Below are 72,089 nucleotides of genomic sequence, written 5' to 3'. Positions count from 1 at the left end.
CGGAGGCCTCTGCACTGGAAAGGGTTGGTGAAAACGTCCTACTAGATACTTGCCTGGGAATTGATTTGTTCTCCTCTGCTCTTAGTGGATCCTGGGGAAACCAGTGATTAACCTCACAGATGCCTCAACTTCCACATCTGAGAAAAAAGCAAGCAACAGCCAATGTTACCACCCTGCAAACTCTTAAGTTATGCTTGCAAGAGGGGCCACAAGGGTGAATGTCTCCCAAAAGCTGATGAAATGATGACACTTTGGCTGGAGAAGGCAGAGGGTAGCAGGCAAACTGGAAAGTTTCTGGGATGTTAAACCAGTTCCCATAAGCACTTTCGAGAAGCACCTGGCCCTGGACTAGGTTGGAGGCTGTGGAAAGACCCACAGGCACGCAGGTGGGAGGAGGAATCAAGCAGCGGAGGGAGGCAGTGGGGAAGAGGCGCGAGTCCAGCTTCAATTTTGGACAAAAGCCGTTGCACGCTGCAGGCCTGTGGCTGCCCATGCAGCTGCCACACCCTCCTAATTCCCTGGTCCCTCTCGTCCCGTCACATCCCTCCGGGACTCAGTCCAGTTGGAGCGGGTGCAGGACCAGAGTCCCGAGTCAAAGGTGATTTGGCCCTCAGGCAAGCCTTCACCGCCCTGCTCCTCCCCCCAGGGCTAGGCACCGCCCCGTGCCCAGAGCATCTTGGGAGTTGTAGTCCTGCTGTCCTGCAAGCTCCCAGCCGGGAATGGTTGAGACGAAAGCACCCAGCATACACAGCTAGGGGACCCAACTCCCACCTGTCCCTCCACCCCTGGCCCACGCCCCTTTGCTTCTACACCCCACCTTCTACCCCGCCCCTTCTCTATATGATGCCATCTCTCCATGCCTTGCCCATCCCCCAGAGTATGTGCAGTGTGGTTGGGCTGCATCCTTTGAGGCCAGTACTCAGGTAGGGGTGGGGCTCACCAGCCTGGCTATTGCTGAGAATGCTTGCAGCCCTGGTGGAAGCTCCCTGGCCAGTATTTGAAATGTAAATTCAATACCTAAAATGGAAATACCGGGTGCATGGGATCCTGGAATTTGCCTTTTCAAGGCCATCTCTCCTACCATCCCCTCCATCCATCCAGCCTGCCATGATCCTCCCTCTGGACCCCGTGATCAGGGTTGCTGCAGAGATCCTCCCCTTGGAACCCACCCACCTTAAGGGCCCATACCCATCATAAAAACTCAAAGCCATGCCACTTGCCAAATTGAGGCAAAAATGGAACGACCCAGGGGGGCCACTCAAGGGTGAGGGCATTACTAGATAATTGGGAGTATAAAAACCCATCTGATGATATCATGAGTGAACGTGTTCCACTTTAAAACAAAACACTGCTGTTATTCTGAGATATTGAGTTAGGATCTTTTTGCAAATATGCCGGATTTAAAATGTTTATTGATGTATAACATGCGTATAGAAATATACGCAGAAGTCATCCATGTAAACCTCAAAGAATTATTACAAAGTGAACACACTTGTGTGACCAAGAACTAACACCAGCTTTACTCAGTCCCCAACAATCCCTTTCTCCCTCCTTCCTCCCCAAAGGTAACTGACATCTTACCAGCGAACACTATATATCGAGTTTGTCTTCTTATACAAGTGTTTTATTGCAGAACAATTTAAACAATATACAAAATAAACAAAACAGCATAGTAGGCTCGTCACCCAGCTTCAACAATTACTAGTCATCTGCCATTTTTTTTTCTTCCACACTCCATCCCATTCACACCTCACTTTATTATTCTTTTAGTCTCTTGTGTGTGTGGGGGGGTAAGAAGTACGCACACTGAAAGGCACAAATCTCAACCTTACATTTTTGGCAAATAAACATGCCCATATAACTTTCACCCCTTTAAGAATAGGATATTTCCATCACCCCCAGAAAACCTCTTCCTGTCCTTCCTAGGCAATTTCTTCCTTCCCCCGAGGCAACCACTGTTCTGGTTTTTTCAGCATAGGTTCATCTTGGCTGAAATCATCCCACGTGTATTGTTTTCTGTCCAGCTTGCTTCCCTCGGCACGAGGTTGATGAGTCTCTCACAGCATGTGTGTGTCAGCGTTTGCTCCTCGCACAGCTGAGGGCGTTCTGCTCTGTGGATGCCCCGCAGTGGGCTCATCTTCCTCCTGGGGACGTGCAGGTCATCTCCTGTGATCATTCTTGTACAGACCCTTTTTGTATGCTGTTTAATTCCTTTATTAACATTTAAGTGACACAACTTTGCATTTTTTAGTGGTTGGTCCAGATTAGAATATGCATCTTTAACATATCACAGCCTACCTAGACTTAATAGTTCACCAGTTTAATCAATGTAAAATATGGAAGACTTGCTACAGAACAGTTCCATTTACCTCTGTCTGTCCTTTGTGCTATTGTTGTCATAAATTTTACATCTTCCCATGTTATAAATCCCACAATAGTGTTATAATTTTTGCTTTCGATAGTCATAAGTCTTTTAAAGTAATTAACATAAAAAAGTTATGTATTTTGAGGCAGATTATTTGAGGCTCTGCAAATGTATTTTTTTTTAAGTTTCACCCACAGTTTTTGCATTCATCAGTCAGCCTTACCCACAATAATTATTACTGTGGTGTTTTAGTGGCGATTTTCTATTTCATGTTATCCAGCCACATTTATTATTTGGAATTCTATGAGGAAGATTCCCTCCCTCACTCCCTCTCCCTTCCTTCTTCCTTTCTTTCTCTTATTCTTTTTTATTCCTCTTTCTTTCTTCCCTTCTTATTTAATCTATTTTATGTCAGTATAGACTCATGGATATTTATTTTATTCTCTGTGTAATAGTTGAATGCTACCATTATTTATTATGTTGCACAAAGTTTTACAGCTTGAGCCATTGAGAAGTCTTTCAGATTGATTCCTTTTGACACATCTCATCATTTGCTGTGTTTTATTTAAAGCACTTTCTTACTTTCTGGCACTACAAGATGGTCCAGGCTCATATTGCATTTTCCATCTCCAGCCCTAGAATTAGCCATTTCTCCAAGAAAACCTGGTTCTTTTTATTGGAGAATGATATTTAGACACCAAAATCTGGGAGCTAAGTGTGCTCATTGATACTAAAGTGTCACTGCTTCTGGACCCTCTCAGCAGAGCCTGGAAATGTATGTATGAATATAAACTCAGGTATACACATCTATCTATTGATCTATCAATCTATCCATCTATCTGGATAGATGTATTAGAAGTGACATGGATTCATACTGATACTTCCAACTCCTATCCAGCACCACAGAGTTTATTCTAGCATTCTCCTTTTGTTTATTTTTAACTTCTTTCACCAACAGTGAGAAACTTAACTCCAGTTAGCTACAATATATTTCCTAATGTGTCAACTAGTTTCAGAATTGCTAATCCATACCCTTATGAAAAACAAACTTACCACCTAGAGTACAGTGTTTCTGTACAGTACTTTAGTTTTACAGTATCCCATCAAAACACTGTCTTCCAATGTAACTTAGGTCAGGACCTTTCATCCCCACCCATTATGTGTGGCTACGTCACATGCTTGTAACACAGTGAGATTCATTTGTCACTGCATTTCATCTGAGTTCCCCAGCATCCTGATTGATTTTTAAAATTTGCAGAGTAAAATTCACTCTTTGTAGTGTACAGTTCTGTGGGTTTTGACAACTTTATGGTCATGTTTCCACCTCCACAGTAGCATACAGAGCTGTTTTTTTCACCCCCCCAAATTCTCTCATACTGTCCGTTTGTAGTCAACCCCTTCCCCCATTCCACCCCTTGGCAACCATTGATCATTTTTCATCTCTGTAATGCTGACTTTTCTAGAAAGTCATACAAATGAAATCATATACTGTACAGCCTTTTGAATCGAGCTTCCTTCACTTAAAGAAATGCAGCCAAGATTCATCCATGTTGTTGTGTGAATCAAGAGTTTATCCTTTTTATTGCCAAGTAGTATTCTAATGTCCCAATTCACCACAATTTCTTTCTCCATTCACCTGATGAAGGACATTTAGTTTATTTCCAGCTTGTGGCAATTATGAATAACATGGTTATGAAGATTCACCCAAAGATTTTGTTTAAACATTAGTTTTCAATTTGCTTGAGTAAATCCCTAGGAGTGGGGTATCTGATTCATATAAGTGTATGATTAACTTTATAAAAACCTGCTAAACCTTTATCCGAATGCAACTATCATGTTGCATTCCCAGTTCTAGTTGCTCCTTGTCCTCACCAGGACTTGATATTTGCAATTTTATTTTTTATTTCAGCCACCTAATAGTTGTGCGGATTATTATTGTGGCTTCTGCCTCCTTTTTGAAAGTGAGATCTGCTAAATATAGAATCCTGTGTTGACTTTTGTGTTTTCTTTCTGCACTTGAAAGATGTCATTTTGTTGTTGATTTGTCTCTTTTGTTTTTGATAATATATCATCCATCATTGACATTATTTCTCCCTGTATGTAATGTCTTCCCCTGTATATATGTATTTCCCTGACTGCTTTCAAGATTTTGTTTTTACCTTTGGATTTTAGCAGCTTGACTATCATGTGCTCAGGTATGGTTTTATTTTGTATTTTATTTTCTGGGTTTGCTGACTTCCTTGGATCTAAAATTTTAGATTTTCCACCAAATTTTGGAAGTTTTATGCTATTACATATTGATTTGCCTTTCTGCCTCATTTAATTTTTCTGTCTCTCCCCTCTCTGCTGGGGACTCAATCATCTCACAGGTAAGGCTTTCTTCATTTTTCTTCAAAATTTTTACATTCTTTTGTTCAGACTGGATAATTTCTATTGCTCTATCTTCATGTTTCTTCTACTGTTTTTTTTTATTTTTAGTTTTATTTGTTTATTTATTTTTCGCCCCAAAGCCCCAGTAGATAGTTCTATGTCATAGCTGCACATCCTTCTAGTTGCTGTATGTGGGACGCAGCCTCAGCATGGCCAGTGAAGCAGTGCATCGGTGCGCACCCGGGATCCGAACCCAGGGCCGCCAGCAGTGGAGCATGCACACTTAACCTCTAAGCATCAGGGCCGGCCCTCTTCTACTGTTTCTAATGTACATGTAAACTCAAAAGTATTTTTTTAATTTAATCTTCCTATTTGGTTCTTTTTTGTAATTTCCATTTCTCTGCTGAGTTTCCAGATATGTTCATTCATTATGAGAATATTTTTCATACCAACTTGATCATCTTTATAATAACCGCTGTCTTATCCTTGTCAGCTAATTGCAACACCTTGGGGAGAGTTTCTACTCCCTGCTTTTGGTCATATATGGATTACATTTTACCATCTCTTCAAATCTCATGATTTTTTAAACTGTGTACTGGAGGGCCGGACCCATGGCTTAGCGGTTAAGTGCGCATGTTCTGCTACTGGCGGCCTGGGTTCGGATCCCGGGCTCGCACTGACACACTGCTTCTCTGGTCATGCTGAGGCCACGCCCCACATACAGCAACTAGAAGGACGTGCAGCTATAACACACAACTATGTACTGGGGCTTTGGGGGAAAAATAAATTAAAAAAATTAAACTGTGTACTGGAAACCATGAATGATAGTTATAGAGACTCTGGATTCTATTGTATTCCTTTGAAGAATGTTGTTATTTTTCTAGCAGGGAGTTAACTTGGCTGGACTGAAACTCCAATCTTCTCTCCTTTACAGTGAGCATAGCTGAAATCCTCATTCAGTTCTTTCATCTACCAATTGCTGTTTTTAAACTAAGCCCTCTGGGGTCTACCCTGCATGTGTATTGTTCAAAGATCTGCCAATTTGGTGTGTGTGGGGGGGAGACTTACATACATATTTTGAGATTTTCCTCTGTGTGTCTCCCTCCCTTCCAGAATTTCTCCCTTAACTTTCCAACTACTCTGTCAGCACCAAAATACATCCTCTAACATTACAAGTAAGACTGTAGTTTTTCCCCTGTCTGGGTCATGTACAGATTTTGGAATGCTTTGAGGCAAAAGACTCAAGCTTGCAAATATCTCCTCGTGCAATTCCCACCACTTAAGGGAAGACTCCCTCTCAGTTCTGCTTGCTTTCGGAAGAGATTTATACATACACACATATACACATTTATTATATGTCTATTACATATAAATACATGATTCTATATAAATACATATAATATTTTATGCAGATTTTATCATTGTTATCTGTGAGAGTGTTAGTTCAAGAAACCACTCCACGATTACTGGAAGCCAGACCTCGGTTTTGTTTCTTTTTTAGATTTTATATAAATGGAATTAAAAAATCTATAGCCTTTTGAATATAATTTCTTTTATGCAGCATTTTGGTTGTGATATTCATCTATGCTATTGCATGTAGCTAGTGTTTGTTCATTTGTTGAAAATAATTAATTTTTTTAAATGGTCGTACAATATGCATAACCTAAAATTGACCATTTTAACCATTTTTAATTGTACAGTTCAGTGACATGCAGTACATTCACATTATTGTGTAGCCATAACCTCCAACCATCCACAGAACTATTTTCACCTTTCACTGAAACTCTGTGCTCATTAAGCAACAACTCCATGTTATCCCTCCCTCTTGTCCTTGGGAAACAACATTCTCCTTTTTATTCCTATGAATTTGAGTACTCTAAGTACCTTATATGAGTGGAATCATACAGTATTTTTCCTTTTGTGGATGGCTTTATTTCACTTAGCATAAAGTCCTCAAGGTTCATCCTTGTCATAGCATGTGTCAGAATTTCTTCCTTTTTAAGGGTGAATGGTATTCCATTGTGTGTATACACCACATTTCTTTGTCATTTCATCTGTTGATGCACACCTGGTTTGCTTCCAGCTTCTGGCTATTTTGAATAATGCTGTTAAGAACACGGGTGTACATTTATGTCTTTATATCTCTGCATTCAATCATTTCGGTTGTATGTTCATAAATGGTGTTCTGAGATTCATTTTTTCACACGTGGGAGGGTTCCCCACACCTCCAACAAGCAATTCTTGGAATGCCAGCTAGTCGTCATATAATTCAACTCAATTTGATGTTGTCAACTCAGAGATACATCAGATTCCACAGGTTGATGGCTTAGTCCTATAAGTCTGCACACCCACCCAACCTCACCTCAACTTCAGATGCCAGTTGCAAGCCCAGGCTGTTACCTGTACTTCTGACTGACTGGCTATAAACCAAAGGTTCCCACAACCTCCTCATTGGGTTTGATTAATTTGCTAGAGTGGCTCACACAACTCAGAGAAACATTTACTAGATCACCAGTTTATTATAAGAGGATATGACTCAAGAACAGCCTGATGGAAGTGGTGCATAGGGAAAGGTATGTGAGAAGGGGCACAGAGCTTTCATGCCATATCCAAGTACACCACTCTCCAAGCACTCCTTGTCATTGCCAACCTGGAAGCTCTCTGAACCTCCTTCTATTGGGATTTTAACGGAGGTTCTGTCACGTAGACATGATTAATTATTAACTCAGTTTCCAGCCCCCCTCCCCTCTCTGCAAGATAAGGGGTTGGGCTAAAAATTCGCAGCTTCTAATCAGGGCTTGGTTTTCCTGATGACCAGCCCCCATCCAGGAGCCATCCAGAAGCCCACCCAGAGTTGCCTCAATAGAACAAAATCTTCTCCTAATGTTCTTATCAATTAGGAAATTGCAAGGAGGTCGGCCCCATGGCTCAGCAGTTAAGTGCACACGCTCCGCTACTGGCAGCCCAGGTTCGGATGCCGGGCGCACATCGACGCACCACTTCTCCGGCCATGCTAAGCCACATCAGACATACAGCAACTAGAAGGCTATGCAAGTATGACATACAACTATCTACTGTGGCTTTGGGGAGAAAAAAGGAGGAGGATTGGCAATAGATGTTAGCTCAGAGCCGGTCTTCCTCAGCAAAAAGAGGAGGATTATCACGGATGTTAGCTCAGGGCTGATCTTTCTAAAAAAAAGGAAATTACAAGGGTTTTAGGGTCTCTGTGTCAGGGATGGTGTCAAAGACAAATATAAGAATAAGAGTTGCTCCTAGTGTTCTTATCATTTAGGAAATTACAATGTTTTAGGAGCTCTGTGCCAGGAACTGGAGGCAGAGACTGATAAATATATTTTCTATTATTTCAGAACCCCTAAGTGGAATTGCTAGATCATATGGTGAATTTTATTTTTAATTTTTGAAGGAACTGCCATATTGTTTTTCAGTTTTATGTTCTCACCTTCATTGCACAAGCAGTCTAATTTCTCAACATCCTTGCCAACACTTGTTATTTTCTGATTTTGTGATAGTAACTATGCTAATGGGTGTGAACATGTATCTCATTGTGGTTTTATTTTGCATTTTCCTGATACTCAGTGATGTTGAACATCTTTTCGTGTGTTTACTGGCCATTTTATATCTTGTTTGGAGAAATGTCTATTCAAGTCCTTTGTGCATTTTTAAAATGTTTTTTTTTATTGTTGAGTTGTAGGAGTTCTTTATATATGCTAGATATTAATCCTTTATCAGATATGTGATTTGCAAATATTTTCAACCATTCTGTGCATTGCCTTTTTACTCTGTTGCTAGTATCTTGTGATACAGAAAATGTCTCATTTTGATGAAGTCCAATTTGTTATTTTTTTTGTTGCTTATGTCTTTGGTGTCATAGTAAAGAAATCATTGTTGACAATGGCATTTGGACCCAATGACATGCAGCTTTTACCCTGTGTTTTCTTCTAAGTATTTTATAGCTTCAACTCTAACATTTATATCTTGGATCCATTTTGAGTTAATTTTTGAATATGGTGTAAGGTAAGAGTCCAACATCATTCTATTGCATGTGCGTATCCAGTTTTCCAGCACCATTTGTTGAAAAACTTACCCTTTTTCCAATGAATGATCTTTGCACCCTTGTCAAAAATCATTTGACCATATATGCAAAGGTTTATTTTAGGGCTCTCTATAATGTTTCATTAGTATATTGTGTGTATTTATGCCAGTACCGCACTGTTTTGATTACTTTGTAGTAAGTCTTGAAATCAGGAAGTGTGTGTTCTCTAACTTTGTTCCTCTTTTTCTAGATTGTTATGGCTATTCAGGTTCCCTTGAGAGTCCATATGAATTTTAGGATAGATTTTTCTATATTTGCAAAAAATTCATTGGAATTTTTACCTCCATGAGTAAGTTGAGTCTTAAGTATTTTACTCTTTTTGATGCTATTGTAAATAAAAATGTAAAGTTTTAAAATTTCTTTTTCAGATAACTTGTTATTAATGTATAGAAGAACAACTAATTTTTGCAGGTTAATTTTTTGTCCCACTACTCTGCATAATTTATTAGTTCTAAAATTTTTTTGTGGAATTTTTAGAGGTTTCAACATATAAGATATTATGTGTAAACAAATATAATATTACTTCTTCCTTTCCAATTTGAATGCTATTTCTTTCTTTTTCTTATCTAATTGCTTTGGCTAGAACTTCTAATACCGTGTTGAATAGAAGTGGTGAAAGTATGCCTTCTTGCCTTTCTCCTGGTCTTTGATAAAAAGATTTCACTCTTTCACCCTTGAATACGATGTTCTCTGTGGATTTCTGTATATGGCTTTTATTATGTTGAAGTAGCTTCCTTTTACTCTGAGGGTTTTTTAGTGTTTTTAACATGAAAGCATGTTTAGTTTTGTCAAACGCCTTTTCTGCATCCATTGGGATGATCACTTTTTTTCCTTCATTCTGTTAATGTGGTTAATTACATTGATTCATTTTCATATATTGAAACATCCTTGTATTCCAGGAATAAATCCCACTTAAAAATGATGTATAATCCTTTTAATATGCTGTTGAATTTGCTTTGTTACTATTTTATTGAGGACTTCTGTATCAATATTCATGAAAGGTATTGACCTGTAGTCTTCCTTTCTCTTAGTGTCTTTGGCTTTGATATCAGGGTAGTACTAACCCCATAGGATGACTTTAGATGTATTCTCTCTTCTTCAACTTTTTGAAAGAGTGTGAAAAGAGTTGGTGTTAGTTAATTAAAAAAAGTCTTTGGGCCTAGGAATAAATTCAGCATAAAATAAATACAAATAAATATTTTTTTAAAATGTGAGAAAGTCTTTTCCTAAAAAAATTAAAAATTAAGCAAGTACATCATTTATCACTGTATTTCTAAAAATTGTTTGTAACCTAATAGTAAGCATGAACAAATTGTTAGAATTAAAATGACTCAAGTGTTAATTTTCTTCATTGCAAATTTTCTGACATAAGTATTTGATGCCATCATGTATGACATCTTTTATGAAAAAATGGTCATTTTTTGTAGTATTTGAGAACATTATGAATTTTGTCAGTGGCCTCTGACAATACTGTGATATGCAAAGTTATCTTTTCAACATGTATGTCTTATCATCATCTTTAACAAATTAACAAACTCTGTCAGGTGCTAATTAATCAACTACTTTTCATATGATTCAGGTTCTCTGCCATCAACTTCTCTAACCATCAGTAAATTCTACAACTTCTGCAAGATTAACAATTTTACCATATTGTATTCATCTCGTGTGGTTTAAAACATCCAAAAATCATTGATAAACTCACCCTGCCCAAACAAAAGCATGGTGAATTATGAAAGATGGTCTCTGTTAAGTGGGGAGGGATTTCAGGTTAAACTTAATTTTATAATTGGTCAATTTATTACAGTGTACTCTTCTGTTATGTATTTCACTACTTTTTTTTAAAAAAAGTGATAGTTGAGGGCACTTAGATAAATAAAAAGTTGAGAAAATAAGGAACTGATACACACTATAAGCTTCAAATATTTTCAAGCATAAGATGCAGTAAGAACTAAAACTAAGAAATGGCAGAGCCAATAGAGATAAGGTGATAAAATTTCAAAACTGAATCTATAATAACATCTCAATGGCTACTGTTTTGGTGCCAAGAAGATGGTGAAATCAAAGCATTCTTAAAGATGATAATAAACAGACTGCAAAGAAAAAAGACTGAAATTTTTTTTGTGTGTGTGTATCAGGAAGATCAGCCCTGAGCTAACATCCGTGCTAATCCTCCTCTTTTTGCTGAGGAAGACTGGCTCTGAGCTAAGATCTATTGTCAATCTTCCTCCTTTTTTTCCTCAAAGCCTCAATAGATAGTTGTATGTTATATTTGTACACCCTTCTAGTTGCTGTATGTGGGATGCGGCCTCAGCATGGCCGGAGAAGCGGTGCATCCGTGTGCGCCCGGGATCCGAACCCGGGCCGCCAGTAGCAGACCGCACGCACTTAACCACTAAGCCACGGGGCTGGCCCAAGACTGAAATCTTTAAAGAGAGAATTTTTACAGCCATATTACAGATAGGTAACAGGGAAGAGAGTTGGAGTGAGAGACTATCTGTTTCTTAAATTACTTACACTGTAGAGAACAAAAAACCAATTTGCTGAAATCTTTATTCCCCTCTATGACCCTATCTTTACCTGCAAAATCTGAGCACTGAATCAATGTCACATTCTTCCTTTTCCATCTCTGTGTAACAGAGCAATTAAGCTCATCTGAAACCTCAACTGCCCAGTCTGTGAAATAAGGCCAGCCATCCATTCTCACAGAGGAGCCAACTGGGGGTAGGATTTTTGGTTCTGAATTCAGCTAAACATCTTCAAAGAATTGTATCTGGTCTTCTTTATCCAGGGCTATCAATGAAGGGCTCATTGGCTTTAGAGAAGACCAATTCACAGTCAACTCAGACATTTTCTGTTGAGCTCTCTAAAGAAGGCTGTGGGGCTTTTCACTAAGAGTTGATTTCTATACGGGTTATAATTTTATTTTATTCAGAGATGTATAAAGAAATTTACATGGTAAATATTACTTATTATCAAGAAAAAAGTGGTCTATTCTCTGATCATTTAAGCAAAATCCTCCTCTCAGGTCCCAGCCATGAACAAAGCCCAGATTCAATCTCCAAGAGTCTGCCAGGCACTCTGTGGTCCATGGGAAGCCCTCAAGTTGGCAGCCTGTTCCCTTGTGTCTTGTGCTGGTACTTAATCTTCCATCTCTTCAGAGTACAACTAGACAGAAGCTCAAAGGACTTGACATTGGAGAAATGTACTTTTCATTATCTTTAGACTTCTACACTTTTTCAAAAGACTCTCAGAATTTCCAGTAATTGTGCAGCAATTTACCCAACACTAAGGTTCTCACTATTAAAAATTAAAATAAATAAATTTTGAAAAGGAAAAAAGTGATCTTTGCAGCTTTGTACAGAATCTATACAATGGGTACATCCTTATAAAGTGAGGAAAGATAACAAATTTAACTATTTTGGTTAGTTAACACTGTAAGTAATATACTTTATATATTAGCATTTTTGAGATTATTTGTATTTAAAGATACTGCTTCAAACCCCTAAATCATTGTATGTAGTGGAGTCTACCATCTGCTTCGGCTGAACAATTATATACAGTAAGTCAGCCAAAATTCTTCCATTCCTGTATAATCTTATATGTGGGTGGCAATGGTTAGTTCTTACAGATTATTTGAACACGTGCATATCACAAAATACAAGTGACCATTAAAAATTAAAGTGTTCGCCTGATAGAAGATTATCTGATTCCCAGAAAAAGAAAACATTACTGTGACATTAAGGCTAAAACTGTCAAAAAGGAAGCCAAGATACAGTCAAGTAAAGCTTTTGCTGAAAAGTTAATTGGCTCATCTTTGAAACTTTATCAGGTTTACTATGTAAGCAAGATATTTTCAGAGCCTAGAATATAGAAAGTGCTTATTGGTACGTTAACAATGTGATCATTTATTTTGTAAATGTTAATATTACAGATGGAATTCACTTTCTACTATATTCAGATTTTCAAGTTCTGCTAAATCTTAAGGCCACATTACTGGCAAGTTGGGAAACCTCTAGACATCTGAAAAATATTAATCCTACACAGAAGCATATGAATTCTCTATTCATCAGGTTCTAAATTCTAAAACATTCTAAGCTTTTGGAAGAAACCAATGGCATTCCAAATTGACAATAAGGCTGCATGTGCGATACATGATCCTATAGGAAGAGAATTCCAGATTTTAAATAGAGGAGATTGTGCACAAAAATAAAGTACATTTTGAAGTCTCAAAGGGGATTTCAAGAAATAAGGGACTCTCAGAACATGTGGTAATTGGTAAATAACTTACCAAGGGCTCTCTAAAGGAGAACATATTGTGGACAAAAGAGCTTCACATGCAGAGAGCTAAAATGGCATCTCTGGAGTCCTCCTGATGAAACAGACACTGAATTACTTTTTCCTAAAATTTAAAATGTGTCATATCCTCCAAACAAATTCCACCTCCTTGCCCTGTGGCTTACCTGGGCATGGTGACGTGTTGGAATCATTTTTCTATTCATTGGCTCCTAAACTTCATGGGCACCAGAGCACCTGGAGACCTTGTTGAAACCCAGATTGCCAGGCCCAACCCCAGAATTTCCAGTTCAGCAGGTCTGCAGCAGCACCTGACAATTTGCATTTCTTCCCAGATCCCAGGTGATGCTGATGCTGCTGGTCCAGGGACCCCACTTTGAAAACCACAGCCTAACTTACATCCTATATATGGTTACCAAATCCATTATTTCATCCCTTGGCTGCTACTTTTCCTTTATCACATCAGCACATTAGCTCCGAATCTCCTCACCAAACACTGGGAATACTTAGAGAGTTTAACAGCTGGTTCTTCTTTCTGGCTCAGTTCTCCCTCTTCCTCTCAAAACTACAGTCTCTTGCCAGGTAATTTTTCCTTAAACATCAGTTCATCATAGATCTTCTTTGCTCAAAAACTCATGGCTCTTAGGCTGAACACAAGACTTTTTAAATTCTCTACTTAGCTCATAAGGTCTGTAATAGCCCATAGAATGTGGACACCCTGTTCCTTACCCTGCCTGTTATAAAGGAGTATGTGAAGATTACATAAGATACAGTCAGTTCTCATTATGCACAGTATGACATTCTATAAAGTCACTGTGAACACTGAATCAGTGAATATGACCCACTGCTCCTACAGGAAATGCAGGGTTAGGTTCCTGCAAACCTTAGTCATATTTTCTTCAACTGATCAATACATAACCTTTTTCTCTGTGTGTTTCTCTTTAAAGTCACCTTATTTAATATATATTGTTGATATATTAACATTGAACTTAGACTAACAGCACTGTACCTCGTGTCTGAAGGAAGCCTATCGAACACAAATACTTTCTCTGTAAAGACACGTCACAGCCTTTTGCCCTGAGGATCACCAGGCAGCATTGCAGCACTACACATGGGGGACATATTAAACAGCCGAGTCACCAACACAAGGCACAAAAAGATAACAAATGAGGCACTAAATAGACTGCAAGAAGGACACTTGTTTACAGCATGGGCTGAAACAACAGGGCAGAGCGTCACCTTGTTCCCCTCAGCTGGGAACGTGCACTTCGAGTGAATCAAATTTTTCACCACTTTGTGCTTATCTGCAAATGGACATGAAAGCTCTGTAAGTGTTGATTTGGGGGCTCCCAGTACATTTTAGCTAGTAGGCAAGTGTGCAGACACGGAATCCACAAATAATGAGGATCAACTGTATTATGAAAACATCTTTTCAAAACCAAAGTATTGTTAAGATATAAGAGCAATAATGATAACACAACAGCTAACATGTTAATGCCTACTATGTGCCAGGAGCTCTTCTAAATACTTTACATAAGTTAATGCATTTAAATCTCACTAAAACTCTATGAGACAGGAGTTCTCAGTAACCCCATTTTATAGATGAGGAAACTAAGGCACAGAGACTAAATACTTTGCACAGCTTCTCCAGTTAAATGCGGGATAACTGGGATTGGTGCCAAGGCAAACAGGTCCAAAGCCCACAGCCTCAACCACTATGGTAGGAACGTGAGTGAATTTTCTACCACTCCCCAAAATGCCCCTTCTGCTCCAGCCAGTGTGGTCTCCCACATACTTATTCACTCATCAAACATTTTCTGAGTGCCCCCAAGGTGTCAGGTACTGTGTTCAGACACTGGAGGGACAAATAGAATGTCGATGCAAATAATCCATAAAAAATCTATAAAACCAACTTGGGCTGAGTTTACTATCAGCCAATCTTTGACGACCATATAGCCCAGGAGAGTCCTTTCACAAAGAAATGGAGCATTCCAAAGAAGTGGGGTGTACAGCGTGGTTATATACCATCAAAGAGCATGTACCACATGTGATTGCAATGTCTCTTTTACAATAGCCGCAACCTTGACCTGTCAGCACCTCCATTGATGGACACAGTGGGTATCAGGTTTGCTGTCTCCATGGGCGTGGCTGTTGTCTGGAGTTGGGTGGTCACAGGATGAGTGCAGCAATCAAATTCTAGCCTAGGGAGAAATGATTATATTTAAGGAAATGCCAATGTGGGGGAAGTTGCATTTATACCTTAAGGGCATTGTTTTTGTCTTTGGGACATGTTAATTGCTTAGGGCGGATATACAATGGATGAACAGAGGCTACAGGCCCCTTTTGGGGAAAAAAAAAAAAACCAATGTCAGGCCCAATCAGTTTTACACCAAATGGCTTCCTCATATGCTCCAATGTATCCTATTGCTGGCCATTTATTTATCAAGAAGAAGGATAGTCTCAGCTTTAAGGAGCTCACTGTCTATGAGACATGAATAAAACAACAGTTATGGAAAAGTAGATAAGTACAGGGTCCCAGAGTGGGGACATCAAAATGGATCTCTAGATGGAGACCTCTCAGGAAAAGTCTCCAAGAGAAAGGAACGTTTGACATGAGTTTAGATTAAGAAATAGAAATTAAGTTGATTAAAAAACTGGGTAGGAGGACAGAAGAAGCACATATAAAAAGACAGATATAGAAGATGCTAAATCTTTCAGAAAATGGGTGGTATTTTTAAGGCTGGAACAAAGCAAACATGTAGGACAGAGTGGGTGATGAGGGTAAAGATGAGGACAGCAAGGGAAAGCCTGCGTGTCCAGCTCAGGAGTCTGAATGTTCTCTAGGCTACTCTGAACAGTCATTGAAGGAGTCGAAGCAGATATCAGATTTAAGCAAATTTGGATTCTAGAATGTAACACTGGAGGCATGGTGGAGGAAAGATTAGAAGAAATTAAGACTGGAAGTAAAGGGACCTGTTGGGAGACTAGGCAGCGATCCAGATAAGATAGGCCTTGGCTCAGGCGTGGGGTTTGCAGGTGGAGGAGGCAGGAGGTGGGAAGCAGTGCTGGGCTCCTGCAGGAGGAAACTGAGCTGCCTCTAGTCACGGGAAGACTGTGTCTGTCATGGCCTCCCCACCTCCATGCACAAATGCCATGTTTCTTTCCACTTCTGCACCTTTCCTCTCTTCCCCTATCTGAAATCCTCACTCTTTCTTCCCTCCACCTGCCCAAAAGTGGTCCCTTTGAGGACTTGATCTAGTCCATCTCTCCTAAGAAGCTGTCTTTAGTTACAATTTCTCAATAACATTGTCATTTTTTTTTAGGTTCTATAATTCAACATACACTAAATACCTTGGCAGAATCAAATTACATCTTGCAAACCATGTCATGTATGTGGAGGAGCTTGGAACCTTATAATTCTTTGTATTTCCTTCAATACCTACCACAAATACCTTGCACATATAGGTCAATGGATGTCCAGTAAAATTGAGTAAAGTAGAAGCACCCTTTATAAGCTAAGAACTTTTATGAGCTCAGTTATTCCTTTAGATCAGCTGTTTAAATCATTTGTTTTTCTCCACAGGTCAACAGTGTTGCCCAGCACAAAAGAATTTTACACCTTCTCAAACTCAATAGAGCAAAGATGGAATTTCATTCCCCCTGCAAGCCTTACTGCCTCAGAGAAAAGGAAAAACAACATGTGACATCTAATTCTTTCTTCACATTCTCATCTCAAATTGCAACTGATTTCCAAATGTTAACTGGTTTTCATTGTTAAAACTGACAGAAAAAATTTCCCTTCTGGCTTTGTTTCTTTCTTTTTTTGTGTGAGGAAGATCAGCCCTGAGGTAACTTTTGATGCCAATCCTCCTCTTTTTGCTGAGGAAGATTAGCCCTGGGCTAACAACTGTGCCCATCTTTCTCTACTTTATATGGGATGCCGCCACAACATGGCTTAACAAGCGGTGTGTCTTTGCGCACCCGGGATCTGAACCTGTGACTCTGAGGCCACCGCACCGGAGTGCGTTCACTTAACCACTGCACCACGGGGCTGGCCCCTCTCTTTATTTCTAAAGCTGAAATGTCTAAATCTTTCACTGGGCTTGTTGGAGTTTCCATAAAATGAAAACGTACATTCCAGAAAAATCCTTAACTTTCCAGAATAATCCTTAATATATTATGGTAAACACTTTTGCAAAATGTCACTGATTTTCAATGTCAGTGCCTCCGCAAGGGTATCTTTGCATTATCTCCCCTCCCAGCCACGTGTCACTTTGCTCCTCCCCAGGCTCATGGGGTCAAAGTGTTTACTGAGCACTAGGAATGATCAGAGTCTGAGGGAGACCTCAAGGATGACTAAGCCATATTTTCTGACCCAAACCATCTCTTTCCATCTCTCCTTTAACCTCTATTTTTCTCACTCTGGTTTCTACTTTAGTTGTTTACTTGTCTTGTGAATTGTTGTTTTGTGGTTTATAATTACCATGTAAATTCATGTTACTTTTTGCCTTAGAGTTTAGAAAGAACTTACATTAAACAATGTTTTTTCCCAGCTCTTTGATGTGTCTAATAACTTCCAACACAATTCAAGGGGTTTCTTGTTTTTACGTCTCCATCATTATTCCTTCAGAATTATGTTCACCCCACACTTTTGATCTGACCAATGCTGCTTTACCCTTTGAATTTTCTATGCCAAGACTCACATGAGGAATCCCTCGAACACCATCAGCTAGGTGATCCCACATTCCTCACATCTGTTTTCTTGATTTGTTCCTAAATAAGCATGTTTCTGAAACTAATAATAAATTGTACCAAGCGGTCGTTGCATAAAAAGCACTATCACAGATACCTTAAAGAGAAGAAATGGAAAAGAATATTCAATTCCTCAGATAAGTTTACAATCAAATGAGGCATTGAGGGGACCTGGGGGCACTGATCAGAGCAAAATCCTAAGAGAACAGTTTTCAGTCCATTTCAAATGAGGTTAAAACTGGAATGAGATAGTATTTTAACAGTTATCTGAAATCATAAACATTTTTCTGACCTTTGAGAATTTATTTGCGTATAAACTGTACAACATGTGGGGTAAGAGAGTGTTGATATTGTTCAATTTCTTTTTATTTTTCAGCACTTTGTAATAGATGTGGCTATTCACAATTAATAAATATCATATTGTGGTGAGACCCAACTTTCAACTGCCTGATATTATCAATTCTTACACAAAGCTCGAGTTTTAAAGATCAAATTTCATTTTAGTTACCTTTCATCTAGTCGATTTATATCAGAAAGTTGTTGAGTTTTAGGAAAATACTTCAGAACACAAATTTTATATGTAATTTCAAAAGCAAAAAATGAGTTAAAAACTGGATGGTAACCAGTTTTGCTACCATATATTAACCTTTAACATGGGAGCAAACTATTTTAGAGAATATAATTGATATTTGCCTATTTGTATATGGTAGAATGTTAAATTATTTACAGTCTTAATAATAATTTGAAATACCAGAGAATAAAAATCAGAAGTTTAAGTTTTATGAAATGGTTTTTTATTTATTTTTTTAATGATTTTATTTATTTATTTTTCCCCGAAAGCCCCAGTAGATAGTTGTCTGTCTTAGGTGCATATCCTTCTAGTTGCTGTACGTGGGACGTGGCCTCAGCATGGCCAGAGAAGCGGTGAGTCGGTGCGATCCCGGGATCCGAACCCGGGCCGCCATCAGCAGAGCGAGCGCACTTTACCGCTAAGCCATGGGGCCGGCCTGAAATGGTTTTTTAGACATAGCAGATTTCAGAGCATATTACTTGAAAATAAAACAATCAGTTAGTGAGGTTTAAGCAATGTGGTTTTCTTTTAAACTTGCTCATTCCATGGGAGAATCAATAAAAGCCCTCTAGGAGTGGCTGACACTCTTGCCTTCTGCCTGAGCACCAGCTGTATTTTCTTTAAGCATCAGACTCTCGGGCAACACCATAGCCCTCAACTCCGTTTAGTTGAGAAAAGGCTTTATGAGTCCTGTGTTTTTTCTAGGGGTATGGAGCTCCCAGACTTATTGACTACAGTGAGAGAGTAAGAGTCAGAACACATTCAATAAACTCCAGTGTGCTCAGGTGAGGGGACAGGTGTCTGAACTCACATCTGAAGAAGAATTTAGAGGATGCTTTCTGACTCTGCTTCGTGCCTCTGACTAAGCAGTCCTGGACATCCCCGTTACAGCCACGGAATAACACAGGCAGCCTTGATGGAGCAGAATTCCTCCTATGTCCATCATTTGTGCAGAGCAAACTGGCTTAAGACCTCTCGTTTCCTGCTGCAGTGGTAATTTACAGAGATACAGAACTGTCATCTAGTGAATAAGAAGAAAACAGCAAGATGTTTGACATGAAAAGTGACATTCTGGGTTTTTTCAAAAAGAACAGTGAAGCACTAAACTTGGTAAAGTTGACACAAAGTTGACACGATGTCGCACACGAAAGTTATAGTAAATCTGAAAAATGTGTAGGTTAACTAATCAGTTGCTCTCTATGCCTCTAAAACATGTCTTGACATCTGACTCATAAATAGTACAGCTTAAATATAATAGAATATCTTTGGAAATAACTTCTCATCTCATCTAATCCAATGCTGTTGGCAGGAGCCGGTATTAAATAGCCAGATGGTGAGTACCCATGTTGAAGCACCATTTTTATCACAATGGAGAGAATATGAGGCATAAGCCCAACGGACTGATGTTCAGATGTTCCCTCTTACCCTTGATCAATTTTGTAAACATGGTTTTCTTTATCAAATATGAGTTATAACAGTTACTTTAAAGGATTACAGTAAGAATTGCATAAGGTAATACAGTAAAGGAACCGGTACACAGTAGATTGATAGTTAATTCTCCTTCCCTGTCTCTCTTCTAAGAAACATACAGAAATAATCTAAGAAGAGAATCCGTGTATAAAGTAAACTTATGACAAAAAGTCAATGGCTCCTGAAGTAAGGGACATCATTGTTGAGTCCTTAACCTCAACTGCCCCCAAATACTGTTAACTCTCAATTAATTTTACTTGTTTTCTGTCTTCCAAACACTTCACTGGCTACAAGGAAAGGAGAAGGTGTGAAATTGAAATTGATTTCACCCTTGAATGGTCTAGCTGTAATATCAGGTGTTTTAAATCACCTAGTTTTTCAGGTTTCCTGCTTATTCCTGTATATTTTACCATGGTTCCCAGTCAGAGAAAATTAGAAAATCATTATAATTTTACACACATGAATATATATCTCGACTATTACAGCTGGACTCTTAATATATAGAGCAATGTTGTACATGTTTTGTCCTTGTGGATATTACAGAATACTTTTGTCCAGGTTTTCTTTGGCATTATCATTTATAATGAAGAACTCAGTAATATATGCCCTGGAGATAAGGATTTAGAAAAATCTAACGTACTATCCTAGTCATGCCTCAAAAAGAAATAAAATAAGTTAAAAGCCATAAAAATAATGAGAGGATATTTTGAAGGCACTATTTTTCTTAATTATTTCCAACTTTATTTCCCTTTACCTCTTTTTAATCTTTCTCCGTCTTATTTGCTATTGGCTAATCATCTCACAGTAATTAAACCACCCTCAGCTGAGTCCCCCATGCCTCTTCAAGTGCCCCAGCCTGATGTAAGTCTCAGCTCTGACAAAAAGAAGCTGGAAAACCTGTTTTGTGGCACTATTCTTAAGAATATCTTTACTCTTACAATAATAGCTATATGTTTGAAAGGCACCAGTAGATTGCAAAATGAAGTACCCGACCAATGTTGTATCCTCATTTTCCCTCCAGGGGGAGCACAACTTTCATGTGTAATGCAGGGCTGCTGCTTTATTGTTTTTTCCTTTCAAAACATTTTATTGCTTGTAAAACATAATAGGGTTAATAGTGATATATGAGTAACAATATAAACTTACAGACAGCAAAAAGATTCTATTTTAGTGTCATTTTATATAGTGTAACAAACAGTAATACTTTCATAATGTAATATCTTGATTGATCATAAATTTTTTCCTGGCTCATTTTTATGCTAATTCATTTATTAGATTATCAAATATATACTTTTATGATCTTTATTTTCAATCAATATAATTGAAGGGACATCAGTTGTTCTTGGTAAGTGAAAGGTCACAAAAAATTTTTGATAATTTATAAGTTTGAGAAGGATCTTTCTACTTTTTTAAAAGAGAAGTCATTTAATATTTGGGAAAGTTCTCAAAAATCTTCAAATTCTTTAATTTTACAGAAAAGAATACTATGTTCCAGAGAGCCTAAGTACATTGTCACACACTAACCAGAAACAGACCTGGGCCTAGAACTCAGGTCTGAGTCACTTGACTTCTACTGGACCACACTCAAGGGACCACACCCTCTTCTTACTGGTAATTTCTAATACTAAGGTATTTTCAAAAGCACAGTTGGGAGAAAGTGTAAATAAATAAAACAGATGATTTTATATAAAAAAGTAGCAATTGCTACCCACAATTTCTATTCCATATGAGTGTTTCCTTTCTTGCAGGTTTCTTTTTTTTTTTAATAGTAAATCCATTTTGGTAACAAGAAAAAAGATGAAATTTGGCTTCTTTAGTAACAAAAAAAAAGCTTCTGTTGAAATTAAAAAGACACTAACTAATGTTTCATCTACAGCAATTTAAGAATATTATTTGATTTTGGAAAAGCTCTGAGAGATTTTTTTAAAACTCATATCCATGTGACTATTAGTCCAGCCAGGCACATCTCCACATGACATCTCCTAGAGTGTCCAGTTTTCTGCTGGATCCAGCTGTTGTCAGGCCCAATGCTCTGTCTGGGTAGAGAATGATGCAGCTTCTGAAAAGCATGTGCTCAGTTCCACTTCAAGGCTGATTTTCTCTGCAAAGTCTAAGTGGAAGAAAACATCCCCTTCCACCTGACTGGATTCCCCTGCAGGCTTAGAGAAACAAGGTGGCCTAGTCAGATGGGCAGACAGGAAGATAAATGAGAGTGTGTCACAATTTTATGATACATAAGAGAGAAAAGGATTTGACATCCTACCAAGATTTTCTTACCTGTTGAACAGCATCTGAACATATTTTTCAGAGTTTCCAAAATAGCAGATTGAGATTCTAGGTTGGAAAGGAAGAAGATAGTCAATATATTAAAAAATAAATTTTCTCATTTCCTCAATCAGAAAACAAAACTAAATAAAATACATCTTTAACCATAAGTACCAAAAACATCCAGTTTATCTTCCAGTTATAATTCTTTGTTATGAGAATATGAATACTTTTCAATATATTTAATATGTACAGTGACTAACACTCATGCCATTAATTATTTTTGAAATTAGACTAGCCCTATGCCCTTATTGACAGACATCAATCATAATTACTTTTCTCAATTCTTAGTTTCTATTTTGTGTCAGAAAATACCTGCTGAGACATTCACTTTTTATATTATTCACTTAGCATAAGTCTGTAAAATGATGGACGACAACTCAGCCATCTTGAAGGATGGGGTCTCAAATGCTATATCTCACTATTGACAAATCACCTTCTGGTTTGAATGAGAGACAATGAGCACTGTCACAAGAGACACTCGGAAAAAAGGGATCTTGGTCCTTTTGTCTGTCCTTTGGGAGTCCGTGAGACTGCAAACTCTTCATACTGGAAAACCTAAGTGAGGACCAAGTCCAGGAATCTTTTTAAAGCTAGGGGACACTTTCTTCTACGTGAAGCTTGCATCGAAGTTTATAAACATAAGAAAAAAAACAAAGAGCCTTCAGGGCCAGCTGGGTGGGGCAAGCGGTTAAGTGAGCGCGCTCTGCTGCAGTGGCCCAGGGTTCGCCGGTTCGGATCCTGGGCGCGCACCGACGCACCGCTTGTCAGGCCATGGTGTGGTGACATCCCATATAAAGTGGAGGAAGATGTGCATGGATGTTAGCCCAGGGCCAGTCTTTCTCAGCAAAAAGAGGAGGAGTGATAGATGTTAGCTCAGGACCGATCTTCCTCACAAAAACAAACAAACAAACAAAAACAAAGAGCCTTCAGGAATATCCAGTGCTCCATGGATTGGAGTCTGAAAACCACTCATCTTTTCCGTCCTCCGCATTTTACAGATGAAACATAACACAAACAGTTGGTGACAACCTGAAGACTAGAGTTATTCTCCTGACTGTCACATTACTCCCACCCCCCACTGCTGTGCAGACCAGACGGCTGACAAGATACAGCAGTCACTCCTGGGGATAATTTAGACATTCCCAATTTAGCAGCATTTTAGTTGATGTACTTGACAAGACTATAGAAAACCAAAAGATATTTACTACTTAAATTGTATAATGCATAGTTAAATGACATTGAAAGTTTTCATTTCACTTACAACACAGTTTTGATGGGCCCAGGGGCCTTCTTTCATCTGCTCACTATCCCCGGCATCTCAAACCTTCTCTGCCTTTCCCCTCTTGCTCACTGTGCTCCAGCCACACTGGCTTCTTGCTGCCCAACAACATCCCAGTCACAGTTCCTCCACAGCATCTCTGCAGCCCTGGGATATCTGCATGTCCTCCTGCTCTGTCCCTTCCCTCTGGGCCTTGCTCCAGCCTCCTTGTGCTCTCTAATTAAAGTAGCAACCCACTCACTCTCTAGCTCTCCCCATTGCCTATCACTTACATTCTTCTTGACACAGATCATCACACGATAGACTATGTAATTCACTTGTCTGCCTACTTAATCATTATCTCACTTAGCCAACAAAAACAAGTTCTGTGAAGACAGAGATTTTGTAGAAAATTTTTTCCTTAGTGTAACCCAAGCCTGGCATACAGTAGGTGTTTAAATATTTGTTGAGTAATTGTAAGAGGGAATGAAAGGAGTGATCAGAAGAATGAGCACACCATGGAAGTAGGTACCACCATGAAGAGTGGGCATCCTGGGAAGGGAAAGAGTGAGGAAAGATTTTATATCAGACAACACGGGTGCCACTGTGCCTTTACTACTTCCTGCACATCAGCTTGTTGACTTAAATAATCCATAATGAATTTATAAATCAAAATTGGAGTGAGTTTCTTATGAGCCAACTTTTGAGGACCATGGCCTGTGGCCTTCCTTCCCTAAGGAAGGAAGGGCACCAAAGAAGTGGGGTGTACAGAGCAGTTATATACCGTCAAAGAGCATGTATCACATGTGATTGCAATGTCCCTTTTACAATAGCCACGAGATCAGCCCTGCCAGATTGCTCTGCCAGAACAGCTATTGATGGACACAGCAGGGGAGCAGATCTGCTGTCTTGATGGGCATGGCTGGTGTCACGTCTGTTGTCTGGAGCTGGGTGGTCACAGGATGATTGCAGCAATCAAATCCTAGCCTAGGGAGAAATGCTTATCCTTAAGGAAATGCCAATGAGGGGGAAGTTACATTCTTATCTTAATGGCATTTACTCTTCTCTTTGGGACATGACAAAGCAGATACACAGTGCAGGCGACAGACCCCTTTGGAAAAACAAATTCAGGCTGAATTAGCTTTACCCTAAATGGCTTCCTCATGTGTTCCATTATATCCTATTGCTTGCCATTTATTTATCAAGCTCAGTGTGTCTTTCAAACAGAAATTATCGAGAATAGCATGAAGCAGTCACTTACCAACTGATGTCACTGTGGCAACAGAATATGAACAAGTCGCCTTCAAAGATAACCATTCTCCCAAATACTGTATTTCAGTGACTTAATCAAAAAGCGATTCTTCTCTCTTATACTGACAAATCTCCACTCTGAACTTAGCATTAGAGGTAGTCAATTTTGAATAAAGACCTTTAACATCAAAGCCAGCCAATAGTTCTTGTTAAAGCAAATCCAAACTCGGGAACACTTTTGTTTTCAGTCACCTCCAATCCTCTCAAACTCAAGATAAGGTCTTGGTTTTGTGCAGATGGAGAAAAGCTTCTCTTCCTCTTTTTCTATTCAGGTAGTGCAGGGAAGAGCCCAAGGTGTCTCCTGGTGGAACACTAACAGTTCTTCACATTAGAAATGCATGCAATGTTTCCTAGCTTCTTTTCTATAGGCCGAGGTCTGATGAGCTGCCCCAAGGAGAAAACATCTGGGCTCCAGCAGTAAATAAGCCTCTGTGCAGTTTACCACAACAATGAACTACAAAGATGTATCAGGAAATATTTTGAACACCTACACCTAAGCTCTCAGTTTCCCTCTGTCTAATTCCATGTCTACCTGAACTGAATTCACTCTTCACCCCCATCCCATTTGTGATAGTTTTTATTTCCTTGAATCAGCATGTTATAACATCTAATAGAAATTTATCAAAATACTCTCTTCAAAATAGCTAGCTGAGGGCCGGCCCCGTGGCTTAGCCGTTAAGTGCGCACGCTCCACTGCTGTTGGCCCGGGTTCGGATCCCGGGCGCGCACCGACGCACTGTTTCACTGGCCATGCTGGGGCCGCATCCCATGTGCAGCAATTGGAAGGATGTGCAGCTGTGACATACAACTATCTCCTGGGGCTTTGGGGGAGAAAAATAAAAAATAGATAAAATCTTTAAAAAACATAGCTAGCTGAAGTATAGGAGTTGTAGAGTGTCAAGATTTTAAGATGAAAGTGATGTACAGAGTAATTGTATTACAAAATAAAAAGCAAATGAATGAGAACAATAAGAGACAGAAAAAAAATGATAGGGAGAAGGAATATAATAGAGAGTAAAAGTAAGGAAAAGAGCAAAAAGAAGAAAGAAGGTGTAGGAAAGAGAGAGAGTCAGGAGAAGCATGAGAAATGGCAGAAAGGGGCACGAGCAGAGGGCAGACACCAGGTTCAGATCGAATGACAAGTCCATTGGTTTCTGAGCAGGGCTCAGGTCTAGAGTCACTGAGCTGCATCTGAGAACTCCACTCAGTTCTAACATCCTGAGAAAGACCACGCCTCATCCAAACTCGGACGACACTGGTTACCAGCGTTCTCCTCTCCCAGGACCTGCTGGAGCTTTGAGAACTGCCTCTCTCAGCTCTGAGACTGACAGAGTCCCCATTAAATATTCATCAACTGGGACGGTTGTTTTGAAACAGTAACCCAGAGAGAGCTCTATCAGGGGTACATTTAAACCTGTCAACTCCTTCACTCATCCTTCCAAAGAGTTAAGGAACTAAACTGTTTAAAAAAAAAAAAACCTACTGTTAAGCAAAGTAGCAGAAAACTTTCCTGGTAAACTTTAAATGTTCCATCTTTTTTGAAGTTACCTCACAAAATTCTGAGCATAGTCTAAAATTCTGGGCTCCCTACAGTTCCAAACAAGTTTCAGAAATGATCTCTTTTTCATCACAAAGCAAGCCTATGCCTTATGAAGCAAAATAAACTTGGATGAGTTTTAACTTGTAGAGAGAGGGCAGCAAGAAAAAGAGTCGGATGTGCCTCTCTGTTATGAAGGATAATAAATAAAATCACACCAAAATATACAAAATATGCCTCTAAAACTGAATGAAGCAGACTCTAAAGAGGTTTACATTTTAAGTAAAAATGCATTTATATAAAATTATACATCAGTTTGACTAAAATATAATCAATTTTATAGAAGAAGAATTCATTAAGTTTCATTTAAATAGTATGACATGATTAGCTGCATAATAAATGGTAGATATTTTAATTCGGGTATACCATGTTCTTCCACCAATGAGGGTGGGCTTAAGCCTGTAGTTTTCCTAAAAGGCACCAACCGTATGTTCCGCTTATTTGATTATTTAATAGTATGGATCTGCTCCTCATTGCCAATGAAGGGTGTCTACACACATGCTGTAGCTTGCATATGTAAGGGAAAATGCAGGATGAGTTTATAAAAAGAAAAATTGAAAATGAGCACTGTCTTTAGGAGACGTGGTCAATCTGTTCAAGAACATTTTCTCCCTTGGTCAAGTGAGAAGCTGAAAGAGAGAATGCTATCAGCCTCTTCCTTGGCCCCTTATAGAATTATGCATTACCTCAATTAAACTTGTGCTAAAGTGTTTGTAATAAACTTGGAAATGATTTGATGATACTGTATTTGCATTACATCACACAGACTCTCTTTCATTAGGCATGATTCAAAACACTTATTTTGACATTAGAGGCCAGACAGGTTTTGCTTCTCTGACAGACTGTAGCTTTTAATCTCATGGACATGAAATGATAGAGAATTGTTCCCATTTCCCTTTCTACTTTAAACCAGAGTGATAAATTTCCAACTACCTTTCAAAACTGCAGGTCCTTCTGAAACACATTTTAGTGTGTTGGTTTACCTTAGCTTCATTTCTTTGTTCTATCCTAAACTCCTTTCAGTTTGATCTATGTTCCTTTGTATTCCTTTTGTATACCTAGATATTTAAAATTTGGTCTAACCTATATTGGAGAAATGTTGAGTTACAAATCTTTCAGCCAGCATGTAAACTCAATTTTTAGGATTTCTACACAAAAAGTTTCTGCCATGTTTCTACCAGCTCTCCTTCCATATATTTTCCTCCAGGATTTCCTGAGATAAAGTTGCCTTTCTAAAAACCAGTCCTCTGTTCACTCTCTTAGCCTGTCACATATTCATAGAAAAATAAAGGACTGGATTTTCCAAAGATGCAACATGAATGATCAAGTGCTGTTTCACACCTAGATATCCTGCTCCTGTTCTCCATGAATTTTAAATCTAAAGTTAATTATCTCTTTCATTTTGTCTCAATCTATTGAGTAACCTTGGCACTGAGCCCCTAAATTGGTCCGCAGTCTGCTTCAGCAGACACAAAACTCTCTCTCAAATGCTTGCATTCATGTGTTGAGTAGGTATTGTATTTATTTAGATCTTATTCAACAAGAGATCTTCATTGATTCACTCAAATACTTAAGTATGTATTATGCGCCCAAAGGTCTTGAGATGTTGGGGGTCTGCAAGGAAGACAGATATGTATAAACAGATAAATTATGCTACAGAAATAATTTGATTGAAAGAGATATGAATAAAATGCCACGGGACTCCAGGAAAAAGAACCACCATAGGTTGACCTACAACTAAGATATATAGCAATGTACTGGGGCTTTGAGAAAAAACAAAACAAAACACCATGGGGGGTGGATAGGGTTTATACCATATAAGTAAAGGAAAATGAAGAGAGAGAAGATAAAGAGAAAACAAGATAAATGGAAAAGTTTTCTTCTTATTAATGTTTCTGGCCAACAATTTTGGAGCACACTGCTTGTTGATGTCCTTTCTAACCAGTCTTATCCTTCAGCCGGCTTCCATAGACTTCTCCGTCCAGACAATGCCAAGTATGTAGGGAGCCAGGAGGTGAGCAAAAGATTCACAAGAATCTGCAGCCCATCTGCAGCTCACTGGTGGGGAGGGCCACCGAGGCGTCACCTTGGCCTTTCTTTCCAAGTTCACATAAAGGAGGGTCAGTTCCTTCCTCAATATATGAAGGTGGAGATAAACCTCTTTCACAGAATGGATTATGGATAAATTAATGTGAGAGCCATGAAAAAGGCAGAGGAGATAGTACCATTAATCTGAAGTAACTGGACATGTGAATTAGTAACCAATATAAAGAAGAGCTGAAGACAAGAAAAAGGGCTAAAAACCAGTTCTCAATTTTCTAAGATGGAAATGCAAGTCTCCCTTCTTCAAAAAGTAAAAAGTCATTGAACCCTTTCCTTTAAAATAAAATTGAAAGAGGCCACATGTTGCAAATAATGGTTTTAACCATGATGTCAGTACACAATAATGTGTAGCAATCAGCTGTTAAGTGCACTGCAAATTGTTCATTCCTTAACAATTATGTTATCAAAGTTTGCAATTGATATATATATTTTAGTAAATTGTAGACTGTGTGAAAATTTGTCACCATATTATTGACAATGTTACTCTTACAAATGAAAGCATGACTAGGAGCGAGAGGGTGGTGTGACCCCGGATTGCTAGAGTTACAGCAAGAAAAGTCAAGAAAGTGCCATCAGGTCATTTGGACAAAAGAATGCTATATGGCTCTTGGGTTTATAACAGATTAATTGGAGAAAAACAAGTTACTACAGTAAATTATTGTCTACTTACCTCAGTCACCCTCTCCAAGAACACATATTTTAAAATGAAACAAGTTATTATATTTAAAATTACCGGTTCTGGCATTTTAAAAACTACATCAAATAATGATGTAAAAACTGGGTTACGAACATCCTGGTATCAATTCCAACTACCATCTTTTACCAAAATAAAACTCTAATTATCACTAATTCATTTGCAATCTAGTCCTCCTCCAATATACAAAATCAACAACTTCAAATGTTTCATAACTTTTTTTAACTTTCCCTGAAATTTTAGAAGATAATATAAATATATCTCTTGGAAAAGTTGAGAAAGATAGAGACACAAGGAAAGGTAAAGATGAAAATATTACCCTAATAAATGATGTAAAACACAAGATATGAACAACTGTTAAAAGAATTCTCTATGAAATTGATAATTCTACTATCTGTACACCTGCTTATTACCTATCTGTAATTTGATACATAAACAAATAGAATAGTGTATTTAATTGGATCAATTCTTTCAATTGTGTCCTTTTCCTTTTAAAACTACATCTGCTTTTATGTGCTGGCTTTATTTTCAGGTGGTATCACATTAGAATACCCTCATCTCTGAAGATTTTTGCAATAAGGAACTCTACCTTGGCCCTTGATCAACTGTACTCTGTGTTATGATAAAATCAGAGCCCTACAGGGAACAATGTTTCCTAAATCCTATGTCCCATGCATTGTGCATGTCAGGGAGTATATGCCACCAAGTAAACACTAAACAGTGTTTCAATAGCATGGGATCTTAAAAGGAGTACATGCAGGGTTGGGTGTGGGACCCCAATCAGTGCCTCAGTGCAAAGAAGAAAGAGGTAAATGCATCCCTCCAGAGACTGGGATAAAAATAGGAGGCTGTGAGTCCGAGGGCCCCTCTGCAGGCCATTAAGCAGGAACCTGGAATAAAACTGTTGACACCATGGATCATGGTTGGTTTTACAGGGTACTCACGAGGAAGTGAAGGACATGAAATAATGATAATTATAATAACAGCAGCAAGCACTTCTACTGAGCCAGGCACTACACTCTGAATGTTAATTCTGTGCTTGAAGATACATTAACACACATAATCCTCAAAATATCCTGACATAGTAGATGTTGGTCTTTTCACAATTATATAGATGAAGAGACTGGGTACAGTGGCTAGAAAACTCATCCAGGTTACACAGCTCATAAATGACAGAGCCTAGGCTCAATGCTGTTATGTTATGCTCTTTTACTACAACCCCAAGTTAAGTCTCTAACGACTATCTCCATTGGCAACTGCCAAGACCTTAGTAGTCCCTCCATGCAGGTAGACATGGGTATGGCAGGGACCTGGCTGAGGGAGGCTAAAACACCCAAGGTGTGGCATAGCAGTTGCCAAGTGGTTTCCTCCTCTGACGGGGACGAGAACACACCCAAAAAAATAGGCATCAGGCACCAAGGCTCTTTCCTTCGGAACTGGTCCACCACGAAATGGGCCTGGAGCAGGAGGATGAGTGAATAGGCCAGCCTCTTTTGAAAAAAGCAGGCGATCTGCGCCAGCCTTCCTGTCGCCCTGGGCATGGCACATATGCCCTCAGGCAGAGGGCCTCATGCCTGCCCTCCATGGTGAATTTCTCGCCGGACCATGGCCTGGGCACTAGGAAGGCCAGGCCTTCCCGACTCCAGAGAGGAGGCAAGGACCTGTCGCAGGAAGGACTAGCCCAGTATGGCTGTGGCTCCCAAGCCCTGGGGTGCCATATGCCAGTCACGGCTCTTCAGACTCCACAGAGCCTTTCCTACACCTGGCCTGGCTGCAGTCGCAAAGTGAAGGCATGGAGTGAGGCCACGGCTTTGTCTTTTCAGGAAGAAATGAGACCCGCGATGAAGCAGCTGGCCCAGGGAGAGCTTTGAGCTTGAAGCCCAGTATGCCTGTGGCCATCAGGACAAGAACAATGTTTCCAAGGAAGGGAAGCGGCCTTCAAGCTGAGTGGGAGTGGGGGAGGGGAGGCAGACAACAGCTGAAGCCAAGTCCAGAAGGGCGGTGATGGAACAGCTGCAGCTGGGTGGCGCCACCCTGTCAGACCCTGGCGGGAGGGTGGGGCCTTCACTGAGGACCCCGAGGCAAGCCCTAGGCCCCAGCGGTCGCGCATGCGCCCTTGGCCTGTGCGGGGGTGTGGGGGGTTGAACCCAAGCCCACAGGGCTCCCGGAGAGGTCAGAGAAAGAAGGGCCCATGGGAGAAGTAAGTGAGGTGGACAGGACACAGCACCTTACTCTCCTAAGGTCCCCGAGGGAGAGAGATAGAGAGAGACAGAGAGGGAGAGAGAGAGAGATCCCTGACCTCTGAGTCACTGCCTCCACTGAGTCGTGCCAACTCACACGCCATCCCACTTCCACCAGCCACCCCCACGCCCACCCTGGGGCCAGCCACACCACAGAGAGGCCGGTTCCTGGTCACCTCTGTGACGGCCCTTCCGGACCTGACCCCAGTGCAGGGGAAACGGTTCAGACATGCCTTTACATGTCCGTCTGCATGACAATGGCCTTCTTCCCCTCTCTCATCCCCCAGGCCCACCCAAGACATACACCTTTGTCATTAGCTCAGGAGAGGATGCAAGATGAGAATCTCTGCCCTGTGTGGAGAAACTCAGTTTCCCGGGTTTCTCCCATGGACACATGTTCTTCAGCTGGGTCTGATTTTCTCTAGCCAACCTGTTTTGTTAAGGATTTGGCCAGCCATCAGAACCTGAAGGGAAAGGGCGGAGAGGGATTCTCTCTCTGCACCAGACAACCACGAGCTGGGTCGGTCCCTCAGACCTGGCCAGGAGCAGCCCATGCCTGAGCGCCCTCTCCCAGGGCATCCAAGGGCAGGCTCGGCGACAGCCCCACGCCACTCGCCACTGCCACGACCATCGTCCTCCCTCGGGAGGCCTGGGCAGGACAGGGACCCGGGGGTGGGAGGCCTCCAGATCTCAGGTCTGGCACACTGCCGGAAAGGCTGCTTCCTCCTCTGACGAGGGCCCAGTACACGTCCCAGGAGACTTGGCAGTCATCCCCAGGGCTGTGTCATCCGGAACTCGTCCCCTTGGAAGGGGCCTGGCCCAGGTGCCAGGTTCGGCTGGTTGGCCAGCCTCCTTTGGAGAAAGCAGGCAAGCCGAGCCAGGCTTGCAGTGGCCCTGCGCGTGACACCTGCAACCTCAGGCAGAGGGCCTCACACGTGCCCTCCATGGCAGATTTCTCCCTGGAGCCATGGCCTGGGCAGTATGAAGGCCAGGCCTTCCCAACTCCAGGGAGGAGGCTGGGACCTGTGGCCAGAAGGGCTTGCCCAGTTTGGCCCTGGCTCCCTAGCCCTGTGGTGCCATCTGCCTATCTCGGCCCTTCTGACTCCACAGAGTCTTTCCTACACCTGACCTGGCTGCAGACGCAAAGTGCAGGCATGGGGTGAGGCCATGGCTTTGTCTTTCCAGGAAGAAATGAGCCCCTGGACGAAGCAGCTGGCCCAGGCAGAGCCTTGAGCTTGAAGCCCAGTATGCCTGTGGCCATCAGCGCCAGAGCAATGCTTCCAAGGGAAGTGGCCTTCAAGCTGAGTGGGAGTGGGGGAGGAGAGGGAGACAACAGCCGAAGCCAAGTCCAGAAGGGCGGCAATGGAACAGTTTCAGCTGGGTGGTGCCAGCTGATCAGAGCTTGGCGGGAAGCCGGGTCCTTCACTGAGGACTCCCGAGGCCAGCCCTAGGCCCCTGCAGTCGCGCATGCACCCTTGGCTTGTGTGGGGGTATGGGGGGTTGAACCCAAGCCCGCAGGGCTCCCGGAGCGGTCAGAGAAAGAAAGGCCAATGGGAGAGGTAGGCGAGGTGGGCAGGGCACAGCACCTTACTCTCCTCAGGTCCCCGAGGGGGAGAGAGAGAGACAGTGAGAGAGAGACAGAGAGAGAGAGAGGGAGAGAGAGAGAAACTCCTGACTTCTGAGTCGCTGCCTCCATCGCTGGCTGGTGCCAACTCACACGCCATCCCACTTCCACCCACTACCCCCACGCCTGCCCTGGGGCCAGACACACCACAGAGATGCCAGTTCCTAGTCACCTCCGTGCCGGCCCTTCTGGACCTGACCCCAGTGCAGGGGAAATGGTTCAAACAAACCTTTACATGTCTCTTGTCATGACAATCATCTTCCTCCCCTCTCCCTTCCCATAGGCCCACCCATGACATCCACCTTTGTCATTAGCTCAGGAGAGTATGCAAGATGAGAATCTCTGCCAGTGTGTGGAGAGACTCAGTTTCCCGTGTTTCTCCCATGGACACACGTTCTTCAACTGTGTCTGATTTTCTCCAGACAACCTGTCTTGTTAAGGATTTGGCCAGCCCTAAGATCCTGCAGGGAAAGGGCGGAGGTGGATTCTCTCTCTGCCCCCGACTGCCCCAAGCTGGGTCGGTCCCTCAGACCTGGCCAGGGGCAGCCCATCTCCAGGCGCCCTCTCCTTTGTCATCCCGGGACAGACTAGACGGCAGCCCCACCCCACTCGCCACTGCCACGACCATTGTCCTCCCTCGGGAGGCCTGGGCAGGACAGGGACCCAGGTCTGGGAGGCCGCCTGATGTCACCTCTGGCACACCAGTTGCCTGGCTGCTTCCTCCTCTGACGTGGCCCAGCACAACCCCCAGGAGACTTGACGGCCGTCCCCAGGGCTATGTCCTCAGGAACTTGTCCCCTTGGAAGTGGCCTGGCCCAGGTAGCATGTTCGGCTGGTTGTCCAGCCTCCTTTGGAGAAAGCCAGCGACCTGAGCCAGCCATCCTCTCGCCCTCTGCCTGACACCTTTGCACTCAGACATAAGGCCTCACACGTGCCCTTCATCATGCTTTTCTCCCCAGAGCCATTTCCTGGGGTACTCTTAGTCTTACGTTACTGTTATGTTTGGTTTCCATTTACTGTCAGTTTTAGGGTTAGGTTTCGTTTTCGGGTTAGTGTTAGGTTTATACTTAGGTATATGTTTCTGGTTAGGGTTAGGTTTATGGTTTTGGTTAGGGATAGGGTTATGATTCGCTTTAATAGTATGTTTGAGTTTAGGTTATTGTTAGGGTTGAGGTTAGAGTTATGGTTGGTTGCCAGGTTTGGGTTAGATTTCAGGTTAGGGTTAGGGTTCAGTTAGCATAGCGTTATCATCTTGTTAGTGTAAGGGTTAGGGTTTCTGTTACTTTTGGTGTTAGGGTTATGGTTAGCCTTAGGGTTATGGTTCTGGTTAGGGTTAGGGTTTGGGTTTGGTACAGGTTTGTTTTACGTGTAGGGTTAGTGTTAGAGTTTAGGGTTACGCTTAGGGTTAGAGTCAGTGGTCAGGTTCAGTTTAGCGTTGGGGTTAGTGTTAGGGTTTGAGTTAGATTTAGGGTTAGGGTTAGATGTAGTGTTAGTCTTAGTTTTCAGGTTAATGTCAGGGTCAGGGCTTGGTTTTGATATTGGTTTAGACTTAGGGTTGTGGTTGGGTTAGTCTTCGGGTTAGTGTTAGGGTTCGGGTTCGGGTTAGGGTTAGGGTTAGGGTTAGGATTCAGGTTAGCGTTCGCGTTAGTGTTAGGCTTTGGGTTAGGGTTAGTATTCGGATTAGGGTTATTATTAGGTTTCGGGTTCAAAAAAGGCTTAGCTTTAGCGTTAAGTTTCTTGTTAGGGTTAGGGTTAGGGCTAGGGTTAGGGTTAGGCTTTGGGTTGGGTTCGGGTTAGGGTTAGGGTTAGGTTTAAGTTTTGGTTTCCGATTAGGGTTATGGTTAGTGTTAGCGTTCGATTTAGGTCTAGGGTTAGGGTTAGGGTTAGGGTTAACGTTGGGTTTGGATTAGGGTTAGGGTTAGCATTAGGGTTAGAATTATGTTTAGAGTTCAGGTTAAGGTTAGGGTTAGCAGTAGGGTTCGGGTTAGGGTAATGTTTAGTTTTAGTATTAGGGCTAGTGTTCGAGTTAGGGTTAGGCTTAGGGTTCAGGTTCGTGTTCTGGTTAGGCTTAGGGTTAGAGTCGGGCTAAGATTAGGTTTAGGGTTAGGGTTACAGTTCGGGCTAGGATTGCTGATAGGGTTAGGGTTAATTTTCATGTTAAGTTTAGGTTTAGGTTTAAGTTCAGGGTTGTTTTCGGGTTAGGGTTATGGCTAGGGTCCGAGTTCATTTTCCAGTTAGGGTTAGGGTTATGTTTTGCTTTGTTAGGACGGTTAGGATTAGGGTTACTGTTAGGGTTATGTTAAGGTTTAGGGTGAGTTTAGTGTTTGGATTAGGGTTATGGTTAGTGTTTGGTGTCGGTATCAGGTTAGGTTTATTGTTAGGGTTCGGGTTAGCGTTTGAGTTAGGGTTAGGGTTTGGATTCGGGTTCGGGTTAGGGTTAGTGTTCACCTTAGGGTTAGGGTTAGTTTTAGGGGTAGGGTTGGGTTCTGGGTCGGTTTAGGGCTAGATTTCTGTTTAGGTTAGGGTTCCGATTCGTGTTCATGTTAGGTTTAGGATTAGGGTTATTGTGAGGTTTAGGCTTAGCTTTATTTTGAGGTTTGCCTTTGGATTAGGGTAAGGTTTAGGTTTCGGGTCGGGATAAGTTTAGGTTTAGGTTTAGTGTCGGATTAAGCTTCGGGTTAGGGTTAAATTTGGGGCCTGGTTTAGGGTTTGGGTTAGGGTTCGGCTTATGCTTAGGGCTAGGTTTAAGGTTAGGGTTGGGTTGGATTAGGTTTACTGTTAGGGTTCATGTTAGGGTTAGAGTTATGTTTAGTCTTAGATTTATTGTTCAGATTAGGGTTAGGGTTAGGTTTCAGGTGCGGGTTTGGGTTAGGATTAGTGGTAGGGTTCGGGTTAGGGTTAGGACTAGGGTTAGGGTTAGGGCCTGGGCTGGGTTATGTTTAGGGCTAGGGCTAGGATTAGTGTTATGGTTATTCTTAGAGTTAGATGATGTGGTTTGTGTTTCCGTTAAGGTTAGGTTTAGCAGTCGGGGTAGGATTAGGAATAGGGATAGTGTTTGTGTTAGGACTGGTTTAGGGCTACAGCAAGGGCTAGGGATAAGGTTAGGGTTGGATTACATGTAGGGTTAGGGTGAGAGTTAGGAGTAGGTGTAGTGACAGGGTTAGTGTTATTACAAGAGTTATCGTTAGGGCTGGGCTTAGGACTAAGTTTAGTTATTACATTTAGGGTTAGGTTTCTTATTAGGTTTAACACTAGATTTATTTTTACGGTTTGGGACGGTGTGGGTTTTGATGTTAGAGCTAAGTGTATGAGAAGGGTTAGGTCTGACGTTAGTGTCGTGTGTGCCTTAGGGTGGGACAATGGAAAGTGTAGGAATAGGCATAGGGTTTTGGTTTGGGTTAAGACTAGGGTTAGAGTAAGGGTTATGCTAGCGTTAGGGTTACTGTTAGGGTTAGGGCTAGGACTAGGTTTTAAGTTAGGGTTAGAGTTGGCTTAGGGTTACAGTTACAGTGAGTGTTAGGGGTAGGCATATGATTAGGGTTAGGGCTAGGGGGAGTTTTAGGGCTTGGGGTAGGTTTAGGGTTAGAGCCAAAGTTGGGTTAGGGTTCATGATACAAACCCCAACCCTAGCCCTAAAACTAATGTTAACATTAATCCGAACGTTAAGCCTAATTCTCATCATAGCCCTAAACTTAACCCTAACCCTAACCATAGCCCTAGACATAACCGTATACCTAACCCTAACCCTAAATCTAAACCTACAATTACCCCTACACTAAACCTAGGCCTACCACTAACCCTATACCTGACACTTAGCGCAACACAACACGAACCCAAACACTAACAATAACAATAACAATAATTCAAGAATTAGCACTAAGCCTAAGCCTAGCCCTATCCCTAACGCCAACCCTAGTCCTAGACTTAACCTTAACCCTGGCACTAGCTCTATCCCTAAACCTAACCCTAACTGTAACCCTAACCCTAACCCTTGCCCTAGATCTAGCCCTAACCCAAACTACAGCTGAACCTAATCCTAGCCCTAGCCCTAAAACCCAGACCTTACACTAGCCATAACCTTAACTCTATGTCTAAACCTAGCTCTTGCCCAAATCTTAACCCTAACCCTAACACTATGCTAACTCTAGTACACTAACTCTAAATACTAAGGCTAACACTATACTTAACTCTAATCCTAACAATAACCCTAACACTAATACAACCTTAGCCCTAACCCGAACCCTAACCGTAACCCTTACCCTAAACCTAAATCTACTTCTAACCATAACCCTAACACTAACCTTGACCCAAGTCTTCAACTAACCCTATCCCTAAACCCAGCCCCAACCCTAACCCTAATCATTGTCCTCACCTGACCCCTAACACTATCCCTAGCCTTAACACTAACTCTAATGTTATCCATAATCCTAACACAAGCCCCAGCCCTAGGCCTAACTCTAACTGTAACCCTAACCCTAAAACTGGGCCTAAAACTTAGCCCAACCCCGAACACTAACACTAACGCAGCCCTATGCTTAGTCCTGAATCTGAGACTAAACCTAACAGTAAAACTGAACCTAGCCCTAGTCTAAGCCCTAGACCAAGCCCTAGTCATAAACTTAACCCTAGACCTAACTCTAGCCCTGGCCCTAACGGTAACGCTAATGCAATTCCCACAGCTAACCGTATCACTGCCCCTAACCTTAACTGTAACCCTACCTCTATCCCTAAAACACTCTTTATCCAGACCCTAAGACTTAAGGTAACATGAACCCTAACACTAACCCAACCCTAAACCCAAACCTAACCGTAACCCTAACACTAACCTTAAGCCTAACAATAACCCAATCCCTAGTGATAACACTAACACTAATCTTAAGAATAATCATAACCCTAAACCTACCGCTACAGCTAACCCTGACCCTATGCCTAACTGTAACCATAACCCTAAATCTTAGATAACCCCTACCCCTAAGTCTAACCCTAACCCTAACTCTAACGCTAACCCTAACCGTAACCCTATGCCTACCCCTAATACTACCCTGAACACTAACATTAACTCTTTAACCCAACTCCAACCCAACCCCAACACTAATCCTAGCATTAACCCTAACCCAAACCCTTGCCCTAAACCTAGCACTAACCCTAAGCCTAACCCTAGCCCTAACCCTAAAACCAGCCCTAGACCCAGCCTTAACCCTAACCCTAAACGTAAGACAAAGCCAAACGCTAACCCTAATTGTACCCCAGACCTACCCCTAACCATAAACCTACCCTTAACCCTAACCGTGGCTCTAGACCCTAATGTCAACTCTAACACTAGCCGTAAACATAAATCTAACCCTAACTGTAAAACTAACCCTAACCCAATCCCTACAACAACCACTGGCCTTAACCTGAAACTAACCCTAAACCTATCCCTACACCTACTCCTCCCTTAACCATAACCCTAACCGAAACCCTAGCCCCTCCATAACCATAGGCCAAACTCGAATGCAACCCTAACCCCAACCCTACCACTAACCATAAAACTAAACCTAACCCTAACCCAAACTTAACCTCAACTCCATCCCTAATGATAACACTATTCCTAACACTAGCCATAATCCTAACCTTAGCCCTAGCCCTAACCCTAAACCTTAGCCCTAGCCCTAAACTTACCTCTAACCCTAACACTAACACTAACCCTAACACTATCCCTACACGTACCACTCTGCTAAACCTAACCTTAAGCCAAGCCTAACACTAACCCTAACCCCAGTTCTAGCACTAACACAAACCTTAACCCTAGGCCTAACTCTACCCCTACACCTACACACCTCCCCTAATCCTAATCCAAACCCTACCCCAACCCTAAGCTTAAACCTAAACCTAACGCAAGCTTAACCCCAAACATAACCTTAACATTAACCACAAAACTAACATTAACTCTGTACCAAACTTAACCTTAACCATAAACCTTACCCTAACACTAATCCAAGTCCTGCACCTACACCTACTATTAACTCTAAACCTAACCATAATACAAACCGACTCCTAACCCCACCCCTACCCCTACCCCCACCCCTAAACCTAACGTGAACTCTAACCTAGCTCTACCCCTAACGCTACCCCTAACGTTAACCCAACCCATTCATACCCCAACCTTAATCCTAGCCATAGCCCTAAACAAAAAACCAACAACAGCCCTAGCCCTAAACCTGACCTAGCACTAACCCTAGTCCTAAACCTAACACTAAACCTAGCACTAACCATAGTCCTGCCCTAACCATTGCACTAACACTCCATCGCCACCCTGAGCCCTAACTCTCACCTTAAACCAACCCCAACCCAACCTCAACCCTAAACCTAACCCTAACCCTAACACTATCGCTCACAGTAACCATAACTCTAGCTGTAACCCTAACCCTAGCACTAACCTCATCTGTGACGTTAACGTTAAACATTGCCCTAGACCTAACACTAACCCAGTCCTACACATGAAATTAACCATAGTCCTAGTCCTAACCCTAAACTCAGGCCTAGCCCTAGCCATAAATCTAGACCTATCCTTAACCCTAGCCATGGACGTAACCTTAACCCTAACATTAACACTATCCATAACCCTAGCACAAACACTAATGCTAACCCTGAACCAAACCAAACACTAAAAAGCCATCCCCATTCCCCACTATAAACCCATCCCCATACCCCTAACACTAACCCTACCCTTAACCCTAAACCTAGCCGTAACCGTGACCCTGCACTACACTTAACCCTAAAGCAAACCCTTACCCTACCATAACTCCTAATCTTACCTTAATTCTAGCCCTAGCCATACCCTCACGCTAGTGCTAGACCTAACACTAACCCTAACACTAACCCTAACTCTAGGCCTAGCCCTAGCCCTATCTTTAAGCCTAACACTAGTCCTAACCATAACACAAACTCTAACACTACCCTATGCCAAACTCTACCCTTACACCTGACTCTAACCCTAACCATATCCCTAACCCTAACCTTCAACGCTAGCCCTAACCCAACTGAAATCCTAGCCCTAAATCTAACCCTAAACTTAGCCCTAGCCCTAGCCATAGCTCGAACCCTCACACTAACCCTAGCTCTAACCCTAACTCTAACCCTAATGATAAATCTAGATCTAGTCCTAACACTAAGGTTAACCCTAACCCTGTCCATAGCCCTGGCTCTAACCGTAACCATAACACTAGCCCTATCACTAACCCTAACCCTAAAACTATCTCTAAACCTAACCTTAAACCATCTCTAACCACAACCCTACCCATTCCCCTAAGCCTAATATTAACCCTAACTCTAACTCAGCCCTAGGCTAACCTTGACCCTAACACTTATCCCAGTCTAAACCACAGCCCTAACCTTAGTTTGATCACTAACACTAAACGTAACTCTATCCCTAACAAAAACCGAGCCCCAGCAATTGCCCTAGCCCTGCCCCTAAACTAAACTTATCTCTAACACTAACTCTACCGCTAAAAGTAAACCTAACCCTAGCTCTAGGACTAACCTTAAACCTAAAACTTATCCTAACTCTAACTCTAGCTCTAGGCCTAACCCCAAACCTAGCCTAGAGGTGACCCTAATGCTAACATTAACCATCACCCAACACTAACCATAACCCAACACTAACCCTAACCCTAATGTTAACTCTGTCCTAATCATAGCCCTAACCCTAATGCCAACACTAGCCCATGTCCAAACCCTAACCCTAATCCTAGTCCTAATCTTACTTTTAACCATGATACTAGCCCTAAACCTGACACTAAACCTAAGCCTATACCTAACCCAAAACCTAACCTTAAATGTAACCCTAACCTACCACTAACCCTAGCTGTAGCCCTAAAATTGCCCCTACCCATAATGCTAACCATAACCCTAATCCTAACCCTACTCTTAATATTACTCCTAATGCTAGGCCCAACCTTAGCCCTCAGAATAATCCTAGCCCTAAGCCTAACTCTAGCCCTAATGCTAACTCTCATGCTACCACCAGCCCTAACACTCATCATAATGCTAACCCTAACCCAACCCTCGCCCTACCCTTAAGCCTACCACTCCTCTAACTCTAACCCTAACCCAACTCTTACCACTACACTAGCCTTAATCCTAACCTAACCCTTACGCTACCTCTACCCCTACCCTCAACTGAAAACCTAAACAATCCCTAACCATAACTATAACATTAATCCTAACCCTAGCCTTTATCCTAAGCATAATCCTTGCCTTAACACTATCCCTAACTTAGTCGTAACCCTAATGATAGCCCTAGCTCTAGCTCTAGTCCTAACCCTAGCCCAAAACTAACCCTAACCCTACTGTAATCCGAACTCTAGCCCTAACCCTAAACCAAAGACCAGCCCTAGCCCTAACCCTAACTGTAGCACTAACTCTAGACTTAACCCTAACTGTAGCTATAAATCTAACCCAAACCCTAAGGTTAAACCTAAGGCTAATCCAAGGCCTAAACCTAGCCCTAACCCTAACCCTTGTCCTAACAGTAACCCTAAGGCTAGACCTCCCCGTAAATCTAGCACTAAATCTAAACCTAACACACCCATAACCTTAACCATAACCATAGATCGAACCCTAACCCTAGCCCTAACTGTAACCCTATCCTAACCCTAGCTGTAACTCTAACCCTTCCCCTAAACGTAAACCTAAACATAGGTCTAGTACTAACCCTAAACCTAACCCTGACACTAAACCTAGACATAGACCTAGGGCTAACCCAAACACTAGACAGAGACCTGAGCCTAACCCGAGACCTACCACTAACCATAGCCGTAACTGTAACCATAAACCTAACCATAACCCTAGCCATAGGCTTAAATTCTACCCTAGCCATAGACCTGACCCTAACCACAACCCTAACCCTAACTCTAACCCAACAGTAGCCCTAACCCTAATGCTAACCATGACCTAATCATAGCCCTAGCCCTAACCCCAACACAGGCCCTAGTCCTAACCCTAACCAAACCACGGACATAAATATAGCTCTAAACCTAACCCTAACCCTAACCCTAAACATAGCCTTAACCTTAACCCTCACCCTAACCCTATGCCTAGCCCTAACCCATACTCTAACCCTAACAGTAACCCTAGACCTAGTCTTAGAACTAACACTAACACTAGCCTTAGCCCTAGACCTAGTTCTAACCTTAACCATACCCCTAACCCTATGCCTAACACTAGCCTTAACACTAACGCTAACCCTAACCCTAAGCCTAACTCTAGCCCTAACTCTAGTCCTAGCCCTAACCTTAATGCTAACACTAACAGTAGCCCTAAACCAACCCTAACACTACCCCAACCACAACCCTAACTCTAACCCAACTCTAAACTTACCCCTAACTCTACCGCTACTCCTACCCGTCACCTTAATGCTTACCCTATTTTTTTCCCCCAAAGCCACAGTAGATAGTTGTATGTTATAAATGCACATCCTTCTAGTTGCTGTATGTGGGACGTGGCATCAGCATGGCCGGAAATGCGGTGTGTCGGTGTGCACCCGGGATCCAAAGCTGGGTCGCCAACAGCGGATCCTGCACACTTAACTGCTAAGCCATGGGGCCAGCCCCACGCTTACCCTAAATACAAACCTAACCTTATACATAACCCTAAAGTTAACCCTCACCCTACCCATAACCCAAACGCTAACGCACGCAACATTAACCCTAACACTAACCTTAATCCTAGCCTTGCCATAAGCCTAAAGCCAGCCACAGCCCTAGCCCTACCAGCAACCTAGCACTAACCCTAGCCCTAACACTAAACATAGCGATAAACCTAACCGAACTCTAACCCTAAACCTAACCTTAGCTCTAACCCTAGACCTAAACCTAAGCCTTTCCCAAAACCTAATCCTAATGCTAACCGTACACCTGACCCTCGCCCAAACACTAAACCTACCCCAAGCGTAACCCTAAACCTAGCCCTAGCCCTAGCCCTAGCCTGAAGCCGAGCCCTAAGACTAACCAGAATTCTGTTCCTAACCCAACCCCAAGCCCGAACAATAACCCTATCCCCAACACCAACCAAAACCGCTACCCATATCCCAAACCTAAGCCTCAAACAACTTTAAGCCTAAACCTAGGCCTATGCCAAATCCTAACATTAAGTGTAACGCTAACCTTAACACTTGTCCTAGACCTAATTCTAACCCAGCCCTAGACCGGACCCTTACACTAGCCCTAACACTAACCTTAACCACAGACCTATCCCTAACCCTAAGTCTAACCCCAGTCCTAACCCGAGCCCTGGCCCTAACCCTAACACTAACACTAAACTTATCCCTAACCGTAGCCACAACACTAATGCTAATCCTAACCCTAACCATGACCCTAAACCGATCTCTCCCATTCCCAACCAATAACCCAATCTTTAACCCTAAACCTAACAGTACCCCTGCCACTAAGTCTAACACAAACCATGACCCTAAACCGAACCATGATCCTAGCCATAGCCTTAACCATAACGCTAGACCTAGACTTAACTCTAACCCTAACCCTAGCCCTAACCTGAACCATGGCACTAACCCTAATGCTCAATCTAGCCCTAGCCATAACACTAACACTAAACCGAACTGTAGCCCAAAACCAACACCTACCACTATGTGTAACCCTAACCCTAAACGGAGTATTAATCCTAACGCTAACCCAAATCCTATCCATAAACCTAACCCTAACCCTAGCCCTAGCGCTATCACTAACATAACCTTAAAGCTAACACTAATCCTAACCCTAATCTGTAACCCAACCCTAACCATAGCACAGACTTAACCCTAATCCTGACTTTAACCCTCACTCTAACCCTAAAACTGACCCTAACCCATAAGTCTAACCCTAAACCTCACCGAACCAGAAACCAAACACGAACCCAAACCCTTACCCGAACATAAACCTGAATCTGAACACTAACAAGAACCCTAACCTTGACCCCAACACTAGGACTAACCCTAAACATAAACTTAACATTAACCAAAGCCCTCAACCTAACTCTAATCCTAGCCCTAATGCTAGCCCTAGACCTAAACCTAGCCCTAGCCCTAACCATAACTGTAACCCTAGCCAGAACACAGGGCCTAGCCTTAGCTCTAGACCTAACACTAGCCCTAACTCTAAGTCTAGAGATAACAGTAGCCCTAGACCTAAACCTAGCACTAAATCTAATCCTAATCCTGGCCCTGGACATAACCCCAGCAGTAACACTAACCCTAACCCTAACACTAACCCTAACCATAACACTAAACTTAGCCATAAGCCTAGCCCTAGCAGTAACCCTAACTCTAGCCCTCACCCTCACCCTAACCCCAGCCCTAACACTAATACTAACACTAGCCCTAAACCTAACTCTAATCATAGCCCTAACCCACACCCTAGACCTATCCGTAACCCTGGCAATAACCCTAAACCTAGCCCTCACCCTAGCCTTAGCCCTAAACCTAAACATAACCTAATCTAGCTAGGGCTATTAACATAGCCCTAAACCTAAACACTAAACCTAACCCTAGCCTTAGACCCAGCCCTAGCCCTAACCCTAACCCTAGCTCTATCCCTAACCTTAACTCTAACCAAAACTCTAAAACTAATGCTAACACTAACCCTAACCCACACACAATTGGTTTGATTTCAACGTATGTGAAAGTTGTCACACACAATAGGTATGATGTCATACATAAAAATGTGAATTATGTCACAAAACAAGTGAATGGTGGCACACATATCAATGGGTGTGTTTTCACACACAAATGTGAGCCTTGTCACACATACACCATTGGTGTGATGTCACACACACATTGAGTGATGTCAGACACACAATGTGTGTGAAGGCACACACCAACCGGGTGAAGTCACAGACAATGGGGGTCGTGTCTCTCAGGAAAATGAGTGTGAATTCACATATAATGAGAGTTACACAATACACATATGTGGGATTTAAGTCAGAGTAAAATGTGAGAGATTTCACAGACACCTAGGTGTTATTTCGTACATAAGAGCGGATGTCACGGAGAGAGAAGTCAAGATGGCGGCGTAAGCAGACTCGGAACTCACCTTCTCCCGTAGACACAGCCAATTTACAACTACTCGTGGAAAAATTACCCCTGAGACAGAACTGAAAACTGGATAAGAGGAATTCCTGCAACAATGGACAATCCTCACTGAGGTGGAAGAGACAGAGACTCCCTTCTGGAGAGGAAAAACGCTGCCTTCACAAGCCGCCAGCTTCACGGCTGCCGGGACCAGCTTACAGGTATGCAGCCTCCCTGGAGGCGCGGGGCCCTGAGCCGGGGAGTGCCCCCGCTGTGGGCATTTTGTGGACCCAGCACAATTGAGACCAGCGGCATGATATCAGACTGTGCCTGCTACTAAAACATTGGGGAGAACCCCCAGAAAACCCGGTTCACAAAGAAACTAAAACCGGCTCTTAAAGGGCCCATGCGCAAACTCACCCATTTCAGAAAGCATCCTAAAATCACCAGAAAGAAAGGTGCACAGTACTGTGGTGAAAAGAGACTCACCTAATAGACCCTGAGTGTATCTCGGTGAAGGGTGAGACCTCTCCAGGGACTGGGACATTGGTGGTGGCCATTGTTGTGGCCTGGTGTGGGCGTGCTGACACAGACGCAATTGGAGTTCTCCCTGGGACCTGCTAGCCCAGGGTCTGCCCCACCCGCTAGAGCACCGATTTAATCCAGCTCAGCCAGGGCAGGCAGCCCACCCTAGAGACTGGCCCCACCCAACAACAAGCCCTCAGGCAACTTGTGGGCCTGCGTAGATTGGTGACTGGATTCTCTGCAGCCTGGCAACTGAGCCGACTTTAGTGGGGCAGGGTGTGCACAAGGAGCGGGTGGAGAGTGTGGGGCAGTGGTGGAGTGTGTGGGGCTCCCACCGTGGAGAGACTGGTTCCGCTTGGGGAGGTCAGGGTGCACACACGGGGCAGGACTGTGTTGACTGTGTGTGTGGACCTGTGGGCCGCAGGGCTTGTCAGCTGCAGAAGACTTGGGCTTCTCAAAGACCCACATAGGGGGTTTGCCCCACCTTCCAAAGCCTGAAGCAATTGGGTGCTCCTGTGCCTGAGGCCAGCCCCACCCAGCTGCAATCCTCAGAGAGCTGACAAGAGACCTAACAGGCTAGAGGCTTACAGCAATTACAAGGCCCTGAGCCTAACAACCTGCCATGCTGGGGGCCTACTCACTTAAAAGAAATACTGCAACACAAATGTGGTATTAGAACTTGCAGCCAACTGTGCTGGGGCTCCCCACACCTGATAAAGAGACTGAAGGGCCCACAACAACTACAAGCAGCTCAGCATTACAACACCTGGCCAGGAGCATAACTTGGCCTCCCTGGGTGCCTACAGGGAGAGCAAACAGGCCACAACAGAAGGACACACGTAGCCCACATAGGGGTCACCCCTGGAACATTGAGAACTGAGGGAAGTACACTGGAAGCCTCCTAAGGCATCACTTACATAAGGTCACCTATCCAAGAACAGGAGACATAGCTGACCTACCTAATACGTATACACAAGCATAGGGAAAGAGGCAAAATGAGGAGGCAAAAGAACACATTCCAAGTAAGGGACAGGACAAAACCCTAGATAAAGAATTAAGTGAAACAGAAATGAGCAACCTACCCGACAGAGAGTTCAAACTAAGAGTGTTAAGGATGCTCACTGATGTGGGGAGAAGAATAGATGAACTCAGTGAGAATGTCAACAAAGAAATGGAAGATATAAAAAAGAACCAATCAGAAATGAAGAATACAATACTGGAAATGAAAAATTCATTAGAGGGACTCAAAAGCAGAGTAGAGGATACAGAAGAATGGATCTGTGAGCTGGATGAAAGACTAGAAGAAATTACCCAAGGTGAGCAGGTAAAAGAGAAAAGAATTAAAAAGAGTGAGGACAGTCTAAGGGACCTCTGGGACAACATCAAGTGCACTAACATCCGTGTTATAGGTGTCCCGGAAGGAGTAGAGCGAGACAAGGGGGCAGAGAATCTATTTCAAGAAATAATAGATGAAAACTTCCCTAACCTAAGGAAGGAAACAGACATCCAGGTACAGGAAGCACAGAGAGCCCCAAACAAGATAAACCCAAAGAGGCCCACACCAAGACACATCATAATCAAAATGTCCAGAATTAAAGATAAAGAGAGAATCCTAAAAGCCACAAGAGAATGTCAAGTTACATACAAAGGAAACCCCATAAGGTTATCAGCTGACTTCTCAGCAGAAACCTTACAGGCTAGAAGAGAATGGCATGATATATTTAAAGTGCAAAAAGGAAAAAACTTACAGCCAAGAATACTCTACACAACAAGGTTATCATTCAAAATGGAAGGAGAGATCAAAAATTTCCCAGAGAAGCAAAAATTAAAGGAGTTTGTCACCAAGAAACCAGTGCTACAAGAAATGTTAAAGGGACTGATTTAAGGGGAAAAGAGAAGACCACAAATAGGAAAAATTATCTATTTCCATGATAAGAGGGTAATGGATACAAAAGCACAAAAAAGAGGTTAGATATGATATCAAAAACATAAAAGGAGGGAGGAGGGGAGTTAAAGAGTACAGCTTTCAGACAGAGGTCAAACTAAAGTGACCATCAATTCTGTATAGAAGAAGAAAGGAACAGAGAAGGACTACTAAAACACTGAGAAAAAAAAAGTTAAAAAATGGCAATAAGTACATACTTATCAATAGCGACTTTAAATGTCAATGGACTAAATGCTCCAATTAAAAGGCATAGGGTGGCTGACTGGATAAAAAAACAAGACCCATATATATGCTGCATACAAGAGACACACTTCAGACCTAAAGACACTCAAACTGAAAGTGAAGGGATGGAAAAAGATACTCCACGCAAATGGTAATGAAAAGAAAGCTGAGATAGCAGTACTCATATCAGATAAAATAGACTTTAAAACAAAAACTGTAAAAAGAGACAAAGAAGGGCATTACATAATGATCAAGGGAACACTCCAACAAGAGGATATAACACTTGTAAATATCTACGCACCCAATGTAGGTGCACCTAAATATATAAAGCAATTATTAACAGACATAAAAACAGAAATAGACAGTAACACAATAATAGTAGGGGACTTGAACACTCCACTTACACCAACGGATAGATCATCCAAACAGAAGATCAATAAGGAAACATTGGCCTTAAATGACACACTAGAACAGATGGACCTAGTAGATATATACAGAGCATTCCATCCAAAAACCGAAGAATGCACGTTCTTTTCAAAGGCACATGGAACATTCTCCAGGATTGATCACATATTAGGCCACAAAACAAGTCTCCATAAATTTAAGAAGATTGAAATAATACCAAGCATACTTTCTGACCACAATGGTATGAAACTAGAAATCAGTTGTAGGAAGAAAAGCAGAAAAACCACAAATACGTGGAGATTAAACAAAATGCTACTGAACAACGACTGGGTTAACGGAGAAATCAAAGAAGAAATCTAAAAATACCTGGAGACAAATGAAAATGAAAATACTACATGCCAGAATTTATGGGATACAGCAAAAGCGGTTCTAAGAGGGAAGTTTATAGTGATACAGGCCTATCTAAACAAACAAGAAAAATCTCAAATAAATAATCTAACAATGCACCTAAAGGAACTGGAAAAAGAAGAACAAACAAAGCCCAAAATCAGTAGAAGAAGGGAAATAATAAACATCAGAGCAGAAATAAATGAAATAGAGACCAAAAAAATATATAAAAATTAATAAAACCAAGAGCTGGTTCTTTGAAAAGATCAACAAAATTGACAAACCTTTAGCTAGACTCACCAAGAAAAAAGGAGAGAAGGCACAAATAAGTAAAATCAGAAATGAAAGAAGAGAGGTTACAACAGACACCCCAGAAATACAAAAGATTATAAGAGAATACTATGAAAAGCTATATGCCAACCAATTCGACAATCTGGAAGAAATGGATAAATTCTTAGAATCATACAACCTTCCAAAACTGGATCAAGAAGAAGTAGAGAATTTGAATAGACCAATCACCAGTAAGGAGATCAAAACAGTAATCACAAACCTCCTCAAAAATAAAAGTCCAGGACCAGATGGCTTTCCTTGTGAATTCTACCAAACATTCAAAGAAGACTTAATACCTATCCTTCTCAAACTCTTCCAAAAAATTGAGGAGGGGGGGAAGCTCCCTAACTCATTCTACAAAGCTGACACTACCCTGATACCAAAACCAGACAAAGACAACACAAAAAAAGAAAATTACAGGCCAATATCACTGATGAACATCGATGCAAAAATCCTCAACAAAATAGTAGCAAATCACATACAACAATACGTTAAAAAGATTATACACCATGATCAAGTGGGATTTATTCCAGGTATGCAGGGATGGTTTAACATTATCAAATCAATCAACGTAATACACCACATTAATAAAATGAAAAATAAAAATCACATGATCATCTCAATAGATGCAGAGAAAGCATTTGACAAGATACAGCATCCATTTATGATAAAAACTCTGAATAAAATGAGTATAGAAGGAAAGTACCTCAACATAATAAAGACCATATATGACAAACCCACAGCTAATATCCTCCTCAATGGTGAAAAACTGAAAGCTATCCCTCTAAGAACAGGAACCAGACAAGGATGCCCACTGTCACCACTCCTATTTAACATAGTACTGGAAGTCCTAGCCAAAGCAATCAGGCAAGAGAAAGAAATAAAAGGGATCCAAATTGGAAAGGAAGAAGTGAAACTGTCACTAGTTGCAGATGACATGATGTTATATATAGAAAACCCTAAAGAATCCACCAGAAAACTGTTAGAAGTAATAAACGAATATGGTAAAGTTGCAGGATACAAAATCAACATACAAAAATCAGTTGCATTTCTGTACACTAACAACGAAGTAGCAGAAAGAGAAATTAAGAATACCATCCCATTTACAATTGCAACAAAAAGAATAAAATACCTAGGAATAAACTTAACCAAAGAGGTGAAAGATCTGTACACTGAAAACTATAAAATATTGCTGAAAGAAGTTGAAGAAGACACAAAGAAATGGAAAGATATTCCGTGCTCTTGGATTGGAAGAATTAACATAGTTAAGATGTCCATACTTCCTAAAGCCATCTATAGATTCAATGCAATCCCTATCAAAGTTCCAACAACATTTTTCACAGAAATAGAACAAAGAATCCTAAAACTTATGTGAAACAACAAAAGACCCTGAATAGCTAAAGGAATCCTGAGAAAAAAGAACAAAGCTGGAAGTATCACACTCCCTGATTTCAAAATATACTACAAAGCTATAGTAACCAAAACAGCATGGTACTGGCACAAAAAGAGACACACAGATCAATGAAATAGAATCGAAAGCCCAGAAATAAACCCACACATCTATGGACAGCTAATCTTTGGCAAAGGAGCCAAGAACATACAATGGAGAAAAGAAAGTCTCTTCAACAAATGGTGTTGGGAAAACTGGACAGCCACATGCAAAAAAATGAAAGTAGACCCTTACCTTACACCATACACAAAAATTAACTCCAAATGGATTAAAGACTTGAATGTAAGACCTGAAACTGTGAAACTTCTAGAAGTAAACATAGGCAGTATGCTCTTTGACATCGGTCTTAGCAACATATTTTCAAACACCATGTCTGACCGGGCACGAGAAACAATAGAAAAAATAAACAAATGGGACTACATCAAACTAAAAATCTTCTGCACAGCAAAGGACACCATCAACAAAATGAAAAGACAACCTAACAATTGGGAGAAGATATTTGTAAACCATACATGTGATAAGGGCTTAATCTCCAAAATATATAAAGAACTCATGCATCTCAACAACAAAAAAACTACCAACCCAATTAAAAAATGGGCAAAAGACCTGAATAGACATTTCTCCAAAGAAGATATACAGATGGCCAACAGACACATGAAAAGATGTTCAAAATCACTAACTATCAGGGAAATGCAAATCAAAACTACAATGAGATATCACCTCACGCCTGTCAGAATGGCTATAATTAACAAGACAGGAAACAACATGTGTTGGAGAAGCTTTGGAGACAAGGGTACTCTCACACACTGCTGGTGGGTGTGCAAACTCGTGCAGCCACTATGGAAAACAGTATGGAGATTCCTCAAAAAATCAAGGTTAGAACTACCATATGATCCAGCTATTCCACTGTTGGGTATTTATCCAAAGAACTTGAAAACACCAATTTGTAAAAGTACATGCACCCCTGTGTTCATTGCAGCATTATTCACAATAGCCAAGACTTGGAAGCAACCTAAGTGTCCATCAAGGGACGAATGGATAAACAAGCTGTGGTATATATACACAATGGAATACTACTCTGCCATAAGAAATGATGAAATCCAGCCATTTGTGACAACATGGATGGACATTGAGGGTATAATGCAAAGTGAAATAAGTCAGAGGGAGAAGGTCAAATACCGTATGATTTCCTTCGTTAAGTAATAGATAATAACAACAATAAACAAACACATAGGGACAGAGTTTGGATTGGTGGTTGTCGGGGGGGAGGGAGGTGAAGGGGATGGTTCGGTACATGTGTGTGGTGATGGGTTTTAGTTGGTGTTTTGGTAGTGAACATGATGTAATCTGTGCAGAAGTGGAGGTGTAGTGATGTACACCTAAAATTTTTACAATGTTGTAAACCAATGTTACTGCAATAAACAAAAAATTAAAAAAAAAAAAGAGCGGATGTCACATAACACTGAATAATATGACTGCTGTCACATGCAATGGGAGTGATATCACACAATATGTGAGATGTGACTGGCTATCCTAGTGTTACCACAATCAAGGTGTGTGATGTCCAAAAAAGGGGGTGATGTCACACATAACAATTGCAGTGATGTCACACAAAAAATGTGAATGATGTCACAAGCATGACGTTGGAGTGATGTCAAACACACTATCAGAGTGATGCCACACTCAATTGGTGTCATGTCATACGTAATACTGGGAGTGACACCAACATAACGACAGTTGGGATATAATATCCTAATTAAGGTTGATGTCACACACAATTGATGTTATGTGACACAAGATGAGGATGTTGTCACACACACAAGTGGTGTGATGCCTCCCATAACCGTGTGTGTCATGTCAGGCATAACAATGGGTGTGATATCCCATGCACACAATGGGAGTGATGTCATACTATAAAAAGTGAGTCGTGTCAAAGGGACATGACGATGTCACACATAGCAGTGAGAGTGTTGTCACACAATTCAAATGATGTCACACATAATGTGAGTGATGTCACACAGAAACAGGTGAATAATACAGCAGAGGACTCATGACTGATGTCACACATGTGTGCCAGTGATGTCACACTATTGGTGTGATGTCATAAAAACAACAGGCATGTTGTCTCAAATAACAGAGAGATGTCACTCCAAATATATGAATGAAGTCACAGAAACACCATGAGAGTGACGGCACAACAGTAGTAGAGTGATGTCCTCAAGAATTAGTGTGACGTCACACAGAATATTAGTAGTAACTTCACACATAACAATAGCGATTTCATATGCTAAATTGCATTCATGTTACACGCAATTGGTGCGATGTCAACATCTCTGAATGTTGTCACGCTCATAATAGTTGTGATGTCATACATGAAAAAGTGTCTTGTCTTATGCCACAAAAAAGTGAATGATGTCACACATATCATTGGGTATGTTTTCAATCACAAATGTGAGCCCTGTCACAAGTACACCATTGGTGTGATGTCAGACACACAATGAGTGTGAAGGCTCACACCAACCTGGTGATGTCACAGACAACAGGAGTGGTGTCTCTAAGGAAAATGAGTGAATATTCACACATAGCAATGAGAGTTACACAAAACACACCAGTGCGATATGTCAGAGTAAAATGTGAGAGATTTCACAGAAACCTGAAGTGACTTCATACATAACAGTGGGTGTCACATCACTGTTAAGAATATGACTGCCATCACACACAATGGGAGTGATATCACACAATTTGAGAGATGTGACAGGCTAACCTAGTTTTATCCTGCTCAAAGTGTGTGATGTCTCAAAACGGGTGTGATGTCACACATAACGATTGGAATGATGTCACACACAAAATGTGAGCGACGTCACACACTGTTGGCGTGATGTCAAACACACTATCAAAGTGATGTCACAATCAAGTGGTGTGATGTCATACATAATACTGGGAGTAACACCGCACACAATAGTGGTTTGATATCATATGAAAATTAAGGTTGATGTCACTCACAATTGATGGATGTGACACGCAAAGAGGATGCTGGCACACACAAAGGGCTGTGATGTCACCCATAAACAAGTGTGTCACATCACACATAACATAGGGTGTGATATCACATGCACAAAATGGGAGTGATGTCACAATTTACATGTCACTGATCTCACAGATAGCAGTGGGAGTGATGTCACACTATTGATGTGATGTAACTCATAACAATGGGTGTGATTTCACACATAAATAAATGAGCAATCTCACAAAGGACACATGACTGATATCACACATAACCTGTTAATAGTCTACACTCAGGTATCTATCCAATGTATTGAAAGAGCACTTCTGCTGAATTCAGCTTGCCAATAGCTGTAGGGAACATACTCTAACGAGACCTTTTATACTTTTCACTACAACTGGTACAGCATATCTGTAACATCCATTCAATGAAAGTACAGTGTGAAGAAAAACTCCTTTTTTTATCTGTTTATGATGGTCTTGAAAAGTCCCTTTTCAAAGGTTGCAATTTACGTCTTTCATTCGGGCTTTCTCTTACATGGGGAACGAAAGAATGCGCTTGTTGAGCTTGGTTGGCCAGTAGCTGTTAGGGAGCATCTTCCTATGAGAGGGCCTAAACTTTTCACTACACAAGGAAGAGAATATCTCTAATATGCATATACGAAAAGCACAGTGTGGAGAAAAGCTCTTGCTTGTACCTGTTTAGCATCTGCACTGAAAAGTACTTTTTCAAACATTGCAGCTCACGACATTTACTCAGGCTCTCTCTCACAGTATAGGAGAGAATGTTCTTACTGAGCAAAGGTTGCCATTAGCTGTAAGTAAGATCTTCCCATGAGAGCTTTTAAGCTTTTCACTACTGCTGGGAGAAAGTATCTATAACATCCATTGAAATACCATAGACGGTGGAAAAAAACTCATTTTAGTTGTTGAAGGTCATCTTGATGAGTGAACTTTTCAATCATTGATCTTCATGGCCTGCACTCACGCTTTCCCTCAAATATAATGAAAGAACACCCGTTCTGAACTCAACAGCCCTGTAGCTGTAAGTCAGCCCTTCCTTGGAGGGCTTTTAAACTTGTCACTACAGCTGGGAGAAAGTATCTGTAACATTCATAAAATGAAAGTCAAGTGTGCAGAAAATCTCTGGCTGGTATGTCTATAGGATCCTCCTGCAAATTGCCTTTTCCATCATTGTAGTTAACGACCGTCACTCAGGCTTTCTCTCCTATGTAAGGCAAGAAACTACTTGCTGAACTCAGCTGGCAGGGAGCTTTAAGCAGGATCCTCCTTTGAGAGCTTGTAAACTTGCACTGCAGCTGCAAGAGAGTATCTGTAACATCCATTCTATGTAAGTTCTCTGTGAAGGAAAACACTTCCTTTTAGCTTTTTAGGATCATATTGTAAAGTGCCTTTCATCTTTGCACTTGATTGCATGCACTCAGGTTTCCTACTTGATATAAAAGAAAACACCCTTGCTAAACCTACATTGCAAGTGGCTGTTGGGAACACCTTCCTAGGGGAGTTTCCACTTTTCACCACAGCTCGGAAAGAAGCTGTATCACATCCATTCAATGAAAGGACACCATGAAGAAAACCTCCTCTTGTAAGCGTTTATGACCATGATCTTAAGTGGCTTTAACTAAACTGCAGTTCAATCTATATTCAGAGTCTCACTAGCATATCATGATGACCATTACTGCTTATCACAGCTTGCCAGTATCTGATAGTAACATCTTCATATGAGAGGATTTAAAATTACAGTAACACTGGGAGAGTGTATCTATAACATCCATAAAACGAAAGTCTAGTATGTATAAAATTTCTTGCTTCTATCTGTATACGACTATCCTGATAATTGCCTTTCTCAATATTGCAGTTAACTACCTTCAATCAGGAATTCTTCCCCATGTAAAGCAAGAAAGTTCTTGCTGACCTCTGCTTCCAAGTACTTTACAGGAGCATCTGCCTCTGAGAGCTTTTAAACTTTCCACCGCCGTGGGGCAAGTATTGCTCTAACATCCATTCCATGAACCTACTCTATGGTGAGCAACTCTTAAAGTTACCATTTTAGGATATGTTCAAGTGCCTTTTCCTCTTTGTCGCTCATTGCCTGCACTGAGGCTCCCTTCCCAACTGAAAGACAACTCACCACTGCTCAAACAAGTTTGAAAGTAGCTGTTAGGAACAATGTCCTGTGACAGCTTTCCAACTATCACTACAGGTGGTGCAGATGATCATTACCATCCATTCAATAAAAGTTGACTGTTCAGAGCAACTCCTGCTTGTAGGTGTTTAGGATCATCTTGAGAAGAGTCTTTTAATTACTGCAGTTCAATCTGCATTCGCGGTCTGAGTAGCATATTATGATGAACACTATTGATTAACACAAGTGGTCAATATCATAGGTTACATCTTCATATGAGAGGTTTTTCAGTTTCACTGCAGCTAGAGGAGAGTATCTATAACATCCATAAAATGAAAGTCAAGAGTGGAGAAAATCTCATCCTTGCATCTATATAGAATCTTCTTGCAAATTGCCTTTTCCCTCTTTGCAGTTAACGACCTTCACTCAGGCTCTCTCTCCCAAGACATGCAAGAAAATGTTTGCTGAACTCAACATACAAGTATCTCTGAGGAGGATTTTCCTCTGAGATCTATTAAACAATTCACTGCATCTGGGAGAGAATATCTCCAACATCCATTCCGTGAACATACTCTGTGCAGAAAAGGTCCTCCTTTTAGGTATTAGGATCATATAGTAAATTGCCTTTTCCTCTTTGCTGTTCATTGTCTGCAATGATGTTTCCTTCACTATATAGAGACAAAACAGCACTGTTCAACCAATTTTGCCAGTAGCTGTAAGGAACATCTTCGTATGAGAGCTTTCAAAGTGTTACTAAAGGTTTTGCTGATTATATTTAACATCCATTCCATTCAAGTTGAATCTTCAGAGCATCTCCTGATAGTAGCTGTTTAGGATCATCTTGAGAAGAGATATTTAATACACTACAGTTCAATCCACTTTCAGGCTCTCATGAACATATCATGACAAACATTATAGCTTAACACATGTGGCCTATATCTGTAAGTAACATCTTCATCTGAGATGTTTTAAAATTTCGGTACAGCTGGGAGAGGGTATCTATAACATCCATAAAATGAAAGTGAAATATGCAGAAAATCTGTGGCTTGTCTGTTTATGGGATCAGCCTGCATATTGCCTTTAGATCACTGCAGTTAACGACCTTCGCTCAGGCTCTCTATCCCATGTAGTGCAAGAAAGTGTTTCTTAACTCGCCTTGCAGGAATCTTTAAGGACGATCATCCTCTGAGAGCTTGTAATCTTTTCACTGCAGCTAGGAGAACCTATTCATTACATCCATTCCATGTAAGTACTCTGTGGAGGAAAACACTTGCTTTTAGCTTCTTTGGATCATATTGTCAATTGCATTCTCATCTTTGAATTTCATTGCCTGACCTCAGGCTTCCTCCCTGATGTAAAGAAAAAACACCACTGCTAAACCTACTCTGCCAGTAGCGATTAGGAATACCTTCCCATGAGAGTTTACACTTTTCACCACAGCTCAGAAAAAAGCTCTATCACATCCATTTAATTAAAGTACACCGTGAGGATAACTTCTGCTTATAACTGTTTAGGGTCATCTTCATAAGTGACTTCAAATACACTGCAGTTCAATCTGCGTTCAGGGTCTCACTAGCATGTCATGACGAACACTATTGCTTAACACAGGTGACGAATATCTGGTAGTGACATCCTCATTGGAGAGGTTTTAAAATTTCAGTACTGCTGGGAGACAGTATATGTAACATCCATAAAATGAAATTTCACTTTGGAGACAATCTCTTGTTTATATCTGTATAGGATTATCCTGAAAATTGCAATTTACATCATTGCTGTTAACGATCTACACATAGGAATTCTCTCCTTGTAATGCCAGAAAGTTCTTGCTGAACTTGCTTGCAAGTATCTTTAAAGACAACCTTCCCCTGAGATCTTTTAAACTTTCCATTGTAGCTGGGAGAGAATATCTATAACATCCATTCCATAAACATACTCTGTGGTGGAAAAGTCTTCCTTTTAGTATTTTGGATCACATAGTAAAGTGCCTTTTCCTCTTTGTAGTTCATGTCCTGCATTGTGGCTTCCTTCCCACAGGCAAGACAAAATACCACTGCTCAACGACGTTTACCAGTAACTCTTTGAAACACTCCTAGGAGAGCTTTCAAACTATCACTACATGTGGTGCAGATTGTCATTACCCTACATTCAATGAAAGTGGACTCTTCAGAGAAACTCTGCTTACAGCTGTTTGGGATGATCTTGAGAAGAGACTTTGACTACACTGCAGTTCAGTCTGCCTTCAGGTTCTCAGTAACATATCATGATGAACACTATTGCTTATCACAGTTGGCCAATATCTGTAAGTAACATCTTCATATGAGTGGTTTTCAAGTGTCAGTACAGCTGGCAAAGGGTATCTATAACATCCATCAATTGAAATTCAGGTGTAGAGAAAATCTTTTGCGTGTATCTGTATAGGACTATTCTGAAAATTGCCTTTTCCAATGTTGCAATAAATAACCTTTATCCGTGCTCTTTCTCCCAAGTCAGGTAAAAAATGTTTGCTGAACTCAGTTTGGAAGTATCTTTAAGGAGGCTCTCCCTCTGAGAGCTTTTAAACTTTTCACTGCAGTGGGGAGCAAATATCAATAACATCCATTTTAGAAATGTACCCTGTGGAGAAAAATTCTTCCTTTTAGCTTTTTAGGATCATATTTTAAAGTGCCTTTTCCTCTTTGTCGTTCATTGCCTGCATTGAGCCTCCCTTCCCAATGGAAATACAAAACACTCCTGCTCAATGACCTTTGCCAGTAGCCATCAGAGCGTCTTCTTAGGAGAGCATTTGAACGATCACTACAGGTGGTGCAGATTATTGTTATGATCAACTCAAAGAAAGTTGACGCTTCAGAGAAACTCCAGCTTGTGGCTGTTAATGGTCACCTTGAGAAGAGACTTTTAATAGACTCAGTTCAAACTCTAGTCCGAGTCGCACTAGCATATCATGATGAACTATATTGTTTAAGACAGGTGGCCAATATCTGAAAGCAACATCTTTATCTTAGAGGTTTTAAAACTTCAGTCCTGCTGGGAGAGAGTATCTATAACATCCATAATATGAAAGACAAGTTTGGTAAAAATCTCATTCGTGTATATGTAGGTTCATCATGCAAATTGCCTTTTCCCTCATTGCATTTAATGGCCTTCACTCAGCTCTCTTTCCAATGTAAAGCAAGAAAACATTTGTTGAACTCAGCTTGCAAGGTCCCTTAAGAATGATCTTCCTCTGAGAGCTTTTAAAATTTCCACTGCAGCTGGGAGAACTTATCTATAATAGCCATTCCATGTAAGTACCTTGTGGAGGAAAACACTTGCTTTTAGCTTCTTCAGATCATATTGTCAATTGCATTTTCATCTTTGCATTTCATTGCCTGCACTCACGTTTCCTCCTTGATTTAAAGAGAAAACACTACTGCTAAACCTACTCTGCCAGTAGCTGTTAGGAACACCTTCCTATGAGAGTTTCAACTTATCAACACACCTCGGAAAGAAGATCTATTAAATCCATTCAATGAAAGTATACCGTGAAGATAACCTCTTCTACTACCTGCTTAGGATTATCTTCATGAATGACTTTAAAGGCACTGCAGTTCAGCCTGCATTTAGGGTATCATTAACATATCATGATGAACACTAGTGCTTAACACAGGTTGCCAATATCTGTTAGTAACATCTTCATATGAGAGGTTTTAAATTTTCAGTACAGCTGGAGAGAGTATCTATAACATCCATGAAATGAGAGTTCAGTGTGGAGAAAATCTCTTGGTTGTATCTGTATAGGATTATCCTGAAAATTGCCTTTTCCACCATTGCAGTTACTGACCTGCACTTAGGAATTTGCTCCCAGGTAAGGCAAGAAAGATCTTGCTGAACTCAGATGGCAAGTGGCTTTCAGCAGATCTGCCTTTGCGAGCTTTTAAACTTTCCACTGCAGCTGGGACAGAATATCTATACCATACATTCCATGTAAGTACTCTGTGGAGGAACATACATCATTTTAGCTTTTTAAGATCATCTTGCAAAGTGGCTTTTATCTCTGCAGTTCATTGCTTGCACTCAGGCCTCCTCCCCAAAGTAAAGACAAAACACCACTGTAAACCTATATTGCCAGTTGCTGCTAGGAGCACATTCCTATGAGATGTTAAAATTGTCACCACAACCGGGGAAGAAACTCTATCACATCCATTCAACGAAGGTACCGTGTGAAGAATATCTTTACTTCTCGCTGTTTAGAATCATATCCATGAGTGACATTAAAAACATTGTACTTCAGTCTACCTTCAGGGTCTCAATAGCATATCATTATCAACATTATTGTTTAACACAGGTTGCAAATATCTGTTAGGAATACCTTCATATGAGAGGTTTTAAAGTTTCAGTACAGATGGGAGTATCTATAACATCCATAAAATGACAGTTCATTGTAGAGAAAATTTCTTGCTAGTATCTGTATAGCACTATCCTGAAAATTTCCTTTGCATCCTTGCAGTTAACAACATTCACTTAGTAATTCTTTCCCCATTTAATGAAAGAAAGACCTTGTTGAACTCAGATTGCAAGTAGCTTTCCCCAGGATCTGCCTCTGAGAGCTTTTAAACTTTCCACCGCAGCTGGGACACAATATCCATAACGTCCAGTACATGAACGTATCCTGTGCAAAAAAACTCTTCCATGTAGATGTTTGGAGGATGTGGTTCAGTACCTTTTCCTCTTTGCCGTTCATTGCCTGCACTGAGGCTGTCTTCCCAATGGAATGACAAAACACCACTAAGCAACCAAGTTTGCCAGTAGTTTTCAGGATCATCTTACTAGGAGAGCTATCACTACAGGTGATGCAGATGATCCTTACCATCCATTCGATGACAGTTGACTCTTCAGAGAAACTCCTCCTTGTAGCTGTTTAGGATCATCTTGAGAATTTGAATACACTGCAGTTCAAACTACATTCAGGGTCTCACTAGCATATCATGACGAACACTTTTGTTTAACACAAGTACCAAATAAGTGTAAGTAACATCTTCATATGAGAGGTTTTAAAATTTCAGTACACCTGGGAGATAGTATATATAGCATCTGTAAAAGGAAAGGACAGTCTGGAGCAAAATTCTTGCTTGCATCTGTAGAAGACTATCCTGAATATTGCCTCTCCCAACATTGCTGTTAACGACATTTACTTAAGAATTTTCTCCCTGGGGCCTGCCCGGTGGCGCAAACGGTTTGGTGTGCACACTCCACTTTGGTGGCCTGGGGTTTTCAGTTTCCCAACCCTGGGCACGCACCAACGCACTGTTTGCCAGGACATGCTGTGGTGGCGTCTCATATAAAGTAGAGGAAGATGGGCACAGATGTTATCTCAGGGCCAACCTTCCTCAGCAAAAAAGAGGAGGATCAGCATCGGATGTTACCTCAGGGCTTATCTTCCTCACAAAAAAAAAAGAGAATTCTCTCCCATGTAATGCCAGCAAGTTCTTGATTAACTCTGCTTGCAAGTACGTTTAAGGAACATCTACCCCTGAGAGCTTTTAAACTTTCCACTGTAGCTGGGATAGAATATCTATTGTATCCATCTAATGAACATACTCTGTGGAGAAAAACATTTCCATTTAGTTTTTGAGGATCATAATGGAAAGTGCCTTTTCTTCCTTTTGGTTCGTTGCCTGCACTGAGGCTGCCTTCTCAATGGAAAGACAAAATACCACTGCTCAGGCACTTTTTCCAGTAACAACTAAGAAATAACTTCGTGTCCTGTCTCTCTTCCTTCCAGCAAATGAGGTCCACCTTCCTTAACCAGGTTGGGGACATATTGCCATTTCAGGTCTTGAGAAGGAATATCACATTCCTTTGAGAAGGCAATTTCTGATCCTGGGTTCTAAGTAGAGCTCTAGGAACAAGTTAGTAATTGAATTTTAATGATTACTGGAACTTCGCTGAACTATGTATAACACCAATTGTTGGAAATAACTTCATGCCCACTATCTCTTCCTTACATCTAGTAAAGATCAAAAACCTAAAATAGGGGCCGGCACCGTGGCTTAGAGGTTAAGTGCGCACACTCCGCTGCTGGCGGCCCGGGTTCGGATCCCGGCGCGCATCGACACACCGCTTCTCTGGCCATGCTGAGGCCGCGTCCCACATACGGCAACTAGAAGGATGTGCAACTATGACGTACAGCTATCTACTGGGGCTTTGGGGGGAAAAATAAATAAATAAAATCTTTAAAAAAAAAAAAAACCTAAAATAGGTATATAACAGAATGCAGTTTCAGGCCTTGAGATTGAATCTCATATTCCTTTGAGAGGGCACTTTCTGACCCAGGCTTGTAAGCAAATGTCTAGAAACGACTTTGTATATGAGCGGCAATCATTAATACAGCTGAGCTAATCTATGGCTAACACCTATTTCTGGAAATAGCTTCATGCCCAATCTCTCTTCCTTCCAGCTCTGAAGGTTTACTCTCCTAAAACAGGTTTTGAATATATTGCTGTTTCGAGGCTTAGGAGGGAATATCACATTCCTTTGAGAAGGCATTTCTCGTCCCAGCATGTAAGTAGATGTCCAGGAACAAGTTAGTATATGAGTGGCAGTCATCACTACAGCTGAGCTCATCTGTATAAAATACCCATCCCTGGAAGTATCTTTGTGCTCACTCACTCTTCCTTTCAGCTCGTGAGAATCACCTTCCTAAACCAGGTTTAGAACATCATGCTATTTTAGTCGTTGAGAGCAAATCTCACATTCCTCTGTGAAGACACTTACTGATAACTTCTTGTAAGTAATGTCTAGGAACAAGTTTATATTGGAGCATCAATCAGTACTACAGCTGAATAAAATGATTTATAATACCTATTCCTCGAAATAACCTCATGTAAAAACTTTCTTCCTTCTAGCACTAAGCATCACTAAACTAAACCAGTTTTGGACCATATTGCCTTGTTGAGCCCTGAGAAGGATTCTCGCATTCCTTTGAGAAGGCACTTTCTGATCCCAGAGTGGAAGTAGATGTCTAGGAACAATTTGTATATGAGTGGCAAGCTTTAAGACAGCTGAGCTAAGCTGTGTATAATACCTATTCATGAAAATAACTTTGTGCCTCATCTCTCTTCCTTCCAACTCATAAGGATCACAAAGCTAAACCAGGTTTGGAACATATTGCCATGTCACTCCTTGAGATGGAATCTCATATTCCTTTGAGAAGGCACATTCTGATCCTGTCCAGAATGTTGAAGTCTAGGAATAAGTATGTATATGAGTGTTAATCATTACTAGATCTGAGCTCAACTGTCTATAACAACCATTCCAGGTAATACTTTTTGCCTCATCTCTCCTCCTTCAATCTCATAAGGATCACAAATATAAACCAAGTTTCATGCATCATGCCATTTCAGGCCTTGAGAATGAATCTCACACTACTTTGAAGGCACTTTCTGATCCCTGCTTTTAAGTAGATGTCCAGGACAAGATTCTATATAAGTGGCAATCGTTACTACAACTGAACTATTCTTTGAATAACACCCGATCCTGAAAATAACTTCATGCCCAATCTATCTTCCTTCCAGCTCGTAATGAAGACCTTCCTCAAGCAAGTTGGGAACATATTGCCATTTCAGACCCTGAGAAGAAATCTCACATTCCTTTGAGACAGCAGTTTCTGATCACAGCATGTATGTAGACGTCTAGGTTCAAGTTTGTATGTGAGTGACATTCACTAGTAGAGCTGTGCTTCTCTCTTCCTTCCATCTCGTAAGGATCACAAACCTAAATCAGGTTTGGAACATAATGCCATTTCAGGCCGTTGAGAACAAATCTCACACTTCTTTGAGAAAGCACTTTCTGATCTCGGCTTGGAAGTAAATGTCTAGTAACGAGTTTCTAAATGAGTGGCAATCATTACTACAGCTGAGCTAAACTATGTATAAGAACCATTCTTCAAAATAACTTCCTACCCCATCTGTCTTCCTTCCAGCTCTAAAGGATTACAATCCTAAGCAAGGTTTTGAATGTAATACCATGTTGGGCCTTGAGAAGGAATCTCACGTTACCTTGAGAAGGAACTTTCTGATCCCAGCTTCTAAGTAGATCCCTAGAAACAAGTTTGTATATGAGTGGAATCATTACTACAACTGAGCTGAACTATGAATAACATCTATTCCTGAAAATAACTTCGTGCCAGTCTCTCTTCCTTCCAGATCATAAGGCCCACCTTCCTCAATCACGTTTGGAACATATTGCCATTTCCGGCCTTGAGAAGGAATCTCATATTCCTTTAAGAAGGCACTTTCTGATCACTGCTTCTAAGTATATGTCCAGGAACAAGATTCTATATAAGTGGCAATCGTTAGTACAACTGAGCTATTCTATGAGTAACATCAATTCCTGGAAAAAAACTTCATGCTCAATCTCTCTTACTTCCAGCTCGTAAGTACCACCTTCCTCGACCAAGTTTGGAACATATTGCTGTTTCAGGCCTTCAGAAGGAATATCACATTCCTTTGAGAAGTCGCTTTCTGATCCTGGGGTTATGTAGATGTCTACGAACAAGTTTGTATATGAGTGGCAATCATTACTACCCCTGAGTTAATCTATGTAGAAAACTCATTCATGGAAATGTCATTGTGCCCAATCTCTCTTCATTCCATCCAGTAAGGATCACAAACCTAAGCCAGGTTGGGGACATATTGCGGTTTGGGGCCCTGAGAAGGAATTTCACATTCCTTTGTGAAGGCCCTTTGTGTTCCCGACCTGTATGTAGATTTCTATGAACATGTTTGCATATGAGTGACAATCATGATGACAGGAGCTAAAGTATGTATAACAGCCATTCCTGGAAATCACTTTGTGCCTAATCTCTCTTCCTTTATCTCATCAGGATCAGCTTGCTTAACCATTTTTGGAACATCATGGTATTTTGGGCCTTGAGAAGGAACCTCATAGGGTCCACCCCCATGGCATAGTGGTTAAGTGTGCACCCTCTGTTGCTGGTGGCCCGCGTTCGGATACCGGGCACACACCGACACCCCACTTGTCAGGCCATGCTGTGGTGGCATCCCACATAAAGTGGAGGAAGATTGGGATGGATGTTAGGTCTGGGCCAGTCTTCCTCAGCAAATAGATGAGGATTGGCACGGACGTTAGCTCACGGCTGATCTTCCTCACAAGGAAAAAAGAGAAGGAACCTCATATTCCTTTCAGAAGGAAGCTTCTTATCCCGGCTTCTAAGTAGAAGTCTAGGAACAAGTTTGTATATGTTTGGCAATCATTAGTACAGCTGAGCTAAACTGTGACTAACAGCCATTCCTGGAAATAACTTCATGCCCAAACTCTCTTCATTCCGGCTCGTAAGGACCACCTTCGTCAACCAGGTTTGGAACATAATGTCCTCTCAGGCCTTTAGAAGGAATCTACATTCTTTTGTGAACACACTCTCTGATACCAGCTTCTAAGTAGACATCTAGGAACAAGTTTCTATAGGCGTGACTGTCATTACTACAGCTGACAAACTTGGTATAACACCCAATCCTGAAAATCACTTTGTGCCTAATTTCTCTTCCTTCCATATCGTAAGGATCACAGACCTAAACCAGATTTGGACCATAATGCCATTTCAGTCCCTAAGAAGGAGTCTCACATTGCTTTCAGAAGGAATGTTCTGATCCTGGCTTTTACGTAGATGTCTAGGAACAAGTTTGTATATGATTGGAAATCATCACTACAGTTGAGGTGAACTTCACATAACACCCATTCCTGGAAGTAACTTTGTGCCTAATCTCTCTTCCTTCCATCTCATAAAGATCAGAAACCTAAACCAGATTTCGAACATACTGTCATTTCGCACCTGGACAACATAATTCACATTCCTTTGAGAAGGCTCTTTCTAATGCTGGCTTCTAAGTAGATGTCTAGGAAAACGTTGCTATATGAGTTTCAATCATTAGTAGAGGTGAGTTTCATTTTGTATAACACCCTTTCCCGGAAATAACTTTGTGCCTTATCTCGCTTCCTTCAATCACGTAAGGATCACAACCCAAAACGAGGTTTGGTAAATAATGCCAATTCGGCCACTGAGAACGAATCTCACATTTCTTTGAGAAGGCAATTTCTGATCCTGGCTTGTAAGTAAATGTCTAGGAGCAAGTTTGAATATGACTGGCAATCATTACTACAGCAGAGATGAAATATATATCACCTATTCTTGAAAATAACTTGGTGCCCCATCTCTCTTCCTTCCAGCTCGTAAGCATCACCAACCTAAATGTTTTGGAACATATTGGCATTCGGACCCTGAAAAGGTATCTCACTTTCCTATGAGAAGGCACTTTCTAATCCCAGCCTATATGTAGATATGCAGGAACAAGTTTGTAAATGAGTGACAATCATTATTAAAGCGGATTTAAAGGTGTATAACACCTAATCCCTGAAACAACTTTGTGCATAATCTCTCTTCCTCCCATGTTGTAAGGATCACTTTGCTCACCCAGGAACATAATTTGGAAAATAATGCCATTTCTGGACCTGAGAATTAATCTTACATTCCTTTGAGAAGGAAATTTCTGATGCAGGCTTCTAAGTAGAAGTCCATGAACAAGTTTGTATATGAGTGGCAATCATTCCTACAGCTTAGCAAAATTATGTGTAACGCCCATTCCTGGAAATAAATTTGTGCCTAACCTCTCTTCTTTCCATCTTGTAATGGTGAAAAACCTGAACCCGGTTTGGAGCATAATGCCATTTTGTGCCCTGAGAACGAATCTCATACTCCTTAGATAAGGTACTTTCTGAACCACCTTGTAAGTAACAGTCTAGGAACGAGTAGCTATATGAGTGGTAATCGTTAGTACAACTGAGCTAACCTATGTATAGCACCTGTTTCTGGACATGACTTCATGCCCAATCTCCCTTCCTTCCAGCTGCTACAGATCTCCTTCCAAAAGCAGGCTTGTAAACAGGGCCATGTAGGGCCTTGAGGCAGGATCACTCTCAAATGCCTTGGAGAACACAATTTCTTTTCCAGGTTTGAATGTAGACGGTATGAAACAGCTTGGTATCTGAGAGGCATTCATTACTACAGCTGAATTGAACTATGTATTACAACCATTCCTGATAGTAACTTCATGCCCAATCTGTCTTCCTTCCATCTCCCAAGGATCGCCTTCCCAAAACAGGTTTTGCACAGGGACATGTAGGGCCTTGAGAGAGAATCTCACGCACATGCCTTAGAGAAGGCTCTTTCTTATCCCGGTTTGTAAGTAGATGGTAAGAAACATCTTTCTATCTGAATGGCATCACTACTACAGCTGAGTTAAACTATGGATAACGCCAGTTCCTGGAACGAAGTTCAGGCCCAATATCCCTTCCTTCCAGTACACGAGGATCGCCTTCCCAAGGAAGGTATGGAACGAGGACCATCTAGTGCCTTGAGACAATCTCACTCAAAAGCCATAGAGACCACACTTAATGATAGCGGATTCTAAGTAGATGGTTAGGAACATGTTTGTATCTGAGTGGCAAGAATTGCTACAGCTGAGCTAAACTAAGTATAACACCCATTCCTGGAAATGACTTAGTACCCAATCTCACTTCCTTCCAGCTCCTAAGGATCGCCTTCGCAAAGCAGGTTTGGAAACAGGACTGTGTATTGTCTTGTGACAGCATCTCACTCATAAGCCATTGAGAGCGTGTTTTCTCATACTACATTCTAAGTAGATGGCTAGAAGCATGTTTGTATCTGAGTGGCAGGCATTACTACAGCTGAGCTAAACTAAGTATAACTCCCATTTCTGGAAATTACTATGTGCCCAATCTCCCTCCTTCCATCTCCAAAGGATCACTTTCCCAAAGCAGGTATGGAAACAGGGCCGTGTAGGGCCTTGACACATGATCACTCTCAAATACCTTAGAGAACGGAATTTCTTATCCTGGGTTGGAAGTAGATGGCTAGAAACATCTTTGTTTGTGAGTGGCAATCATTACTACAGCTGAGTTAAACTATGTATAAGACCCATTCCTGGAAACAACTTGGTGCCCAATCTCCCTTTCTCCCAGCTCTTAAAGATCGCCATCCAAAACCATGTTGTGCACAGGGCCATGGAGGGCCTTGAGAGAGGATTTCACACACATGCCTTAGGGAAGGCACTTTCTTATCTTGGCTTGTAAGTAGATGGAAAGAAACATCTTTCTATCTGAGCGGCAATCACTACTGAAGCTGAGTTAAATTATATATAACACCTATTCCTGGAAAAAACACCTTGCCAGATCTCCCTTCCTTCCAGCGCATAAGGACCGCCTTGCCAAAGCAGGTTTACACAGGTTCATGAAGGGCCTTGAGAGACAATCTCACTCATATGATTTAGAGATTTAGGTTTAGGGTTAGGGTTAGGGCTAGGTTTAGGGTTAGGGTTATGGTCAGGCTTAGGTTTAGGGTTAGCTTTCGGGTTCGGGTTCGGGTTAGGGTTACTGTTAGGGTTAGTGTTAGGGTTATGGTTTGGTTCCGCTTACGGTTAGGGTCAGGGTGCGGGTTAGAGTTCAGGCTGGTTCATGGTTAGGGTTACATTTAGGTTTGGGATTAAGGTTAAGTTTGGGATTCTGGTTAGTATTCGGGTCGGGTTAGGCTTTGGGTGAGGGTTAGAGTTAGGGTTCAGGATTGAGTTATGGTTAGGCTTAGGGTAAGTGTTACTGGTTGCTAAGAATTAGGGTTATCGTTGCCTTCCCATTAGGGTTAACGTTCGGGTTATTGTTAGGGTTCAGGTTAGGGTTAGGGTTATGGTTCAGGTTAGGGCTTAGTTTACGGTTAGTGTTAGGGTTAGGGTTGGGGTTAGGATTAGGGTTAGTGTTCTGGTTAGGTTGGAGTTAGGGTTCGTGTACTGTTTTGGTTTAGGTTTAGGGTTAGAGTTAGCCTTCAGGTCAGTGGTCGGGTTAGCTTTAGTTTAAGCTTTGTGTTATGGTTCAGGTTAGGGTTAGGTTTAGTGGTCTGGTTAGTGTTAGAGTTACAGTTAGTGTTAGTGTTAGGGTTAGGGTCGGGTCGGTCTTCAGGTTAGGGTTAGAGTTAGGGATCGGTTTACGTTACGAGTTAGGGTTAGGGTTCGAGTTAGGTTTAGGGGTATGGTTGGGTTCGTGTTCGGGTTAGCGATAGGGTTCGGGATATGGTTAGGAGTCTGGTTTGTGTTCGGATTATATTTAGCTTTACTGTTCACGTTAGGGCTAGGGTTCGGGTTCGGGTTAGTGTTAGCATTAGGGTTAGGTTTCAGGTTAGGATTATCGTTAGGGTTAGGGTTAATGTTAATTTTAGGATTAAGGTTAGTATTATGGTTCGATTTCGGGTTAGAGTTAGGGTTAGGATTCATGTTAGGGTAAGGGCTATGGTTTGGGTTAGCATTAAGTTTAGTTTTAGTGTTAGTATTTGGATTAGGGTTATGGTTTGGTTTAGGGTTAGCTTTAGCCTTAGGGTTCGCGTTAGGGTTAGGATTACGGTTCGTTTCACTTTAGGGTTAGGAGTTGGGTTATGTATAGGGTTATGTTTAGTGTTCGGATTAATGTTACAATTAGGTTTCACTTTCGGTTTAGGGTTAGCCTTAGCTTTAGGGTTCGGGTTAGGTTAGGGTTAGGGTTGGATTTAGGGTTATGGTTCGGAGTAGTGTTAGGTTTAAGGTTAGGTTAAGGATTGGGGTTAGGGTTAGGATTGGGTTAGTGTTAGAGTTAGTGTTCAGGTTAGTGTTAGGGTTAGGGTTCAGCTTCAAGTTCATCTTAGGGTTGGGTTAGTGTCGGACTAGGAGTCAAGTTAGTGTTAGGGTTACAGTTCAGGTTAGGGTTTCTGATAGTGTTAGGGTTAATATTCGTGCTCGGTTAATTGTTAGCTCTAGGGTTAAGGTTGGGTTCTGGTTAGGGTTACATCTGGGGTTCAGGTTAGGTTTAGGGTTCAAGTTCTTGTTCGGGTTAGTGTTAGTGCTACGTTTCGGGTTACATTTAGTGTTAGGATTAGGGTTACAGTTATTGTTAGTGTTACATTTAGGGAGAGGTTAGTGTTCGGATTAGAGTTAGGGTTAGGGTTCGGGTTCTGGATTGTGTTAGGGTTTCAGTTATTGTTGGGTTTGGCTTCGTGTCAGGGTTAGGTTTTGGGTTCGATTTAGTTAACGATTAGGGTGAGGGTTAGGGTTAGAGTATGGTTTCAGGTTACTATTAGGGTTGGGGTTAGGATTAGGCTTCAGTTTAGTGCTAGGGTTAGGGTTAGGGTTGGTTTGGGTTAGGGTTAGAGTTTTTTAGGATTAGGGGTAGGGCTGGGTTAGGGTTAGGGTTCAGGTTTGGGTTAGGATTAGGGTTAGTGTTAGGGTTTGGGTTACGGTTAGGCTTCGGGTTAGCGATAGGGTTAGGGTTAAGGTTGGGTTGGGTTACGGATAGCATTAGGGTTCAAGTTTTGGTTAGAGTTAGGGTTCGTGTTAGGGTTATGGTTTGGGTTAGTGTTTGGGTTGCTGTTAGAGTTAGAGTTAGGGTTAGGCTTAGGGTTAGGGCTAGGTTGACTCTTAGGGTTTGGTTGGGTTAGGGTTAGGGTTTGGGTTAGTGTTTGTGTCATGGTTAGGTTCCAGTTTCTGGTTAGGGTTAGGGATAGCGATAGTGTTCGGGTTAGTGTTAGGGCTAGAGTTCGGTTTAGGTTTGGTTTTGGGTTAGGGTTAGAGTTCAGATTAGGTTTATGTTTAGCGTTAAGTTTAGGTTTCAGGTGAGGATTAATGTTAGGGTTAAGGTTAAAGTTAGGGTTTGTGTTAGGGTTAGGGCACAGGTTAGGTTTAAAGTTAGAGTAAGAGTTAGAGTTAGTTTTATGATTCAACTTCAGGTTAGGGTTTGGATTAGGTTTTGTGTTAGGGTAAGCGTTACAGTTTGGGTTAGGGTTAGGTATATGGTTAAGTTTAGTTTTAGGGTTAGTGTTTGGATTAGCGTGAAGGTTAGGTTTCAGGTTAGGGATTGGTTATAGTTAGGGTTAGGGTCGGGTTAGGCTTCAGGTTAGGATTAGGGTAAGGGTACGGGTTAAGTTTAGGATTAGGGTTAGTGTTCCGGTACGAGTTAGTGTTAGGGTTAGGCCTAGGGTTAGTGTTAGAGTTGGCTGCGGGTTTGGGTTAGGGTTAGGGATATGGTTACTCTTAGGTTAGGTTTATGTTTATGGTTGGGTTCCGGTTAGGTTTAGAGTTAGGGTTCAGGTTAGGGTTAGGGTTAGGTTTAGGTTTAGGATTAGTGTTAGGTTTCAGGACAGGGTTAGGGTTAGGGTTACTGTTAGGGTTACTCCTAGGCTCTGTTTGGGTTACAGTTAGTTTTAAGGTTAGGGTTCAGGTTAGGGTTCGGGTTAGTGTTAGTGTTAGGGTTCAGGTTAGGGTCTGGGTTAGGGTTCAGGTTAGGGTTTAGGGTTGGGGTTGTGGTTAAAGCTAGGGTTAGGGCTCTGGTCAGTGTTAGGGTTAGGGCCAGCACCGGTTTTCTTTAGGCTTAAACTTAGTCTTAGGGTTTAGGGTTAGGTTTATGATTAGTGTTCGGGTTAGTGCTTGGGCTAGGGTTGGAGTTAGGCTTCGTTTTGGGGATCTAGGAAGTTTTAGGGTTAGGGTTGGGGTTCGAATTAGTGATAGGGTTACTGCTATGGTTTGGGTTATGGTTAGGCTAAGGTTTATGGCTAGGTTTAGGGTTGGGTTAGATTAGGGTTAGGGTTAGGGTTAGGGTTATGTTTCGGGTTAGGTTTAGTGTTAGTTTTCAGGCTAGGGTTAGGGTTAGGGTTAGTTTTAGGGTTACTGTTAAGGTTAGGGTTAGTGCAAGGGTAGGGTTCGGTTTTGGCTTAGGGTTATGGTTAGGTGTAGGGTTAGAGTTAGTGGTCTGATTGCAGTTCAGGTTCCAGTTCGGGCTCGTGATTCGGGTTAGGGTTAGAGTTAGGGTAGGATTAGGCTTCGGATTAGGGTTAGGGTTAGGGTTCGTGTTAGGATTAGGATTAGTGTTAGGGTTAGAGTTTGGGTTCGGGTTTGGGTTACATTTAACAGTAGGATGGGTTCATGCTTTGGGTTAAGGTTATCATTTGGTTAAGGTTAGGGTTTGGGTGACCATTATGCTTAGGGTTAGTATTCTGGTTAGATTAGGGTTAGTGCTCGGGTTAGAGTTTAGTTGCGTTAGAGCTAGTGTTTGCTTTATGTTTATGGTTAGGTTTAGGGTTAAGCTAGGGTTCAGGTTAGAGTTATGTTAGGGTTAGGGTTCGGGTTCTGGTTAGTAATTGTGCCCGAATGCAGTTTAGGGTTAGGTTGCGTTAGGGTGTGGGTTAGATTTAGGTTACCGGTTATGGTTAGGTTTATGGTGCGGGTTAGTGTTAGGGTTAGGGTTCCATTTAGGGTTTGGGTTAGGGTTATCTTTATTGTTAGTGTTCAGGTGGTTTAGGGTTAGCATTCCTGTTGTGGTTTAGGTTAGGTTTAAGGATAGGGTTAGGGTTAAGGTTAGGGTTTGGTCTCAGGTTACGTTTAGTGTTAGATTCTGGGTTTGGGTTCAGGGTTAGGGCTAGGGTTGGGTTCGCGTTAGGGTTCTGGTTAAGCTTATGGTT

Source organism: Diceros bicornis, assembly GCF_020826845.1.
Source record: "Diceros bicornis minor isolate mBicDic1 chromosome 37 unlocalized genomic scaffold, mDicBic1.mat.cur SUPER_37_unloc_1, whole genome shotgun sequence".
Taxonomy (NCBI): domain Eukaryota; kingdom Metazoa; phylum Chordata; class Mammalia; order Perissodactyla; family Rhinocerotidae; genus Diceros; species Diceros bicornis.
The sequence above is the reverse complement of the archived record's forward strand: the minus strand, read 5'-3'. Positions refer to the sequence as shown.